This window comes from Oncorhynchus tshawytscha, linkage group LG09 (assembly GCF_018296145.1).
Source record: "Oncorhynchus tshawytscha isolate Ot180627B linkage group LG09, Otsh_v2.0, whole genome shotgun sequence".
NCBI lineage: Eukaryota > Metazoa > Chordata > Actinopteri > Salmoniformes > Salmonidae > Oncorhynchus > Oncorhynchus tshawytscha.
This window is the reverse complement of record NC_056437.1, coordinates 13,680,511-13,741,318: the sequence shown is the minus strand read 5'-3', so window position 1 is coordinate 13,741,318 and position 60,808 is coordinate 13,680,511. Positions and strand designations below refer to the sequence as shown.

General features: G+C 43.0%; 3 protein-coding genes and 2 long non-coding RNA genes across 8 annotated transcripts; 3 read left to right on the top strand and 2 right to left on the bottom strand.

Moving 5' to 3' along the window:
* Positions 1-9,048: 9,048 nt before the first annotated feature.
* Positions 9,049-14,268, top strand: LOC112257400 (progestin and adipoQ receptor family member 3). Its single transcript, XM_024430932.2, has 7 exons — positions 9,049-9,274; positions 9,629-9,860; positions 10,072-10,234; positions 10,401-10,556; positions 10,813-11,010; positions 11,137-11,227; positions 11,902-14,268. Exons 2-7 carry the CDS (start codon positions 9,670-9,672, stop codon positions 12,045-12,047), a joined length of 945 nt encoding a protein of 314 aa, XP_024286700.2. The 5' UTR covers positions 9,049-9,274; positions 9,629-9,669; the 3' UTR covers positions 12,048-14,268.
* A 13,701-nt stretch (positions 14,269-27,969) lies between these two features.
* LOC112257399 (progestin and adipoQ receptor family member 3) lies at positions 27,970-34,279 on the top strand. Of its 2 annotated transcripts, none has more exons than XM_024430931.2 (7): positions 27,970-28,168; positions 32,257-32,482; positions 32,698-32,860; positions 33,017-33,172; positions 33,342-33,539; positions 33,671-33,761; positions 33,892-34,279. In XM_024430931.2, the coding sequence occupies exons 2-7, from the start codon at positions 32,298-32,300 to the stop codon at positions 34,044-34,046; spliced, it is 948 nt and encodes a 315-aa protein (XP_024286699.1). In that variant the 5' UTR covers positions 27,970-28,168; positions 32,257-32,297; the 3' UTR covers positions 34,047-34,279. The 2 variants fall into 2 exon arrangements, with proteins under 2 accessions (XP_024286699.1, XP_024286698.1); XM_024430930.2 differs by lacking the exon at positions 27,970-28,168 and adding an exon at positions 30,898-31,464.
* A 3,131-nt stretch (positions 34,280-37,410) lies between these two features.
* On the bottom strand, positions 37,411-45,979 carry anxa3b (annexin A3b). The gene is made up of 14 exons (XM_024430929.2): positions 45,842-45,979; positions 44,853-44,889; positions 44,195-44,242; positions 44,010-44,097; positions 43,581-43,675; positions 43,319-43,432; positions 43,121-43,211; positions 42,440-42,519; positions 42,234-42,290; positions 41,891-41,984; positions 41,706-41,801; positions 41,559-41,617; positions 39,995-40,117; positions 37,411-37,846 (listed from the first exon to the last, which is right to left on the bottom strand). Exons 2-14 carry the CDS (start codon positions 44,865-44,867, stop codon positions 37,787-37,789), a joined length of 1,020 nt encoding a protein of 339 aa, XP_024286697.2. The 5' UTR covers positions 44,868-44,889; positions 45,842-45,979; the 3' UTR covers positions 37,411-37,786.
* On the top strand, positions 45,287-56,741 carry LOC112257401. 3 transcript variants are annotated; one of them, XR_006084028.1, is made up of 3 exons: positions 45,287-45,377; positions 45,490-45,580; positions 55,014-56,741. It is a non-coding gene; the product is annotated as an uncharacterized LOC112257401 (long non-coding RNA). The 3 variants fall into 3 exon arrangements; XR_006084029.1 differs by lacking the exon at positions 45,490-45,580 and having other exon boundaries at positions 45,300-45,377; XR_006084027.1 differs by having other exon boundaries at positions 45,342-45,580.
* On the bottom strand, positions 47,720-50,420 carry LOC112257402. The gene is made up of 2 exons (XR_002954566.2): positions 49,955-50,420; positions 47,720-48,192 (listed from the first exon to the last, which is right to left on the bottom strand). It is a non-coding gene; the product is annotated as an uncharacterized LOC112257402 (long non-coding RNA).
* Positions 56,742-60,808: the final 4,067 nt, after the last annotated feature.

Below are 60,808 nucleotides of genomic sequence, written 5' to 3'. Positions count from 1 at the left end.
GTTCAACATAGGAGGGCCAAGCACAGGAAGCAGCTCTTTCAGTAGTTTACTTGGAATAGGGTCCAGTATGCAGCTTGAAGGTTTAGAGGCCATGATTATTTTCATCATTGTGTCAAGAGATATAGTACTAAAACACTTGAGTGTCTCTCTTGATCCTAGGTCCTGGCAGAGTTGTGCAGACTCAGGATAACTGAGCATTGAAGGAATACGCAGATATAAAGAGGAGTCCGTAATTTGCTTTCTAATAACCATGATATTTTCCTCAAAGAAGTTCATGAATTTATTACTGCTGAAGTGAAAGCCATCCTCTCTTGGGGAATGCTGCTTTTTAGTTAGCTTTGTGACAGTATCAAAAATACATTTTGGTTTGTTCTTATTTTCCTCAATTAAGTTGGAAAAATAGGAAGATCGAGCAGCAGTAGGGGCTCTTCGATACTGCACGATACTATCTTTCCAAGCTAGTCGGAAGACTTTCAGTTTGGTGTGGCGCCATTTCCGTTCCAACTTTCTGGAAGCTTGCGTCAGAGCTCGGGTATTATATGTATACCAGGGAGCTTCTTATGAGAAATATTTTTAGTTTTTAGGGGTGCAACTGCATCTAGGGTATTGCGCAAGGTTAAATTGATTTCCTCAGTTAGGTGGTTAACTGATTTTTGTCCTCTGACGTCCTTGGGTAGGCAGAGGGAGTCTGGAAGGGCATCAAGGAATCTTTGTGTTGTCTGTGAATTTATAGCACAACTTTTGATGCTCCTTGGTTGGGGTCTGAGCAAATTATTTGTTGCAATTGCAAACGTAATAAAATGGTGGTCCGATAGTCCAGGATTATGAGGAAAAACATTAAGATCCACAACATTTATTCCATGGGACAAAACTAGGTCCAGAGTATGACTGTGACAGTGAGTAGGTCCAGAGACATGTTGGACAAAACCCACTGAGTCGATGATGGCTCAGAAAGCCTTTTGGAGTGGGTCTGTGGACTCAATGGGGATAGCTGAGCTGACTACACTGACTGTGCTAGTGGCAGACTCCACTAAGCTGGCAGGCTGGCTAACAGCCTGCTGCCTGGCCTGCACCCTATTTCATTGTGGAGCTAGAGCCCTGTCTATGTTGGTAGATAAGATGAGAGCACCCCTCCAACTAGGATGGAGTCCGTCACTCCTCAGCAGGCCAGGCTTGGTCCTGTTTGTGGGTGAATCCCAGAAAGAGGGCCAATTATCTACAAATTCTATCTTTTGGGAGGGGCAGAAAACAGTTTTCAACCAGCGATTGAGTTGTGAAACTCTGCTGTAGAGCTCATCACTCCCCCTAACTGGGAGGGGGCCAGAGACAATTACTCGATGCCGACACATCTTTCTAGCTGATTTACACGCTGAAGCTATGTTGCGCTTGGTGACCTCTGACTGTTTCATCCTAAAATTGTTGGTGCCGACGTGGATAAAAATATCCCTATACTCTCTACATTCGCCAGTTTTAGCTTAAGCCAGCACCATCTTCAGATTAACCTTAACGTCGGTAGCCCTGCCCCCTGATAAACAGTGTATGATCGCTGGATGATTCGTTTTAAGTCTAATACTGCGGGTAAATGGAGTCGCCAATGACTAGGGTTTTCAATTTGTCAGAACTAATGGTGGGAAGCTTCGGCGTCTCTCCCGTAACGGGAGGAGTAGAGACAAGAGAAGGCTCGGCCTCAGACTCCGTCTCGCTGCTTAATGGGGAAAACCGGTTGAAAGTTTCTGTCGGCTGAATGAGCGACACCGGTTGAGCATTCCTACAGCATTTCCCTCCAGAAACCATGAGAAAGTTGTCCGGCTGCGGGGACCGTGCGAGGGGATTTATACTAACGTTACTATCTGTACTACTCATCCTTTCGTTCACTAAAATTACCCGTGCCTAACGATTGCGTCTGAAGCTGGGCTTGCAGCACAGCTATCTGCGCCGTAAGGCGATCGTTCTCCTGTATATTATGAGTACAGCGACTGCAATTAGAAGGCATCATGTTAATGTTACTACTTAGCTTCGGCTGTTGGAGGTCCTGACAAACCACGTCTAGATAAAGCATCCTTAGTGAAAAAGTTGAATGAAAAAAAGTTGAGTGAGGGAAAAACCAAAAATATAAACGGTAATTAAAAGGTAAAAACCGTAAAGTTGTCAGGTAGCAAAGTAAGGTTGGCAACAAAACGCACAGCAACACGTAAACAAGTCTGCAAGTTCCACAGGTCTAATGTCCATTGCTTGTGTTTCTTTGCCCAAGCAAGTCTCTTCTTCTTATTGGTGTGCTTTAGTAGTGGTTTCTTTGAAGCAAATCGACCATGAAGGTCTGATTCACGCAGTCTCCTCTGAACAGTTGATGCTCAGAGGAAACCCTAAAAATTGTCAGATTCCAGTCACCCTAGTCATAAACTGTTCTCTCTGCTCCCGCATGGCAAGCGGTACCGGAGTGCCAAGTCTAGGTCCAAAAGGCTTCTCAACAGATTCTACCCCCAAGCCATAAGACTCCTCAACATCTAATCAAATGGCTACCCATACTATTTGCATTGCATCCCCCCCCCTCCTACTCTTTTACGCTGCTGCTGATCCGGCGCCGACAGAGATGGCCGCCTCGCTTCGCGTTCCTAGGAAACTATGCAGTTTTTTGTTTTTTTACGTGTTATTTCTTACACTAGTACCCCAGGTCATCTTAGGTTTCATTACATACAGTCGAGAAGAACTACTGAATATAAGATCAGCGTCAACTCACCATCAGTACGACCAAGAATATGTTTTTCGCGACACGGATCCTGTGTTCTGCCTTACAAACAGGACAACGGAGTGGATCCTATGCAGCGACCCAAAAAAACGACTCCGAAAGAGAGGGAAACGAAGCGGTCTTCTGGTCAGACTCCGGAGACGGGCACACCGTGCACCACTCCCTAGAAATCTTCTTGCCAATGTCCAGTCTCTTGACAACAAGGTTGATGAAATCCGAGCAAGGGTAGCATTCCAGAGGGACATCAGAGACTGTAACGTTCTCTGCTTCACGGAAACATGGCTCACTGGAGAGACGCTATCCGAAGCGGTGCAGCCAGCGGGTTTCTCCACGCATTGCGCCGACAGAAACAAACATCTTTCTGGTAAGAAGAGGGGCGGGGGCGTATGCCTTATGGCCAACGTGACATGGTGTGATGAAAGAAACATACAGGAACTCAAATCCTTCTGTTCACCTGATTTAGAATTCCTCACAATCAAATGTAGACCGTATTATCTACCAAGAGAATTCTCTTCGATTATAATCACAGCCGTATATATCCCCCCCAAGCAGACACATCGATGGCTCTGAACGAACTTTATTTAACTCTCTGCAAACTGGAAACGATTTATCCGGAGGCTGCATTCATTGTAGCTGGGGATTTTAACAAGGCTAATCTGAAAACAAGACTCCCTAAATTTTATCAGCATATCGATTGCGCAACCAGGGGTGGAAAGACCCTGGATCATTGTTACTCTAACTTCCGCGACGCATATAAGGCCCTGCCCCGCCCCCTTTCGGAAAAGCTGACCACGACTCCATTTTTATGATCCCTGCCTACAGACAGAAACTAAAACAAGAGGCTCCCACGCTGAGGTCTGTCCAACGCTGGTCCGACCAAGCTGACTCCACACTCCAAGACTGCTTCCATCACGTGGACTGGGAGATGTTTCGTATTGCGTCAGATAACAATATTGACGAATACGCTGATTCGGTGTGCGAGTTCATTAGAACGTGCGTTGAAGATGTCGTTCCCATAGCAACGATTAAAACATTCCCTAACCAGAAACCGTGGATTGATGGCAGCATTCGTGTGAAACTGAAAGCGCAAACCACTGCTTTTAATCAGGGCAAGGTGTCTGGTAACATGACTGAATACAAACAGTGCAGCTATTCACTCCGCAAGGCTATCAAACAAGCTAAGCGCCAGTACAGAGACAAAGTAGAATCTCAATTCAACGGCTCAGACACAAGAGGCATGTGGCAGGGTCTACAGTCAATCACGGACTACAGGAAGAAATCCAGCCCAGTCACGGACCAGGATGTCTTGCTCCCAGGCAGACTAAATAACTTTTTTGCCCGCTTTGAGGACAATACAGTGCCACTGACACGGCCTGCAACGAAAACATGCGGTCTCTCCTTCACTGCAGCCGAGGTGAGTAAGACATTTAAACGTGTTAACCCTCGCAAGGCTGCAGGCCCAGACGGCATCCCCAGCCGCGCCCTCAGAGCATGCGCAGACCAGCTGGCCGGTGTGTTTACGGACATATTCAATCAATCCCTATACCAGTCTGCTGTTCCCACATGTTTCAAGAGGGCCACCATTGTTCCTGTTCCCAAGAAAGCTAAGGTAACTGAGCTAAACGACTACCGCCCCGTAGCACTCACATCCGTCATCATGAAGTGCTTTGAGAGACTAGTCAAGGACCATATCACCTCCACCCTACCTGACACCCTAGACCCACTCCAATTTGCTTACCGCCCAAATAGGTCCACAGACGATGCAATCTCAACCACACTGCACACTGCCCTAACCCATCTGGACAAGAGGAATACCTATGTGAGAATGCTGTTCATCGACTACAGCTCGGTATTCAACACCATAGTACCCTCCAAGCTCGTCATCAAGCTCGAGACCCTGGGTCTCGACCCCGCCCTGTGCAACTGGGTACTGGACTTCCTGACGGGCCGCCCCCAGGTGGTGAGGGTAGGCAACAACATCTCCTCCCCGCTGATCCTCAACACTGGGGCCCCACAAGGGTGCGTTCTGAGCCCTCTCCTGTACTCCCTGTTCACCCACGACTGCGTGGCCACGCACGCCTCCAACTCAATCATCAAGTTTGCGGACGACACAACAGTGGTAGGCTTGATTACCAACAACGACGAGACGGCCTACAGGGAGGAGGTGAGGGCCCTCGGAGTGTGGTGTCAGGAAAATAACCTCACACTCAACGTCAACAAAACTAAGGAGATGATTGTGGACTTCAGGAAACAGCAGAGGGAACACCCCCCATCCACATCGATGGAACAGTAGTGGAGAGGGTAGCAAGTTTTAAGTTCCTCGGCATACACATCACAGACAAACTGAATTGGTCCACTCACACAGACAGCATCGTGAAGAAGGCGCAGCAGCGCCTCTTCAACCTCAGGAGGCTGAAGAAATTCGGCTTGTCACCAAAAGCACTCACAAACTTCTACAGATGCACAATCGAGAGCATCCTGGCGGGCTGTATCACCGCCTGGTATGGCAACTGCACCGCCCTCAACCGTAAGGCTCTCCAGAGGGTAGTGAGGTCTGCACAACGCATCACCGGGGGCAAACTACCTGCCCTCCAGGACACCTACACCACCCGATGCTACAGGAAGGCCATAAAGATCATCAAGGACATCAACCACCCGAGCCACTGCCTGTTCACCCCGCTGTCATCCAGAAGGCGAGGTCAGTACAGGTGCATCAAAGCTGGGACCGAGAGACTGAAAAACAGCTTCTATCTCAAGGCCATCAGACTGTTAAACAGCCACCACTAACATTGAGTGGCTGCTGCCAACACACTGTCAATGACACTGACTCAACTCCAGCCACTTTAATAATGGGAATTGATGGGAAATGATGTAAATATATCACTAGCCACTTTAAACAATGCTACCTTATATAATGTTAATTACCCTACATTATTCATCTCATATGCATACGTATATACTGTACTCTATATCATCGACTGCATCCTTATGTAATACATGTATCACTAGCCACTTTAACTATGCCACTTGGTTTACATACTCATCTCATATGTATATACTGTACTCGATATCATCTACTGTATCTTGCCTATGCTGCTCTGTACCATCACTCATTCATATATCCTTATGTACATATTCTTTATCCCCTTACACTGTGTATAAGACAGTAGTTTTTTGGAATTGTTAGTTAGATTACTTGTTCGTTATTACTGCATTGTCGGAACTAGAAGCACAAGCATTTCGCTACACTCGCATTAACATCTGCTAACCATGTGTATGTGACAAATAAAATTTGATTTGATTTGATTTTGCTATTCTGTTTATTATCTATGCATAGTCACTTTAACTCTACCTACATGTACATATTACCTCAATTATCTCGACTAACCAGTGCCCCTGCACATTGACTCTGTACCGGTACCCCCTGTATATAGCCTCACTACTGTTATTTTACTGCTGCTCATGAATTATTTGTTACTTTTATTTCTTATTTTTTTACTTAACAGCTATTTTTCTTCAAACTGCATTGTTGGTTAAGGGCTTGTAAGTAAGCATTTCACTCTACGGTCTACCGCTGTTGTATTCGGCGCATGTGACAAATGCAAGTTGATTTGCTTTGATGTGTCTGTTACTTGAACTCTGTGAAACATTTACTAGGGCAGCAATCTGAGGTGCAGTTAGTTGCCGATTTCTGAGGCTGGTAACTCCAATGAACTTATCCACTGCAGCAGAGGTAACTGGGGCTTCCTTTCCTGTGGTGGTCCTCATGAGAGCCCGTTTCATCATTGTGCTTGATGGTTTTAACGACTGCACTTGAAGAAACTTTCAAAGTTCTTGAAATTTTCCAGAATGACTGATCTTCATGTCTTAAAGTAATGATGGACTATCATTTCTCTTTGCTTATTTGAGCTGTTCTTGCCATAATATGGACTTGCTCTTTTACCAAATAGGGCCATCTTATGTATGGCAACCCTACCTTGTCACAACACAACTGATTGGCTCTAACACATTAAGAAGGAAAGAAATTCCACAAATGAACTTTTAACAAGGAACACTTGTTAATTGAAATGCTTTCCAGGTGACTACCTCATGAACCTATATCCATCCTGCCCTGCCTATCTAAGGTCCTCGAAAGCCAAGTCAACAAACAGGTCACTGACCATCTCGAATCCCACCGTACCTTCTCCGCTGTGCAATCTGGCTTCCGAGCCGGTCACGGGTGCACCTCAGCAACACTCAAGGTACTAAACGATATCATAACCGCCATCGATAAAAGACAGTACTGTGCAGCCATCTTCATTGACCTTGCCAAGGCTTTCGACTCTGTCAATCACCATATTCTTATCGGCAGACTCAGTAGCCTCGGTTTTTCGGATGACTGCCTTGCCTGGTTCACCAATTACTTTGCAGACAGAGTTCAGTGTGTCAAATCGGAGGGCATGCTGTCCGGTCCTCTGGCAGTCTCTATGGGGGTGCCACAGGGTTCAATTCTCGGGCCGACTCTTTTCTCTGTATATATCAATGACGTTGCTCTTGCTGCGGGCGATTCCCTGATCCACCTCTACGCAGACGACACCATTCTATATACTTTCGGCCCGTCATTGGACACTGTGCTATCTAACCTCCAAACAAGCTTCAATGCCATACAACACTCCTTCCGTGGCCTCCAACTGCTCTTAAACGCTAGTAAAACCAAATGCATGCTTTTCAACCGATCGCTGCCTGCACCTGCATGCCCGACTAGCATCACCACCCTGGATGGTTCCGACCTTGAATATGTGGACATCTATAAGTACCTAGGTGTCTGGCTAGACTGCAAACTCTCCTTCCAGACTCATATCAAACATCTCCAATCGAAAATCAAATCAAGAGTCGGCTTTCTATTCCGCAACAAAGCCTCCTTCACTCACGCCGCCAAGCTTACCCTAGTAAAACTGACTATCCTTCCGATCCTCGACTTCGGCGATGTCATCTACAAAATGGCTTCCAACACTCTACTCAGCAAACTGGATGCAGTCTATCACAGTGCCATCCGTTTTGTCACTAAAGCACCTTATACCACCCACCACTGCGACCTGTATGCTCTGGTCGGCTGGCCCTCGTTACATATTCGTCGCCAGACCCACTGGCTCCAGGTCATCTACAAGTCCATGCTAGGTAAAGCTCCGCCTTATCTCAGCTCACTGGTCACGATGGCAACACCCATCCGTAGCACGCGCTCCAGCAGGTGTATCTCACTGATCATCCCTAAAGCCAACACCTCATTTGGCCGCCTTTCGTTCCAGTACTCTGCTGCCTGTGACTGGAACGAATTGCAAAAATCGCTGAAGCTGGAGACTTTTATCTCCCTCACCAACCTCAAACATCAGCTATCATGAGCAGCTAACCGATCGCTGCTGCTGTACATAGTCTATTGGTAAATAGCCCACCCATTTTCACCTACCTCATCCCCATACTGTTTTTATTTATTTACTTGCTCTTTTGCACACCAATATCTCTACCTGTACATGACCATCTGATCATTTATCACTCCAGTGTTAATCTGCAAAATTGTAATTATTCGCCTACCTCCTCATGCCTTTTGCACACATTGTATATAGACTCCCCCTTTGTTTTCTACTGTGTTATTGACTTGTTAATTGTTTATTCCATGTGTAACTCTGTGTTGTCTGCTCACACTGCTATGCTTTATCTTGGCCAGGTCGCAGTTGCAAATGAGAACTTGTTCTCAACTGGCCTACCTGGTTAAATAAAGGTGAAATAAAAATAAATAAATAAAAGCTGGTTGAGAGAATGCCAAGTGTGCAAAGCTGTCATTATTTACATTTATTTAACTAGGCAAGTCAGTTAAGAACAAATTCTTATTTTAAATTATGCCTAGGAACAGTGGGTTAACTGCCTTGTTCAGGGGTAGGACTACAGATTTGTTTTTACCTTGTCAGCTCGGGAATTCGACCTTGCAACCGTTGGGTTACTAGTCCAAGGCAAAAGGTGTCAACTTTGAAAAATCTCAAATGTTTAATACATTTTTGGTTACTACATGATTCCATATGTGTTATTTCATAGTTTTGATGTATTAACTGTTATTATACGATGTAGAAAATAGTAAAATAAAGAAAAACTCTTGAATGAGTAGGTGTGTCCAAACTTTTGACTGGTACTGTAGGTCATTTCCATAATGTCCAGATGATCATATCCAGATGGGCAATAAAAATACATTTAATTTCTGGACACAGACTTCTTCAACTGCGGTTCATGAAATCGTATTTTATTCAAGTAGTTTATAAAGTACAGAGGGGGGTCCATGGGCACGTCTGTCGCAGGGCTATTGTGTAACTTCAGAACGCCGATTTTTGGTTTCGTTGATGGACTAGCTAGCATGAGCTGCTGGGCTAGCCAGCTGCTTAGCATAGTGTAGTGTGTCATTGATTTAGCTATAGTCAATGAATTAAAAGCTTGCTAGATCACAAAGTAAGGTGTATTATAGCTAAATGACACCACGTAGACATCGATAGCATGCAACAAAAGGTAATGTTATATCTGCGTGCCAGCATGAAAGCTATAACGTTAGCTAGTTCGCTAGCTAGCATGCCCGGCTAAATTTTCAGTTGAACTTCATGTTATGAGAGGAATGCATATATTCCGATCAATCGCTTAGCTCTGATTTATTCCTAGAAACTAACTTAGCTATTGCCAAAAGCATGTTGACTTTCTGATTTTATTAGTCATATCTTCAGATCCTCTGTTAAATATGCTATCAGCAGAATAGTACCTTGTTGTTGAACTACAAAAGCGCTCCATCTTTGTCAAATTTAGATTGCAATGAAACCGTAGTGCCACGCTATAACATTACCCTGTTGTGTGCCCCTTTCATATTTTCAGCCTTAAAACGGTGCCAGAACTCTGAAATCTGATGGTCCAAAATGCCTCAAAAACTTAAGTTACACAAGAGTAGTCACTACATTGAGCTGGGGAGTTACCAGTACTGGCCAGTTCTGGTGCCTCGGGGAATCCGCCTGTACACATTTGAACAGATCCCGTTATTCTTGAAAGAAAACCCATACATTACAGATGGATACAGAGCACACTTGACATCAAAACTATGTTTAAAAAGGTATGTGAAATCAAGAGAATAAGCCTAGTTGTTGTAGCTTCAGTTGTAGTAATATATAGATAGTTGTTGTGTAGCCTGGTCCTGGATCTATACTGTCTTGCCAACTCATGGTCCTCATCACACCAAACAAAATGACCATAGCAGTTGGCAAAACAGCACAAACAGATCTGGAACCTGGCTAGTTGTTGTGTATTGTTTTCCACCCCTCTAGCATCTTTGTGCTGTCCAATGAAACAGTCAACATATGGACTCATCTGTTGGGCTTCCTCCTGTTCTTCCTACTGGGGGTGAATGACATGTCTACAGTCCTGCCGGCTTCAGGTGCCAACAGAGAAGACTATGTCATCTACTGCATAGGACTTTTCTGCTTTCAGGTGTGTGTGTGTGTGTGTGGGTGCATGTGACAGAGGTCACAGCGATCTGTCTTATGTCCATGAAAATCTTCATCTACTTTGCTTTTGTGCCTACACACCTGTAATGTTCCATTCTGCAGCTCTGCATTTAGTGCTGTTGTAGTATTGCTACCTGTTGTTTTTCTAGGTGTGTATGCTGTGTTCAGTGGGGTATCACCTCTTTTCCTGCCACCGCTCAGAGAAGACGTGTCACCGCTGGTTGGCGCTGGACTATGCTGGAATCTCTGTGGGAATCCTGGGCTGTTACATTCCAGGGGTCTTCTATGCCTTTTACTGCAACATTGTATGTTGGACAATATAATAGCCATTTCAGCCCATTGTTTTTATTTCACCCATACTGGTGTATATATATATATATTTTTTTCACCCATAAAATATATAAATATATAGCCTTGTGAAACCAGACTGATCTGTGGTTTAACAAGGCTAATAAAGATAACATGTTAAACTTACTGTGAAGATATACCTACATAAACTGTCTCTGAAATGTAATCCCTTCTCCTGCTCTGCTCTTTATTCTTGTTTTCCAACTCCCCCAGTTCTGGAGACAGGTGTACTTGGTGATTGTTCTAGCGTTGATATTGGCCATATTCTCGGCTCAGATCCACCCTCACTACCACTCTAAGGAGTGGCAACACCTGCGGACCGTCATCTTCTGCTCTGTGGCTGGCTACGGGGTCATCCCAGCTGTCCACTGGGTCTGGCTCAATGGAGGCTTCAGCTCCGCTGTCGTCCAGGTGAAACTGCAGAAGTGTTATACAATTATTACAAAGATGAAATGCATACAAAGATTTATAAATACAAATATTACAATGCCAGAAAATGTTCTGCACAGGAGTGAAGTATTTCTTACCGTATTGCAGTTGTTCCTCCCTCGTGTGATTGTGATGTATTTGATAGCTGGAGCTGCGTTCCTCTTTTACATCTCTAAAATCCCAGAACGCTGCTTCCCAGGTGAGCCTTCATGCTTGACACATCTATTCCACAATATTACAAATGATCTTGTATAGCAAATAACCACTCATGTGATTAAGATGAGTAATTGTGCACCTTGCTTTCCCAGGTGAGCCTTCATGACTTCATGCTTTTGACCCATTTATAAGACATGTATAACATAATACTCTTTCCATTTGTTACTGTACACTGAGTGTACAAGATATTAGCAACACCTGCTCTTTCCATGACAGAGTGACCAGGTGAAAGCTGTGATCGCTTGAATGGGGTATGGTAGTAGGTGCCAGGTGCACCAGTTTGAGTGTATCAAGAACTGCAAAGCTGCTGGGTTTTTCACGCTCAACAGTTTCCCGTTTGTATCAAGAACGGTCCACCACCCAAAGGACATCCAGCTAACTTGACACAACTACGGGAAACATTGAGTCAACATGGGCCAGCATCACTGTGGAACGCTTTCGACACCTTGTAGAATCCATGCTGTTCTGAATGCAGAATGGGGTGAAACACAATATTAGGGTGTTCCTAATGTTTTGCAGTCACCTTTTTTTTGCCAACTTTTGATTGGCCAAATAGCCTCTGTCTTCCATTTCCTTATTCCAAGCTCAAAAAACTTTGAACACTTAATATTTGAAGTGACCTTTTGGTGACCATGTGATGCCCTTTGACCTCCACAGGTCAGCTGAACTATCTGGGTGCCAGCCACCAGGTGTGGCATGTCCTGGTAGTGTTTATGTTCTACTGGTGGCACCAGACTGCTGTGTATATAATGAACTTCAGACACAACCAGCCATGCCCTCCTCTCTACACCAATAGTGGCTAGCTGGAGCCACACAGACTAGCATCCAGCCACCAAGCAACCACAGCCTGTACTGTAGCCACTCAATGCAATCAAACCAGACTACAGACCTCCTATATAAGCCTATTTTACAGATGCCCAGTCAAGACCCATATCCAAGAATACCCATGACAATACTGTTAAACCTTGTAGAAAGCTTGAAACCATCTCTGGTTTTAAGGTTTGCTATTGGTGGTATGCAATCGTATCTGCTTTCTGCTGAGACTTCTGTAAGGCCAGGTTATAAGAGATGGAAAGACAGGTCAATCATAGCCTGGTCGCAGGTCTGGGAAGCAAGATGGCACAAACAGATCTGGGACCAGGCAGGGTAAGTCACTAGACACACTGTACACAATACATATACCACTACAGCTGAACATTTTCTGTGATTCTCCAATTAACTTTTCATATTCAAGATTTTTTTTAACCTGATTTGTATCTATTAATTTGCATGTAAGCTACTGTTTGAATGTTACATGCTGTGAAATACTTCTCTGCTGCCTTGAGCAAATGGGACCTTCCAAAGGGTTATGTGCAATCTACCTACCTTACTATCCTATGGAAATGGAACAACAACAAAAAAAGTTATTTTTGCTTGAGTAGTTTTATCTGTATTCATCAATACTTGAATTGTTTGTGTGTTGTATTATTGCCTCTGGCACAAACGTCATTGGGTTCTATGGTGGGGTTGAGTAGTTATCTTACTGTATTTCATTAATGGTGGGGTTGAGTAGTTATCTTACTGTATTTCATTAATGGTGGGGTTGAGTAGTTATCTTACTGTATTTCATTAATGGTGGGGTTGAGTAGTTATCTTACTGTATTTCATTAATGGTGGGGTTGAGTAGTTATCTTACTGTATTTCATTAATGGTGGGGTTGAGTAGTTATCTTACTGTATTTCATTAATGGTGGGGCTGAGTAGTTATCTTACTGTATTTCATTAATGGTGGGGCTGAGTAGTTATCTTACTATATTTCATTAACGGTGGGGTTGAGTAGTTATCTTACTGTATTTCATTAATGATGGGGTTGAGTAGTTATCTTACTGTATTTCATTAATGGTGGGGTTGAGTAGTTATCTTACTGTATTTCATTAATGGTGGGGCTGAATAGTTATCTTACTGTATTTCATTAATGGTGGGGCTGAGTAGTTATCTTACTGTATTTCATTAATGATGGGGTTGAGTAGTTATCTTACTGTATTTCATTAATGGTGGGGTTGAGTAGTTATCTTACTGTTTTTCATTAATGGTGGGGTTGAGTAGTTATCTTACTGTTTTTCATTAATGGTGGGGCTGAGTAGTTATCTTACTGTATTTCATTAATGGTGGGGTTGAGTAGTTATCTTACTGTATTTCATTAACGGTGGGGTTGAGTAGTTATCTTACTGTATTTCATTAATGGTGGGTTACTTTTAGTATTAGTGGTCAACTGACCTCCTTCCTCTCACAATCCACTTGAATCTAAGGGCTGATTCAAGAACTGTTTAGAGAAATGTAACCAACTAAACATAAACCCAATAAAATAGATTGGGATTAAATTCCCCTCGCCTTAATTTGTTAGTGTCCCTGTGTCACTCACGGGTGTGAACAACTGCATAAGAACAAAAGTCCTAATGGCCAGTATTATCGATTGTATATTATACACCACAATAGTGTAGTACACTTGAATTTAGGTTAGGTCAAATTACTACCCAGTCTCTCTCTATGCAACAATATACTGTACATCTCCTGCCATTTTAATCCAGTTCCCAGTCATTTAATTAAAGGAAATGTATCCAGCAATGCAATGACATTTTGGTCACACATTTTTAGATTGTCTCCAGCTGACATACTTAGCCTCTAGTCAGATAAGGATGCTCTGTCAGAGTCGTGTGTATAGGTGGCAGGGAAGTCGTGACATTAGAACATATCACAGCCTGTAATGACTGGAAATGTAGCAGACTGTTTGTTTGCCTTGTAAATTCACTTTTGTTTTTAAGTATGACTTTCATTATTTACTGTGTAATTACTGTATTATTTTACCTGTCTGTCTTGTTTGTTACGTTGTTCAACATTTGTTTTTAATTCATTTTGGCATGGTTGATGGACCTTTAGTCAGTGCCAGTATTCAAAAGTAAAGGGGCACATTATTTTAATGATCTGTTATATGACATGTTTCTCTTTGATTACTTTCAATAAATAAAGAATGCCTCAAGAAATATCACTGTTGAAGTTATGTAATGAGAATATTAAATTCATTTGCAATGACATTTACTTTTACTTGTAGCTACAGTTTTCAGAAAGTGCCCTCGTCCTCAAAGTTGACTATATCTTCATCTTCTCCTTGCAATCAAACGTCTTCCAGAACATAGGCTAATTTTGGCATATGAGGATTATATTTTCTCTAAACTCATTCTATAATATAACCTCCCAGCGTAAATTGAGGGATTATAATCTACAGCCATTGTTCTTTTCTTGCAGCCACTAATTAGAATTTTGTAAGGGTTTGAGTTGTCAGATACTCCCAACCTGGATTACAAATCTCCATTTTACAGCCTTGCTGACACGACTTCTGCCGGAGTCGGCCCCTCCTTGTTCGAGCGTCGTTCGGTGGTCGACGTCACCGGCCTTCTAGCCATCACCGATCCACTTTTCATTTTCCATTTGTTTTGTCTTTGTTTTTTACACACCTGGTTTAAATTCCCCCATTTACATGTTCATTATTTAACCCTCTGGTTTCCCCCATGTTTGTGTGCGTGTTTGTTTTATTGTAGGCTGTATCTGACAGCTGGTATATTTGTTGCTGGGTTTTGTTATTTACAGCCGTTTATTTCGTGGTACCGGTATTTTTCCAGCACCGTAGTATTGTGTTTATACTGATGTTTTCTTGAATTAAATACCTTGTCCACGCAACTCAGCTCTCCTGCGCCTGACTCCTTTCACCAGTTACCCACAGCCTTGACAGAAACACGCACCCCTTCAGAATGGAGTCAGCAGGAGCAGGTGCCCCTGCAGTAGGGGTTGAGGTGCGAGTCCAGCAGCACGCTGCCATGCTGCAGCATCTCGGCAGCGCCATGGATCGTGTTCTACAAACCATGGAGCGCTGGGAGAGAAGAGGAGTCCCTCCAGCGTCTCCACCAGCACCACCAGTCTCACCATCACTCTCCCCTCCTTCACCCGGACCCAGTGGGATTTGGCTCGCCCTCCCGAGGGAGTATGATGGAACGGCGGCAGTTTGTCAGGAGTTCTTGCTCCAGCTAGAGTTCTACCTGGCAACCGTCCACCCGGCTCCTTCAGGCCGAGAGAGCGTGGCCACCCTCGTCTCCTGCCTCTCAAGGAAAGCCCTGGAGTGGGCCAACGCCGTATGGGGGGAAGAAGAAGTGGTGTTGGACCACTTCGAGGATTTCACCCGCTGTTTCCGAGCAGTCTTTGACCATCCGCCTGAGGGTACAGCGGCGGGGGAACGTCTCGTCCACCTGAGGCAGTGGACGAGGAGCGCACCGGGGTTCACGTTGGAATTCCGGACCCTGGCCGCAGGAGCGGGATGGAAAGACAGGGCCCTGATCGATCACTACCGGAGCAGTCTGCGCGAGGACGTCCGTCGGGAGTTGGCCTGCAGGGATACCACTCTCACAATCGACCAGCTGGTGGACCTGTCCATCCGGCTGGAAAACCTGTCTGCTACCCGTGGACGTCCAGATCGGGGTCTGTCGGTTCCATCCCCCAGCACCACCGCTCTGACGTTCCATGCACCATCTGTGGCCGAAGAGGGCACACTGCCAATTGGTGCTGGGGAGGTTCCTCTGGGAGTCGAGGCAGCAGGCACTCTCGAGCACTCTCGTGTCACCCCAGGTGAGTCAGCACCAGGCTCACCCAGAGCCCCCTGTTGCTCACATGTTTTTGTTTATTCATTTTCCGGAGTTTTCCCTGCATTCCCAGCATAAGGCACTCGTAGATTCAGGCGCAGCTGGGAATTTTATTGACAGATCATTTGCCCATAGTTTAGGGATCCACATTGTTCCTGTGGATATGCCCTTCCCTGTGCACGCCCTAGATAGTCGACCATTAGGGTCAGGGCTAATTAGGGAGGCCACCGCTCCACTGGGCATGGTTACGCAGGAGGGTCACAAGGAGAGAATCACTCTATTCCTTATTGATTCTCCTGCGTTTCCCATGGTGCTGGGCCTACCCTGGTTGGCCTGTTATGACCTTCTTTTTCGTGACAACAGAGGGCTCACGAAAGTGCTCGGGAGGTGTTTAGGGGTTTCTGTCAGTGCTATTACGGTGGAAAGTCCAGACCAGGTCGCCACCGTGCGCATCCCTTCTGAATATGCCGATTTGGCTCTCGCCTTCTGTAAAAAGAAGGCGACTCAATTACCACTCCATCGACGGGGGGATTGTGTGATAAATCTTCTGGTAGACGCAGCACTTCCTAGGAGTTACGTGTATCCCCTGTCGCAAGAAGAGACGGCGGCTCTGGAAACATATGTCTCCGAATCTCTGGTGCAGGGGTACATTCGGCCCTCCACTTCACCTGCCTCCTCAAGTTTCTTGTTTGTGAAGAAGGATGGAGGTCTGCGCCCGTGTATTGACTATCGAGGCATCAACCAAATCACTGTGAGGTACAGTTACCTGTACAGTACAGTTTCAGTTGCCTCTCATAGCCAGTGCGATCAAGTCAATGCACTGGGCGCGCTTCTTCACAAAATTGGACCTCAGGAGCGCTTACAACCTGGTGCGTATCCGGGAGGGGGACAAGTGGAAGACGGCATTTAGTACCACCTCATGGCACTATGAGTACATCGTCATGCCGTACAGGTTAATGAATGCTCCATCAGTCTTCCAGGCCTTTGTAGACGAGAGTTTCCGGGACCTGCACGGGCAGGGTGTATATCGACGACATTCTAATAATATATTCCGCTACACGCGCCGAGCATGTGTCCCTGGTGTGCAGGGTGTTTGGTCGAGTATGACATATACGTCAAGGCTGAGAAATGCCTGTTCGTTAAACAGTCCGTCTCCTTCCTAGGGTACCGCATTTCCACTTCAGGGGTGGAGATGGAGAGTGACCGCATTTCAGCCGTGCGTAATTGGCCGACTCCCACCATGGTAAAGGAAGTGCAGCAGTTTCTAGGGTTTGCCAACGACTACCGGAGGTTTATCTGGGGCTTTGGTCAGGTAGCGGTTACCTCACTGCTGAAGGGGGGCCTGTGCGTTTGCAGTGGTCAGCTGAGGGCTCTGTTTACCTCAGCTCCCGTGCTGGCTCATCCGGATCCCTCTTTGGCATTCATAGTGGAGGTGGACGCATCCGAGGCTGTGAAAGGAGCCATGCTCTCTCAGCGCTCGGGTACGCCACCGAAGCTCTGCCCCTGTGCCTTCTATTCGAAGAAGCTCAGCCCGGCGGAGTGAAACTATGACGTGGGGGACCGGGAGTTGTTGGCTGTCATCAAGGCTTTGAAGGCATGGAGACATTGGCTTGAGGGGGCTAAACACCCTTTTCTCATCTGGATGGACCACCGCAATCTGGAGTACATCCGGGCGGCGAGGAGACTGATCCCTCGCCAGACAAGGTGGGCCATGTTCTTTACCCGTTTTGTTTTCACCCTGTCCTAGAGACCAGGTTCCCAGAACGCGAAGGCAGATGCACTGTCCCGGATGTATGACACAGAGCAGTGGTCCATGGATCACACTCCCATAGTCCCGGCCTCTTGCCTGGTGGTACCGGCAGTGTGGGAGCTGGACGCGGACATCGAGAGGGCATTACGTACAGAGCCCACTCCCCCCAGTGTCCAGCTGGGCGTCTGTATGTTCCGTTTGCTGTCCGCGACCGCTTGATCTATTGGGCCCACACGTCACCTTCCTCTGGTCATCCGGGCATCGGTCGGACAGTGCGCTGTCTTAGTGGGAAGTACTGGTGGTCCACCTTGGCTAAGGATGTGAGAGTTTATGTTTCCTCCTGCTCGGTGTGAGCCCAGTGCAAGGCCTCTAGGCACCTGCCCAGAGGGAAGTTACAAGCTTTACCCATTCCTCAACGGCCGTGGTCGTACCTGTCGGTGGACTTCCTTCCGGATCTGGCTCCCTCACAGGGTAACACCACGATCCTGGTCATTGTGGATCGATTTTCTAAGTCCTGCTGTCTCCTCCGTTTGCCCGGTCTCCCTACGGCCCTACAGACTGCGGAGGCCCTGTTCACACACGTCTTCTGGCACTACGGGGTGCCTGAGGACATAGTATCTGATCGAGGTCCCCAGTTCACGCCAAGGGTCTGGAGGGCGTTCATGGAACGTCTGGGGGTCTCAGTCAGCCTTACCTCAGGTTTTCACCCCGAGAGCAACGGGCAAGTGGAGAGAGTAAATCAGGAAGTGGGTAGGTTTCTGCGGTCTTATTTCCAGGACCGGCCGGGGGAGTGGGCAGCATTCATACCCTGGGCAGAGATGCCCCAGAACTCACTCCGCCACTCCTCTACCAACCTCTCCCCTTTCCAGTGCGTACTGGGGGTACCAGCCGGTTCTGGCGCTGTGGCATTAGAGCCAGATCGAAGCTCTTGCGGTGGACGAATGGTTTAAGCGCATGGAGGAGACTCATGTGCACCTTCAGCAGGCCGTGAGTCATCAGAAAGCCAGCGCAGAACGCCACCGCTGTGAGGCCCCGGTGTTCGCACCGGGGGACCGGGTTTGACTCTCAACCCGAAACCTGCCCCTCCGCCTGCCCTGCCGAAAGCTGGGTCTGCGGTTTGTGGGGCCATTTAAAGTCCTGAGGAGAGTGAACGAGGTCTGTTACAGTTTACAGCTTCCCCCAGATTACCTTATTAACTCCTCGCTCCATGTGTCTCTCCTCAGGCGGGAGGTTCCTCCGCCCCCTCTGGACATCGAGGGGGCCCCGGCGTATGCAGTCCGATCCATACTGGTCACGAGGCGTCGGGCGAGGGGCCTTCAGTGCCTCGTGGAGCAAAGAGAAAGTTAGACGCACAGATATCATATCGTCCAAAAGATACTAACTTCCCCTGTTATTGTAATGGTGAAAGGTTTGCATGTCTCAGGGGTATGATATGTGTGTCTAACTTTCTCACTCATTATTCACTATTCATTCAGGACTATCCGTAATTATGGGAGAAACTCTCAGGTTCAAGTCCAGGCTTTGGCTGGGACACTCAAGGACATCCCAGAAATGTTCCATACTCACAAAATTAAAATTTCTCACAAATATGCCCAAATTTGTTTAGTGGGCATTTAGGCTTTGCCAAGATAATCCATCCACCTGACAAGTGTGGCATATTAAGAAGCTGATTAAACAGCATGATCATTACACAGGTACACCTTGTGCTGGGGCAATAAAATATCACAAAAAATGTGACGTTTTGTCACACAACACAATGCCACAAATGTTTAAGATTGAGAGAGCATGCAATTGGCATGCTGAATGCAGTAATATCCACCACAGCTGTTGCCAGAGAATTTAATTAATTTCTCTACCATAAGCCGTTTTAGAGAGTTTGGCAGTACATCGAACCGGCCTCACAAACACAGACCACACGTGTATCGTGTTGTGTGGGCGAGTAGTTCGCTGATGTTAACGTTGTAAACAGTGCCCCATGGTGGCGGTGGGGTTACGGCATAAGCTACGGACAATGAACACAATTGCATTTTATCGATGGCAATTTGAATGCAGAGAGATACCATGATGAGAACCTGAGGCCCATTGTCGTCCGCCGCCATCACCGTGTTTCAGCATGATAATGCACAGCCCCATGTCACAATGATCTGTACACAATTCCTGGAAGCAGAAAATGTCCCAGTTCTTCCATGGCCTGTATACTCTCCAGAGATGTCACCCATTGAGGATGTTTGGGATCCTCTGGATTGACGTGTACAATAGCGTGTTCCTCTTCCCGCCAATATCCAGCAACTTCACACAGCCATTGAAGAGGAGTGTGACAACATTCCACAGGCCACAATCAACAGCCTGATCAACTCTATGCATAGTCACTTTAACTATACATTCATGTACATACTACCTCAATTGGGCTGACCAACCAGTGCTCCCGCACATTGGCTAACCGGGCTATCTGCATTGTGTCCCGCCACCCACCAACCCCTCTTTTACGCTACTGCTACTCTCTGTTCATCATATATGCATAGTCACTTTAACCATATCTAAATGTACATACTACCTCAATCCGCCTGACTAACCGGTGTCTGTATGTAGCCTCGCTACTTTTATAGCCTCACTACTGTATATAGCCTGTCTTTTTACTGTTGTTTTATTTCTTTACTTACCTATTGTTCACCTAACACCTTTTTTGCACTATTGGTTAGAGCCTGTAAGTGAGCATTTCACTGTAAGGTCGACACCTGTTGTATTCGGCGCACATGACAAATAAACTTTGATTTGAGATGTGTTCCGCTGCATGGGACAAATGGTGGTCACACCAGATACTGACTGGTTTCCTGATCCATGCCCCTAACTTTTTTTAAAGGTATCTGTGACCAACAGATGCATATCTGTATTCCCAGATCATGTGAAATCCATAGATTAGGGCATTAATGAATTTATTTAAATTGACTGATTTCCTTGAAATGTGAAATTGTTGCATGTTGCGTTTAGATTGTTGTTTAGTATACAATAGAAGTGACTCCAAAAGAACACAATACATAATTAACCTTCATTTCTATTGGCCACCAAATCTGAGCCAAAACAAACAGCAGATGCGTCCCACAAGTTTGTAGAATCACAAGCCTGATGTAATCATTGCGACCTAGGAATATGGGACCAAAACTTTTGACTACTTTAATACACAAGGGAATTTGTCAACTAAAATGGGGGGACTGTATACAAAAAGTGCTGTAATTTCTAAACATTTCACCTGATATGGATGAATTTCCCTCAAATTAAAGCTGACTGTCTGCGCCATCATTTCAAATCCAAAGGTCTGGAGTACAGAGCCAAAACCAACAAAAAAAAGTACTTTCCCAAAATGTTTGGAGCTCACTGTATATATATGTATATTCCAGTTTCTCACATTGCTTGTTCTGATATTTATTTATTTTATTTTTTGCATTATGTGTGTATTGTTTTTTTGTTGTTCTAGGTATTACTGCACTGTTGAAGCTGAAAACACAAGCATTTAGCTAGGTATTACTGCACCGTTGAAGCTAGAAACACTAGCATTTAGCTAGGTATTACTGCACTGTCGAAGCTGGAAACAAGCATTTAGCTAGGTATTACTGCACTGTTGAAGCTAGAAACACAAGCATTTAGCTAGGTATTACTGCACTGTTGAAGCTGAAAACAAGCATTTCCCTGCACCTGCGCTAACATCTGCAAAGGGTGCTTCTAAAGCGGCTAGATGTTCTTTACCATTCGGCCATCAGATTTCCCACAAATGCTCATTATAGGACACATCACTGCACTCTATACTCCTCTGTAAATGGTCATCTCTGTATACCCGGGCAAGACCCGCTGGTTGATGCTTATTTATATAACCCTCGTAAACCTCCCTCCCCCTATCTGAGATATCTATTGTAGCCCTCATCCTCCACATATGTAACAGTATACCTTCCATCCATCCCCTCACCGGGCTCGAACCAGGGACCCTCTGCACACAGACAATAGTCACCCACGAAGCATCGTTACCCATCGCGCCACAAAAGCACAAGGGGAACCACTACTTCAAGGTCTCAGAGTGAGTGACGTCACCGATTGAAACACTATTAGCGCGCACCACCACTAGCTAGCTAGCCATTTCACATTGGTTACACATACAACACCCATTCTTCCAGTCACATTCTGTTACATTCTGTTAAAGGTCCCCAAAGCACACACATCCCTGGGTTGATCCTCTTTTCAGTTCGCTGCAACTAGCGAACTGCAAGAAAACATTCAAACTGGACAGTTTAATCTCCATCTCTCTACATTCAAAGACTCAATCATGGACACTCACTGACTGTGGCTGTGCAATGTGTTTGTTTTTTTAACCATTTTGTCCTTCGTGCTGTTGTCTGTGCCTACAGTGCATTCAGAAAATATTCAGACCCTTTACTCAGTACTTTGTTGAAGCACCTTTGCCAGCGATTACAGCCTAGAGTCTTCTTGGGTATGACGCTACAAGTTTGGCACACCTGTATTTGGAGAGTTTCTCCCATTCTTCTCTGTAGATCATCTTAAGCTCCATCCATGCCAGGTTGGATGGAGAGCTTCGCTGCACAGCTATTTTCAGGTCTCCAGACTTGGCCTGAAACCACACCTGCGTTGTCCTGTTGGAAGGTGAATCTTCGCCCTAGTCTGAGGTCCTGAGCGCTTTGGAGCAGGTTTTCATCAAGGATCTCTCTGTACTTTGCTCCTTTCATCTTTCCCTCGATCTTGACTAGTCTCCCAGTCCCTGATGCAGAAAAACATCCCCACAGCATGATGCTGCCACCACCATGCTTCACCTTAGGGATGGTGGTTCCAGGTTTCCTTGGCATTCAGGCCAAAGAGTTCAATCTTGGTTTCATCAGACTACAGAATCTTGTTTCTCATGGTCTGAGAGTCCGTCCGGTAACTTTTGGCAAGCAGGCTTTCACTGAGGAGTGGCTTCCGTCTGGCCACTCTACCATAAAGGCCTGATTGGTGGAGTGTTGCAGAGATGGTTGTCCTTCTGGAAGGATCTCCCATCTCCACAGAGAAACTCTTGACCTCTGTGAGGCATCAGGTTCTTGGTCACCTCCCATACCAAGCCCCCCCATTGCTCAGTGTGTCTGGGCAACCGGCTCTAGGAAGAGTCTTGGTGGTTCCAAACTTCTTCCATTTAAGAATGATGGCAGCTATTGTGTTCTTGTGGACCTTCAATGCAGCAGAAAATTTGCCTCAACACAATCTGGCCTTCGACCTCATGGCTTGGTTTTTGCTCTGACATGCACTGGTCAATGGTTGGACCTTATATAGACAGGTGTGTGCTTTCCAAATCAGGTCCAATCAATTGAATTTACCACAGGTAGACTCCAATCAAGTTGTAGAAACTTCTCAAGGATGATCAATGGAAACAGGATGCACCTGAGCTCAATTTCGAGTCTCATAGCAAAGGGTCTGAATACTTATGTAAATAAGGTATCAGATTTTTTTTAAATAAATTTGCAAAAATGTCTAAAAACCTGTTTTCGCTTTGTCATTGTTAGGTAGTGTTTGTAGATTGATGGGGATTTTTATTTATTTAATCCATTTTAGAATAAGGCTGTAACTTCGGTCTAAGGCACTGCATCTCAGTGCAAGTGCCTTAGACCACTGCACCACTCGGGAGCCCAGTTACAGCCTACAGTCCCATCCCTGGTTCGATTCCAGGCTGTATCACATCCGGCCGTGATTGGGAGTCCCATAGGGTGTGCACAATTTGCCCAGCGTTGTCCAGGGTAGGTCGTCATAAAGGTTAAATACCTTTTTGGGGAAAAGTCAAAGGGTCTGAACACTTTCCGAATGCACTGTAACAATGTTTGTGCCATCTTTGTACTGCTACCATGTTGTGCTGCTGCCATGTTGTCACACTGTTGCTACCATCTTGAGTTGTTGTCATGTTCTGTCGTTGTCTTAGGTCTCTGTTTTATAGTGTTGTAGTGATGTGTGTATTGTCCTACATTTCTTTTTTTTTTTATAGCAGCCCCTGTCCCACAGGAGGCCTTTTGCTATGCAGTCATTGTAAATAAGAATTTGTTCGTAATTGACTCGCGTGGTTAAATAAATAAAACAATTTAAACATACAAAAAGTTAAGCATCAGAATACCTCAGATCTCTTACCTCCCTTATAAACTCTCCTTTATACAACTTACACGTGCATACTGTTCAGAGTCATATTGTAATTCATGTTTATCCATAGATCAAAATGGCATACTGTGTTAGGAGGAGAACTGTGTTCTTGAGAGCCTTTTTGTGTATTTTCTTATCCAAAAATGAAGTGTCAAATAACTTTCTCTTTCTTATTCAATCTGTTTAACTTCTGTTTGCGGAAAGCTTGTACTAATAAAGGGTTTCATTTTAAACTTAAAACAACAATGGGTTAATATTGTTCCCGACTGTAGGCCTATAATCTCATTCATGTTGCTAAATGCCATGATATAATCTCATTGTTTAAGAATGTGACCTAATGCTTACTGTACATAAAAACCCTGCTTCTGTTTCCTGTCCCTGAGGACAAACAGAAGAAGAGAGAATTATGTCAGATCCTTTCATTTTCTAGGAAGGAGATAATCATTTTATGGGGGAAAGACTAAAAGATGGCTGTAAAATGCTTTGGGCTTGATACCTTTTGTATTTGCATATAAGCCTTTGTCAAAGAACCTGTAAATCTACAGCACCACCTACAATCCCACTCCGATCGGATGGAGGCAGAAGTTGTCTATTGCCCAGAGAATGAGAGGACGAAAAAGGACTGTAAGATGTCTGCAGAAGCAGTAAAGGGAGGCCTCACTGCTGATGAACATGTTCTTCAGACCATGTTGGTGCAATAGTTGAAGATGGACAGAAGATGAGCAAAGGTGCCACTGTTGTGGTGCCATCATCATCATCATCTGCATGTCCTGCTGCACCATCTTTGTTAACCTGCAAAGGCTAAAGAGGAGAGGAAGAACGTAGAGGCCATCTTAATCATTGGTTGACAAATAGTGCCTCCCACTAGCCAGGTGATGGCTGCATGGTGCAGCTGGTGAGAAGCAAGTGCAGCGACACCCTAACCGGGACGACGCTGGGCTAATTGTGCGCCGCCCTATGGGACTCCCAATCACGGCCGGTTGTGATACAGCCTGGAATCTATTCAGGGTCTGTAGTGATGCCTCTAGCATTGAGATGTAGTGCCTTAGACCACTGCGTCACTCGGGAGCCCCATATTAATCTGACTATTCACAATAATCATATTATTTTGTGCATACTCAGTGCCGGCGGTGTTCCTATTGATCAGTCAAACCGATCGGCTCGTAACACCAGCCACACTAAACGATAAAGACTAAAAGACTGGGACACTGCTAGAACTTTGTCGGAACCTACAACTGCATGTAGTGGTACTTAAATCAGCAGACCTGGACCCAGTCACACTGAATGAGCCAAGACGTAGTGGTACTTAAATCAGCAGACCTGGACCCAGTCACACTGAACGAGCCAAGACGTAGTGGTACTTAAATCAGCAGACCTGGACCCAGTCACACTGAACGAGCCAAGACGTAGTGGTACTTAAATCAGCAGACCTGGACCCAGTCACACTGAACGAGCCAAGACGTAGTGGTACTAAATCAGCAGACCTGGACCCAGTCACACTGAACGAGCCAAGACGTAGTGGTACTTAAATCAGCAGACCTGGACCCAGTCACACTGAACGAGCCAAGACGTAGTGGTACTTAAATCAGCAGACCTGGACCCAGTCATACTGAACGAGCCAAGACGTAGTGGTACTGAATCAGCAGACCTGGACCCAGTCACACTGAATGAGCCAAGACATAGTGGTACTTAAATCAGCAGACCTGGACAGTCCAGTCACACTAAATCAGCAGAGACCCAGTCAAGAGCCAAGACGTAGTGGTACTTAAATCAGCAGACCTGGACCCAGTCACACTGAACGAGCCAAGACGTAGTGGTACTTAAATCAGCAGACCTGGACCCAGTCATACTGAACGAGCCAAGACGTAGTGGTACTGAATCAGCAGACCTAGACCCTGTCACACTGAACGAGCTAAGACGTCCGACAATCATTTACAACCTAAGAATTTGCCCACGACATGGACATTTTGTCTGGGATGTCAAAATCATGGCAAAAGACAGCTAACATCGTACATTCTGCAAAGGCCTTAACAGAACCTGCCTCCCACCTGCTGTGTATTGGCGTCCTAGCTAGCTAGTAATGCCTGCCGAACACCTGCCCTCGCAGTCGTTAACAGAACTGTTGGAAAACAGTGCCTGACAGGCGGGGATGAAGTACACTATCGGTGTGCTCGCTAGCTATACCACCAGAGTCCTAGCTAGCAGTGTCCTTCGCTCCCGCCTGCCGAACACCTGCATTCGCCGTGGTTAACAGAACTGCGGGAATGCATTGCCCCACAGGCGGAGTCGACAGTCTACGGTTGTCCTAGATATCACTCCCGCCTCTTCTTATTCCATGGAGTTTAATTGGCGGTTGGCATCCAAGGTTATGATGCATTACCACCTACTGTACTGGAGCGCCCCCAACTCCCGCCTGTGTACCGGAGTCCTAGCTAAAAAAGGTACCAAGGGAAGTAGAAAGAGCATACGATGCGGTCTGATTGAGACATGAAAAAAGGAAGGATAGCAGCACACTCTAGGAGCTCAGATGCAATTACTTAATAACCTAATAACCAACGTTTCGACAGACGTTGGTTATTACTGCATGTTGTCAGCAGCTTAGGTTATTATTAGGTTATTAACTGATTGCATCTGAGCTCCTAGAGTGTGCGGCTCTCTTTTCTGTTTTTGTGTGTTCTATTCTGCTAGCCAGAACCTTGGCTAAACTGGTGTGCGTTTCTTTCGCCTCCAGTCTCATGGAGACATAACATGCGCAGTTTGATCTACTCTAGAGATATAAGAAAGGAGGAAATAGGAATCCCATTGGGCAATGAATGGAGGTAGTATAACGCCCCACCCAGCAGACTGTCGACCAATCGCTTTCACGTTCCCGCGTCATGCTACGTCATGTGGTTGCTAAGCTAACGTACCTATTTTCCTCGAAAGTACGTAATGTCACGATTTCAAAGCCATACAATATTGCATAGGAAATTAATTATCTTACATCTCTGAAAATATTTGTAATGTTGTACTTGATGACAAAATTCTTGCTAATGTGTGTTTTTAAGCTAGCGCCCAATTGACTCCCATTCACTCCATGAAGGAGAGCTCTCCCTGTCCCAGAATCGTCCAGACTGCACCGTATGGCCCACTGACGTACAATGGGCAACGTACACAATAGGCGGTAATACGATTGCAATGGAGATTCCTATCTCCTCAAAAGGACTGTATTTCTGGCTACTCCAGAAAGTGATGTTGCACGCAACCTCAGTAACTCAAGCACAAGGCCAACCTGGGTAGTCTACTGCTGGCTGCTATTAGCAAATAAATTATCCTTATAACTTCTTCTGTGAGCGATTTAAATAAATTGTTAAAAGGACATAGAGCTGGTGTATTACAATAAATTATTGGTACTATAATTGTCTTCGATTTTTATTTTTTACACAAAGATATACATTTTCCCATTCACTATAATGGGGCCTAGTTCTGCTAACAAATGCCTGCAGTACAGCGGTCGGACTTGAATTTCGTGACTTCTAGAGGGAGCATGCGGTCTCTTCCATAGAGAATGATAGATGCCTCTAGTGGACAAAATATTATTTTAGCGTGGGCAGCGCTATTGCGGCAGCCACTATGCTTCCACCATTTTAAAGTAGTCAAAATAGTCATCTGGGTGGGGTTTCCTATGGGTTGTAGCCATAATGGCGCCGTGGCTGTCACAGATGAGTCCTCTATCTATCTCTATGTTCTCCCCTAGTCTGCTGCATACTCTGCAGCAAACACGTCCAAACTGATCTCAGTACTTGAGTACTAGGCTATTGGAAATCCAAATAATTGATTTAGATTATGTATTTGGATAAATACCACATTTTTTACAAATAATATTCTATATTCTTCAATAAATTGACTTGTTCATATCGTTCTATCTCTCCAGTATAGCTATTCATTGTAGTAAAATGAAATCATTGCTGTAGCTGTATCAAAAATCATATACATTTGGCCATTTGGGTCATTTCCATAATATCCAGATGGGCCATAAAAAAAGCTTTTATTTATGATCAGATATTTGGAGCCACCCAGACTTCAACTGGTGTTCATGAAATCGTATCACAGAGTTACTGTCTTTGATCGTATTGTATTCAGGCAGTTTATAAAGTCCAGAGAGGGGGTCCTCGGGCACGACTTGCGCAGCCATGTCCATTGTGTAATTTTAGAACTCTGTTTTTTGTTTTGTGCTTATGTATTTTCTAGCATGAGCTGCGGGGTTAGCCAGCTGCTTAAAATATTGTATTAATAGCTTGCTAAATCACAGAGTAAGGTGTATTGTAGCTAGATGACACTACGTAGCCATCGATAGCATGCAACAAAAGGTAATTTTCTCTCTGCGAGATCAATTCCGCATGCTAGCATGTCCGGCTAAATTTCAAGTTGGAATGCATATATTTTGATCAATCGCCTAGCTCTGATTTATTCCAATAAATAATATATTACCAAAAGCATGTTGACTTGCCAATTTTATTAGTCATAGGTTCAGATCCTCTATTTTAGTCTTTCCTAAAAAAAAAGCGATCTAACGTTATGCTTGCCAGAATATACTGACCCCTACCATTATGCTTGTTTACATAGAGCTGCACTGGGGTCGGAACGCAATCATGGTTACATTAAAAGACAATGTATTCTTGATCTGTCAATGCCACCAGGAGGCTCCATGTGGAGGTTATGATGCAAAATTGCAGAGCCTCTGGGGGCTTGAAAAGGCCAAATCTAGCTCCATATGGCTCAACAGCTCCACATATTTCCATGTAGCCAGTGCTTAATATTGTCAGGAGCTGAGTAGGGAAAGGGGGGATACCTAAGTCAGTTGTCCAACTGAACATATCTTCCACATATCTTCCACATTTAACCCAGAGAGCTGCAGGGGGCTGCCTTAATCAATGTCTTCAGCACCTGGGGAACATTGATTTAACTGCTTTGTTCAGAATGACAGATTTTTACCTTGTCAGCTCAAGGATTCGATCCAACAACCTTCCAGTTCCTGGCCCAACGCTCTAACCACTAGTATTGGCAACTCACATTTTCTACTGCTTGAGCTCCTGTTCCTCTTACAGAATATTAGCTCAAAAGTATTGTAGAGCTGCTGCACATAAATATAAACCGTACCGGCACCTATTTCAGTCCAAGTCAAGCACTGCATATAGCTCCACAATGACATGATTGGTTGATGGTAGGTGGGGGTGCAGTTCATCCTGTATAAACACAAACTCGCTTACTTCACAAAAAAACATGGAGAATTTTGACGAAAGACTATCAGAACAAATTCACCAATATAATACATCTTTAGGGAGGGATTTCAAAGACACAAAAATAAGTTTGAACTCCTGGAAAGACATTGTGGAGGAAGCTCCCGAGTGGCGCAGCGGTCTAAGGCACTGCATCTCAGTGCAAGAGGCATCACTACAGTCCCTGGTTTGAATCCAGGCTGTATCACATCTGGCCATGATTGGGAGTCCCATAGGGTGGCACACAATTTGCCCAGCGTCGCCGGGGTAGGCCGTCATTGTAAATGAACGTTTGCTCTTAACTGACTTGCCTAGTTAAATAAAGGTTCAAAATAAATAATAATAGGTATACAGTTGAAGTTGGGAGTTTACGTACACTGAGGTTGGAGTCATTAAAACTTATTTTTCAACCACTCCACAAATGTCTTGTTAACAAACTATAGTTTTGGAAAGTCGGTTAGGACATCTACCAAGTCATTTTTCCAACATTTGTTTACAGACAGATTATTTCACTTATAATTCACTGTATCACAATTCCAGTGGGTCAGAAGTTTACATACAGAAAGTTGACTGTGCTTTTAAACAGCTTGGAAAATTCCAGAAAATGATGTCATGGCTTTAGAAGCTTCGGATAGGCTAATTGACATCATTTGAGTCAATTGGAGGTGTACCTGTGGATGTATTTCAAGGCCTACCTTCAAACTCAGTGCCTCTTTGCGTGACATCATGGGAAAATCAAAGGAAATCAGCCAAGACCTCAGAAAAACAATTGTAGACCTCTACAAGTCTGGTTCATCCTTGGGGGCAATTCCCAAATGCTTGAAGGTACCATGTTCATCTGTGCAAACAATAGTACGCAAGTATAAACACCATGGGATCACCAGCCATCAAACCGCTCAGGAAGGAGATGCGTTCTGTCTGTTAGAGGTGAACGTACTTTGGTGCGAAAAGTGCAAATCAATCCCAGAACAACAGCAAAGGACCTTGTGAAGATGCTGGAGGAAACAGGTACAACAGTATCTGTATCCACAGTAAAACGAGTCCTATATCGACATAATCTGAAAGAACGTTCAGCAAGGAAGAAGCCACTGCTCCAAAATCACCATAAATAAGCCAGACTACGGTTTGCAACTGCACATGGAGAAATGTCCTCTGCTCTGATGAAACAAAAATAGAACTCTTTGGGCCATAATGACCATCATTATGTTTGGAGGAAAAAGTGGGAGGCTTGCAAGCTGAAGAACACCATCCCAACCGTGAAGCACAGGGGTGGCAGCATGATGTTGTGATGGTGCTTTGCTGCAGGAGGGACTGGTGCACTTCACAAAATATATGGCATCATGAGGAAGGAGAATTATGTGTATATATTGAAGCAACATCTCAAGACATCAGTCAGGAAGTTAAAGCTTGGTCGCAAATGGGTCTTCCAAATGGACAATGACCCCAAGCATACTTCCAAAGTTGTGGCAAAATGGCAAAAGGACAACAAAGTCAAGGTATTGGAGTGGCCATCACAGAGCGCTGACCTCAATCCTATAGCAAATTTGTGGGCAGAACTGAAAAAGCGTATGCGAGCAAGTAGGCCTACAAACCTGACTCAGTTCCACCAGCTGCCAAGAGGAATGGGCCAAAATTCACCCAACACATTGTGGGAAGCTTTTGGAAGGCTACCCAAAACGTTTGACCCAAGTTAAACAATTTAAAGGCAATCCTACCAAATACTAATTGATTGTATGTAAACTTCTGACCCACTGTGAATGTGATGAAAGAAATCAAATCTGAAAGAAATCATTCTCTCTACTATTATTCTGACATTTCACATTCTTAAAATAAAGTGGTGATCCTAACTGACTTCCGACTTCAACTGTAGATGCAGTAAAGAGGTCAATGGAATGCAGACCGTGTGGGATAGAAGGGCAATGGATTGGCGCACATTCAACAAATCTGATCTAAGTGAATATTTGTCAAATCCGCCATGATTGATGTATTGTAACAGGCCCACAATGTGGGTATTAAATTCCGATTTGGATATATTTAGCTGTTTTCGCTGCATAACATTTAGAAGTTGACTAGTAAATGCTAACTCCCGTTTGTATAAGCAGGTTAGCGTAGCTAGCACACAGAAATTGGTGGTGTAGTCAAAGTCGTTTTAAACTGTAATGCAGTTGATTGATGACATGAACATGTATTGGGGTTGACCTCCATACAAACATATAGTGTGAATACACATAAACAACAGCCTAAATGTAGGCTGATTTTGCTGGGGGGCAGTGAGGAGATTCGGGATAGAGATGCAGGTGGGAAAACGGTGCATCCTTTTTTACTTCATGCTATTTTGGCTGAGCTATGTCAAGCAGCGGGAAACGGACTCCAACAACTCAGAAGAGGTAAGGTATTTTCTTTTTGTTTAGCCAGTTGCTCGTAATTAGCTGGATGGCTATAGAGATGAATCCTGAATCACTACGAGTGGTGCGGTGCAAACTAAATTATTGGATGCGTATGACAGCTGCCCGAAGCTCAAGATGTATGAATGCTCTGACTTCTGCGGCGGCCGCATCGCTGTAAACGCTGTACAGCCACTGCAGACTTGGATTGACCATAAAATCAGCTTTTAAGACACTGTAGCTGGCGCAAGATATGGATCGGAAAACATACCTCAATGCAGGATTGGATATGCCACTAAATTTGACCTTTATCCACACTGATACATCGAGAAGATTGAAATATTGCTAATTTTCCCAGAAAACTGACCTTTTTGTTCTCATGCTAGCTAGCAGTAGCCACCGCAGTCATTTTGGAATGTAGGGTCAGCCAATCAGCTCCTTTGTTGTTCAACACCACGTGCCATTCCATAATGGCTGCTTTGGCTGATGTTAGCTAGCCTGATAACACAAAGTACTGTTTTTCAGTGTGGATGTGTGTACAGTGTAGATGAAGTGTGGATGAAGGTACAACTTGCAGTACATTACCCATCCCTTAATTGAGGTACGTTTTCCGACCCTTATCTCCTGTCGGCTCCACAGTGTCTTAATGTAACCATGATTGCGTTTAGACCCCAGTGCAGCTCAGTGTAAACAAGCATAATGATAGGGTCGGTATCTTCGGCCAACCTTAGATTGCAGTGACCCCTTAGTTCCATGCCATAACTTTACCCTGTTGTGCCCTTTTCATCTTTTCAGCCTTAAACCTGTGCCAGAACCGTGAAATCTGATGATCCAAAATGCCTCATAAACTCCTCAAGTTACTCCTGGGAAGTTACCAGTGGCTGGCCAGTTACTGGCCCGTCCTTATGCCTCGGGGAATCCGCCTGTACACATTTGAACAGATCCCGTTATTCATGAAAGAAAACCCATACATTACAGATGGATACAGAGCACGTTTACAATCCAAACTTTGTTTAAAAAGGTATGTCAAGAGAATAATATAGCTAAGCTCAATGTAAAGTAGATGTTGTACAGTGTTGTTGCTAGTTGTTGTATAGCCTGGTCCCAGGTCTATACTGTCTTGCCAACTCATATGGTTATTGTCATGTCAAACAAAATGACCATAGCAGTTGGCAAGACAGCACAAACAGATCTGGAACCAGGCTAGTTGTTGTGTATTGTTTTCCACCCCTCTAGCATCTTTGTGCTGTCCAATGAAACAGTCAACATATGGACTCATCTGTTGGGCTTCCTCCTGTTCTTCCTACTGGGGGTGAATGACATGTCTACAGTCCTGCCGGCTTCAGGTGCCAACAGAGAAGACTATGTCATCTACTGCATAGCACTCTTCTGCTTTCAGGTGTGTGTTTGGGTGGGTGGGTGAGAGTGAGAGAGATGAACAGAAAGAAAGAGAGTGAGAGGTCACAGCTATCTGTCAGTCTTATTTTGTTGTGGTTTACAGGTCTTACCTGTGTTCAGGAGAAGTAATGCTGGTGTATTTGACCCGTTTTTCTAGGTGTGTATGCTGTGTTCTGCAGGGTATCACATGTTCTCCTGCCACCTCTCAGAGAAGACGTGTCACCGCTGGTTGGCGCTGGACTTCGTTGGAATCTCTGTGGGAATCCTGGGCTGTTACATTCCAGGGGTCTTCTATGCCTTCTACTGCATCACTGTATGTTCAACAATAATACATTCCATTATATGTTTTCTTTTTCCACTCATACTGTTTGTTTTTGTAAATGTATACTTGTGCAAACGGTCTCTGAAATCCCATCTCTTCTCCCCACATATCTTTCCCCGTTTCCTGTCTACTACCCCCTCCCTCTTTGTCTCATCAATAGTTCTGGAGACAGGTGTACCTGGTGACTGCTCTAGCGTTGATATTGGCTGTGTTCTTAGCTCAGATCCACCCTCACTACCACTCTAAGGAGTGGCGACACCAGCGTACTGCCATCTTCTGCTCCGTGGCTGGCTACGGGATCATCCCCGCCGGCCACTGGGTCTGGCTCAATGAAGGCCTCGGCTCAGCTGTCGTCCAGGTGAGGAAACAGATTCCCGAATCAACACTTTATTTGAAAGTGGGTTGACTTCATAACACATTCATAAACAGTACAATTATGCATCAGAGTCAAGTATTGTTACCCTTACCATCTGTTCTCTCTGTCTGCAGTTGTTCCTCCCTCGTGTGATTGTGATGTATTTGATAGCTGGAGCTGCGTTCCTCTTTTACATCTCTAAAATCCCAGAACGCTGCTTCCCAGGTGAGCCTTCATGCTTGACACATCTATTCCACAATATTACAAATTACCTTGTATAGCAAATAACCACTCATGTGATTAAGTGCACCTTGTCTTGCTCAAGTGAACTTGTGATGCACTTTGACCTCCACAGGTCAACTGAACTATCTGGGTGCCAGCCACCAGGTGTGGCATGTCCTTGTGGTGTTTTTGCTCTACTGGTGGCACCAGACTGCTGTATATATAATGAAATTCAGGCACAGCCAGCCATGCCCTCCTTTCTACACCCAGCCTGGTCTCATAGACTAGACGTAACATAGTAAAAGTAAATCTGGGACACTCAAATTTGTATGATATGTTACGTTTGGTATGGGTGGTTGGTCGAGGTGTATGGGTGGGTGAATGCCTAGCTATCCAAAAGGTTGTGTGTTCAAATCTCGTCATGGACAACTTTAGCAAATTTTCAACTACTTGTACTTTTTAGCTACTTTGAAACTACTTAGCATGTTAGCTAACCCTTCCCCTAACTCTTTTAGCCAGCCCTTCCCCTAACTTTAACCCTTTAACCTAACTCCGAACCTTAACCCGTAACCCTAAACTAGCTAACATTAGCCAGCTAGCTAACGTTGGGTACAACTAATTGGTATTCGTAACATATCATACGTATTGCAAATTCGTAACATATTGTACATTTACAGATTCATAACAAATTGTACATTTAGCAAATTCTTAACATATCATCCAAATTGTAATTCATAACTTATCATATGAAATGGATGAAGACATCCACAAATTAATACATACAATACAAAACGTAACATATCATACTAAATTAAGTGTCTCAGAATTACATACAGAATAATACAAAATGCTGAGAGACCAGATTGCTACACAAGCAGTGACTAGAGCCTCAAGCTGGCCCAGCCACCGACTGAGCAACAACCTGTACTGTAGCCACTCGATGCAATTAAACCAGACTACAGACCTCTAGAATTCTATCTTACAGATGCCCAGTCAAGCAGACAAGAGAGTAGCCTCCCTACCAGAACAACTATAACCATACCGTTAGACCTTGCAGATGTCTGTAGAAAGAGCGAACGAGTAAAAGAGTGGAACCATCTCTCTGGTTTTAAGGATTGCGATTGGTGGTATGCAATCGTATCTGCTTTCTGCTGAGACTTCTGTAAGGCCAGGTTATAAGAAGGAAAGACATGTCAGTCATAGCCTGGTCGCAGGTCTGGGAAGCAAGATGGCACAAACAGACCTGGGACCAGTCTTGGTGAAGTCACGAGGACACACAGTACAGCTTCAACTGAACATATTCTGTTATTCTCCGATTATCTTTTCGTATTCAAGATTGTTTTTTTAACCTGATTTGTATCTATTAATTTGCATGTAAGCTACTGTTTGAATGTTACATGCTGTGAAATGGTACTTCTTGAAATGCTTTCTTGAGCACATGGGACTTTACAAGGGTTATGTGCAATCTAGAATATATATCCTTTGGAAACCGAACATAGAGCCTATGTTCAGTTGTTTTTGCCTGCATAGTTATCTTACTGTATTTCATTAATGGTGGGGCTGAGTAGTTATCTTACTGTATTTCATTAATGGTGGGGCTGAGTAGTTATCTTACTGTATTTCATTAACGGTGGGGCTGAGTAGATATCTTACTGTATTTCATTAATGGTGGGGTTGAGTAGTTATCTTACTGTATTTCATTAATGGTGGGGTTGAGTAGTTATCTTACTGTATTTCATTAATGGTGGGGCTGAGTAGTTATCTTACTGTATTTCATTAATGGTGGGTTACTTTTAGTATTAGTGGTCAACTGAACCCCTTCCTCTCACAATCCACTTGAATCTAAGGGCTGATTCAGGATTTGTTTAGAGAGTTGGTTACATTTAAACATAAATAGATTGGGAGTAAATGACCCTTGCTTTAATTAGTTTGTGAATAGACTATTTATGAATCCGTCCCTCTATTCACTTACTATATAACCTAACGTAGCGACGTAAAAGGAACACCTGAGTAGAATACCCCACATTCTGGTCCTGATGATATTTATTTTTTTAAATAACTTGCGGGAGGTTCTCTTCTGCACTATTCAACCAATCCAGTAAATGTGAAGGAGGAGTGTCGCCTTTTTAAGCATCCAAAAGCTGAAGTCGCGTCACAGGCTCTTCCATTTCCACTGAAAACCGGTTGCACCCAGTGTTTGCAACCCCGCTGATGGTGCTTACTATATAGTACATGGGTGTGTGAACATCTGCATAAGAACAAATACTTTAGAGGCCAGTATTATCTATTGTATGACTAATACTGTACGGTTTTACAATCACATTACTGACAGGTCTATCTATGCACAATATGGTGTCCTGTAGATCACAGGTGGCTGGTGGCACCTTAATTTGGGGGGGACGAGCTTATAGTAATTGGCTGGAATTGATTTGATGGAATGACATAAGTGTTTTAATACCATTGTTATGAGCTGTCCTCCCCTCACCAGCCTCCTGTATTGTAGATCTTCTACTGTGTAGCTAATACCCATAGAGGTCATTCGACCCTGTCAGATAATGATGCTCAGAACATATCACAGCCGTTAAAGGCCCACTGTGACATTCACAGCCTATATTGACTGTTCGTTAGCCTTGTTTGTAAATGAGCTTTTGTTTCAAGTATGCCTTTAATTATTTCACTGTATTTTACCTGGTTGCTATAATGTCAGTCTTTGGTTGTCCAACATTTGTTTTTCCATTCATTTAGGCATTATTGATAGACTTACTTTTGAATGCTGGAATGCACTGACTAAAGGGACACATTATTTTAATCTGTAATATGACATGTCTCGAGTATTATAAATGAATAAAGAATGCCTAAAAGGATTGTCATTGTTGAAGTCAAATGTCATAAAAAAGAAGCCATTACTCTCATTATTTACTTTCACTTGTGGCTATATACGGTTATTAGAAAATGGCATCCTCCTCAAAGTTAACGAGAGCATAGTCTCCTTACCATCACATCTTATACAAAGGCATAGTTGTCAAAACAATATTTTCAATTAATCCCATTCTACAATCTGTTATCTCTGACCTCCCAGTGCAAATTGAGGGATTATAATATACAGCCATTGTTCTTTTCTTCCAGCTACTAATTGGAATTCTGTAAGAAAGGGTTAGTTAGATACTCCCAACAGACAACAAATCTCCAGATTAGACCGTATTGCCTGAGATAACTAAGCATATCTTTCTTTATGACAATGTTGGCAAAACATTGCAGAGCAGGAGGATTTATCACACTTTGTCTCGCTTGACAAATTGCCTTTATTCTCAGGTGCAGACAGAGATTAAATATTCATGCCATGTAAAATACTAACCATAAATGATCAGAATTAGGCTAAACAGCTTTACCTGCTTAATCACCGCATTACATGTCAACATTGTTTTGAGGATTACAGGATGAGATCTGGGCTTTGTATTAAAAGAAAAGCTCAATTTCACATCTGATTCAGAAGCATTGTCAGTTATTGTTAGCAAATCCAATTCAAGTCTTTGTAAAAAACCACTTTACAAGAAAACTGAATTTAACATTTAACTGAATCACTGATCGACATGGTATTCTGCAGATATGCTTTCTCACCACCCACTGGACAAAAGACCACATGACAAGCAACTGTTAGTAAACATTTTTAATAGTACTTCTCATACAAGAACAGATAGATATCAGGAAGGTATTCTATAATAATTTGGATAATACCAATAAAGGTTTGCCTTAATGAGATGCATTCAGGAATGTAAATGTTAGAAACACATAAAACAGAAATAGGTGACTGGCTAAGGAATCCTGGAGTGTGTCTGGGCTGGCTGATCACATGTTCCAGGTTACACATCCCAATGTCAAACTTCGTGAACATTGAAACAAACATATCCATGTTTCTCAGGGTAACAGTGAGTGTGTCTATAATAAATTGAACCTGTGCAGTGCACTGCAGCCTTCACATTGTTATGATCCTTCGGTGGGAGGCTCCTCAATGCCAAGTAGACAGAACCCTAGTCGTCTTCCCCACACAGCTTCAGCAGAGCTTGTCCATAACTTCCAGCAGTTTCAGACTACAATTGAACACAGGGATGGAGAGGATTTTTACATGGCTATGACAGAGTATGATCAATTTCACAGATCCTATTAGTCAATCGTCATTTCCTCCACAGAGAATCTTCAGAGCGTTGCCATAGTAACCGGACACTTACGACTGACCAGGCAAGAAAGAAAACATCACCAAAAAAAAAAAATTCCCCAAATCACAATAAAAAGGTCTGATTCGCAATCGCATGCAGATCGGCCGACCAAATAATTAAATCACAAAGATGTAGGGTTGAAAATAAATACATTCCAATCATGTTTATTTCAGCAGCCATTAAATTAAAATCAGCAGATACATTGCATTCGGAAAGTATTTAGACCCCTTGCCTTTTTCCACATTGTTACATTACAGCCTTATTATAAAATATTCTCCCCTAAATACACAATACCCCATAATGACAAAGCGAAGACAGAAATACATTATGTAAATAAGTATTCAGACCCTTTGCTATGAGACTCGAAATTAAGCTCAGGTGCATCCTGTTTCCATTGATCATCCTTGACAACTTGATTGGAGCACCTGTGGTAAACTCAATTGATTGGACCTGATTTGGAAAGGCACACACACACCTGTCTATAGAAGGTCCCACAGTTGACAGTCCATGTCTGAGCAAAAACCAATACAGGATTCTGTTGAGGCAAAGATCTTGGAAAGAGTATCAAAATAGATTCTGCAGCATTGAAGGTCCAAGGTCACAGTGGCCTCCATCATTCTTAAATGGAAGAAGTTTGAAACCACCAAGACTCCTCCTAGAGCTGGCCGCCTGGCCAAACTGAGCAATCGGGGTAGAAGGACCTTGCTCAGGGAGGTGACCAATAACCCGATGGGCACTCTGACAGAGCTACAGATTTCTTCTGTGGAGATGGGAAAAACCTTCCAGAAGGACAACCATCTCTGCAGCACAGCACCAATCAGGCCTTTAAGGTAGAGTGACCAGACGGATGCCACTCCTCAGTAAAAGGCACATGACAGCCAGCTTGAAGTTTGCCAAAAGGCACCTAAAGACTCTTGGACCATGAGAAACAAGAGTCTCTGGTCTGATGAAACCAGGACTGAACTCTTTGGCCTGAATGTCAAGCGGTACGTCTGGAGGAAACCTGGCACCATCCCTATGGTGAAGCATGGTGGTGGTAGCATTTAAAATTTATTTCACCTTTATTTAACCAGGTCGACCAGTTGAGAACAAGTTCTCATTTACAACTGCAACCTGGCCAAATTAAAGCAAAGCAGTGCGACAAACAACAGAGTTACACATGGGATAAACAAAGGTACAGTCAATAACACAATAGAAAACTCTATATACAGTGTGTGCAAATGAGGTAAGATTAGGTAGGTAAGACAATAAATAGGCAGTAGTGGCAAAGTAATTACAATTTAGCAATTAAACACTGGAGTGATAGATGTACATCATGCTGTGGGGATGTTTTTTAGAGGCAGGGACTGGGAGACTAGTCAGGATCAAGGGAAAGCTGAACGGAGAAAAGTATAGAGAGAGATCCTTGATGAAAATCTGCTCCAGAGCACTCAGGACCTCAGACTGGGGAGAAGGTTCACCTTCCAACAGGACAACGATCCTAAGCACACAGCCAAGACAATGCAGGAGTGGCTTCACGACAAGACTGAATGTCCTTCAGTGGCCCAGCCAGAGCCCGGACTTACACCCGATCGAACATCGCTGGAGAGACCTGAAAATAGCTATGCAGTGACACTCCCCATCCAACCTGACAGAGCTCGAGAAGATCTGCAGAGAAGAACTCTCCAAATACAGGTGTGTCAAGCTTGTAGAGTCATACCCAAGAAGACTTGAGGCTGTAATCACTCCCAAACATGCTTCAACAAAGGACTAAGTAAAGGGTCTGAATACTTATGTAACCTGTTTTTTCCCTTTGTCATTATGGGGACGTGTGTAGATTGATGAGGGGGAAATCAATTTATTCCATTTCAAAATGAGGCTGTAACATAAAATGTGGAAAAAGTCAAGGGGGTCTGAATACTTTGAATGCACTGTAACTAAATTGGTCAAAACAAATCGAGCTGTAAAAGATCGAAAATTTACCCCATGAAGTGTAGCTATGGGACAAGTATGTTACCAGTCAGCAAGATTATCAGCAAATACCTTGATGGTGGAGTAGAGAGAACAGCCAAACAGCTTTTTAAACTCTGCCCTGATGTCCAGCATGTCCATCTCAGAGCGGCCAACCATGATCCTGGTCAGAACGGACTCGGTGGTCCCCACGCCCTGAACACACAACCACTGGATTAATCCCAAAACCCCACAGATTAACGTTCTACACCACCGGAGCCCACTGGATTAGAAGAAATGAAACAAAAAGAAAACATGTCAGTCCCAGATCCGTTTGTGCAGTTTGGCATGACAATAGGAGTTGTCAAGACAGCACAAACAGATCTGACATCAGGCTAGGCACTGTGCACTAGAGGTCGACCGATTATGATTTTTCAACGCCGATACCGATAATTGGCGGACCATAAAAGCCGATCCCGATTAAATCGGCCGATTCTATTTTTTATTTGTAATAATGATATTTACAACAATACTGAATGAACACTTATTTTAACTTAATATAATACATCAATAAAATCAATGTAGCCTTAAGTAAATAATGAAACATGTTCAATTTGGTTTAAATAATGCAAAAACAAAGTGTTGGAGAAGAAAGTAAAAGTGCAATATGTTCCATGTAAAATATGTGCCATGTAAGAAAGCTAACGTTTCAGTACCTTGCTCAGAACATATGAAAGCTGGTGGTCCCTTTTAACATGAGTTTTCAATATTCCCAGGTAAGAAGTTTTAGGTTCTAGTTATTATAGGAATTATAGGACTATTTCCCTCTATACCATTTGTATTTCATTAACCTTTGACTATTGGATGTTCTTATAGGCACTTTAGTATTGCCAGTGTAACAGTATAGCTTCTGTCTCTCTCCTCGCTCCTCCCTGGGCTCGAACCAGCAACAAAACGACAATTAACGCGTGCTAACTAGCTAGCCATTTCACTTCGGTTACACGGAAACGAAGAGCTGCTGGCAAAACACACGGAAGTGCTGTTTGAAAGAATGTTTACGCGCCTGCTTCTGACTACCACCGCTCAGTCAGATTATATGCAACGCAGGACACGCTAGATAATATCTAGTAATATCATCAACCATGTGTAGTTAACTAGTGATTATGATAGATTGTTTTTTATAAGATAAGTTTAATGCTAGCAACTTACCTTGGCTTACTACATTCGCGTAACAGTCTCCTTGTGGAGTGCAACGAGAGAGAGGCAGGTCGTTATTGCGTTGTACTAGTTAACTAAGGTTGCAAGATTGGTTCCCCGAGCTGACAAGGTGAAAATCTGTCGTTCTGCCCCTGAACAAGGCAGTTAACCCACGGTTCCTAGGCCGTCATTGACAATAAGAATGTGTTCTTAACTGACTTGCCTAGTTAAATAAAGATGTAAAAAAAATATTTGGCACCCCAAAATACCGATTGTTACAAAAACTGGAAATCGGCCCTAATTAAGCGGCCATTCCGATTAATTGGTCGACCTCTACCGTGCACTATGACCTTGTATCCAGTTGGGCTCTGCGGGTGGAGAATAGTGCATGAGGCTTAAAAAAGAAAATGTATACCGTAAGCAATTTGTAAAATGCATAAACAAGAAGACTTCTGCTCACCTTTGTGCTTTTGAACAGTCTCTCAGCCAGGTAGGCAGGAACACTCTTCACACATTTCACTGGAAAGTCAAAGGGTTTGTTAGCGGTAACAGTGCATGACATCTTTGAGAGTGATAGGCAACAAGACCTGTGAATAGTCCTTCGTACCAATAGCCACCAGTAGATCCTCTAGATTCCCTGACATCTCCCTCTCAATGCTCTCCTGTAGAGTTTTGTTGCTCAAGGCCTTATACTCCACTAGGGCTGTAAGGGGAGGATCACATATCATCATCATAGAAGACAAGACTACAGTATTGAGTCCGTCAGTGCTTTGCTAGACCAAGTTTACTAACTCTGTCTCAGCTGAGGAACACTCCGGTGACACAGGATGTCAATGAACTTGCTTTCATCAGTCCCCCACTTCTTCTCTCCTGCCTCGTACAGGGCCTAGAGAGGGGGAGGACACAGAGAGAGAGAGACAGAGGTAGTACAGTACTTGTTAGGCACTATCGTGCACTGGCTTGAGTGAGAGAACATGGAAGAGGAACAAACCAATATTTTTAATTACATTAAAGATACACACTTAACGATAACAAGTCTTTGGCAGGACGTCTGAGTGAGTCACTCCCAAAAGCTTAAAACCAAGACCAGTGAAATACTGAGCATGGTTGCAAAATTCATTGTATCTTAATGTACCTTAGCGTCCGCTTTAGCTTTAGCCGGGTCCACATTCGTACTCTCATCTCGCTTTCCCTTAAATGACAGATACCGAACCGAAAGATTGAAAAAGTCATTGAAGATTTACAGGTCACAAGCAGCTAAAAAAAACTATGTAACAGAAATACCACAGTTACTTGTAAGTCCAAGTCAAATTCTCCCTGGGGACAAAGTTCTTATTTTACCTCAGCCAAGATGAGAAGTGTTGTAGCATAGTCCCCAGATACCTCAGACTTGAGGTCGTGAGTCATTGATCGCCCAGTTTCTGTGGTCAAATACAATATCTTATTAGTATCCAACTAACAGATGACTGACAATCAATTAATATGTAACTTTTTAGGCGACTGACCAAATTCACAAAAATGTGGGTTATAGATCTATCATTCTAAGAAGAGTAAATCTGTTTTACGTGTGCTATTTCTATGCTTCCCATTCTTAAAATTTAGTTTTTGCTTCTTTTACTTTCGGTGTAACTTCAAACAGCTAATACAACAATATTTTTCATTATGGAAAATATCATTTCACAGTGGTTTGGATGGTACAATGATTATCTACACTATACTTGCTTATTTTATCACACAAACTGAAATTATGCGAACTATTAGAGTTTTAGCAACCAGGAAATGGTTGTAAATTAGAACAAATTCTAATTAACAATGACGGCCTACCCCGGCCAAACCCTAACCATGCTAGGCCGAATGTTGCTGCGCCCTGTAGGACTCCCAATCACGGCCAGTTGTGATACAGCCTGGAATCGAACCAGTGTCTGTAGTAATGCCTCTAGCCCTAAGATGTGGTGCAGCAGTCTAAGGCACCACTCGGGTGCCATTAGTAGTACATACTAAGATAGTTTAGAGACTACTAACCTGCTAAGTAAGCATCAGATAGAGCCTTGATTTGCTTGTTGGATCTTGAGGCAAATATCTCTGTTAAAGTCTCCTCAGTTGTCCCAGGACCCTGTGTGTGTGTGTAACAGGCAGGTATGCACAAAGTACATTATAAATGGTCATTTACAGTAATGTTTGGTACCAGATAGGTACCTAATACAGATAAATGTCCCTTACCTTGATGGCTCTGATGACCTCATGACAGTCGAAAAGAGCAGGAGGGGTGACCAGAGCAACCAACAAGTCCTCAAAGTCCCCATGGGTGTCCCCCTTCAGGTCATCCACTAATGTCTGGGGGTTAAAGGCCATGGGATATCAACAGGGATGGATATTGACTCATGCAATATTCAGGGATATCTGGACGAGATGTTTTATATAAATTCTAATTTAAAAAACTACCATGCTGCTAATATTTAGAGTAGTAGAGGGATAGTTGTACCCTGTTGGCAGCTTCCTGGTACGCTTTACAGATGAGCTGACGCTGGGCATTGCTCCTCCCAGTTAGAACTTCAACTAGAGTCTTCTCAGTGGTACCTGAGAACATCAACACACAATGTTTATAGAAACTGAAATGTTACATTTGAGTCATTTAGCAGACGCTCTCATCCAGAGTGACTTACAGTAGTGTGGACATACATTTTCATACTTAAAAAAAAATACTGGTCCCCTGTGGGAATTGAACCCACATCCCTGGCGTTGCAGGCGCCATGCTGTACCAACTGAGCTACACAGGATCACATGGATAGAACATTCCTATCAAAGTGAAAATTCCTATCAATGAGGCATCAAATAAGTTATTTATTGGTTGGTATGTGGTAGAGTACAGTGAAGAGCTTAGAGAATATGGTGGGTTGATTGACATTCCTACCTATTCCCTCTATGGCCTTCCGTAGAGCAACTACATCTTCTGCTGCTTTGAATCCCGCTTTCTCTTTAATGGTTCCTCGGGCGGTGGACTGAGAAACAGAAACACATATCAAGAAACAGCAAAAACTAGTTACACTAAGGTACATAGCCCATAGTTGAAATACAAGTATAATTTAGTAGGCTTACCGTTACTGTCAAAGAGGAAGGTGAATCCAAAAGGAGATCCAAGTCACCCTGAAAAGGAAATGTACAGATTACCAGAGGATCATTATTGACAAAGACCAGCAGTCATCCTCCACTGAGTTCTTTCCCCCCAATGAACCTCAAACTCGCTGTGTGTCGACACTTCAAAAATGTAAATTCTTAAACTCTTGCGATGTCCGTATGGTTTAACCTCTTATTGCCTGCCTTTGTTTGCTGAAAATCATACTTTAATAATCAAATACAACCAACCACTATTTCCTTGTTCAGATTAAATTGGCACAATTTGTGTGGTTGTGGTATATTTGATTAACGTTTTATCAAAACGTATGAATTTCAGCAAACTAGGAATGGCACGCAACAGAGGACAAACATAGGTACATGGTAAGGGTGGAAGAATTTACATTTTGGAAGTATCAACGCATAGCTACTCGAAAGGGTCTTGAGGTTCATTGTTTTTTTAAAGATGCGAGTCTGCTCTCAAGACTGTGGAGGAGTGAAGTTACTTGGAAACAAGTCAACAAACACAGGCCATGGACAGAAGTGGCTTAGAGATGTGTAAACAGAACCAGCAATCATCTGAAACAATTAGCAGGAAAAAGTATTTCCTTTACAGAAATTAGAGACATATCTGGTAACTTACCCAAACATTGGCCATTACAGCAGTGGATATTTTACACCTGAGGGGGGAAGGAGCTGGGTAACAATTCATAGATTCATATTTATTTGATTATGCTCTGCATAGGCCTAATTTGTACAGCAATTCCAAATCCATCTTCATTGACAGTGCAACGTTTCACATTCCACCGTACTGGTAGGTTAGCCCATTCATAGACACTAACGCTAGCACTTTTGTAAAGAGCACCGATACCTGCTATACACATTAAAAACACATCCCTTGCAGTATGGTTTTAGAAACATAAGGAACACATCTTTAATATCAGCAAGAAATCATACAGGTTAAATTACTAGACCTTTATAGGGTAAAGGTTAGTGTTCCCACATGGCCATATCTCCATGTTACAGCGCTTGTTTATGTAAGACAGAGCTGACAACTTGTACCTATTTGCTGTCTAACATGCGTCAAACACCTGTGTGGACGCGTCACTGAGGAGGAAGTGTAGTTCGTCAACTGGCGGCACAGTTTATGGCTCTGTGAAAATCTACAGTAAGTATAATTTTAATTTGAAAGATTATTTCTTGCTGATATCAAAAAGGGGCATATGCTTTTCGAAAACAGTTTCGCAAGCGATGATTGACATCTCTAAATGTTAAAACAGCTTCGGAATTATAGTTCACATGGAGCCAGCCGTGGGCGAAGTTATCAACCAGTGAAAACCCTAAGGAGAGAAGGGGTTTTCGAGAACTATGGTAGGTGTGTTACTTTAGGCATTTAATCAGAAGAATCTACATCAATTGCGTACGTTAACGATTGTAAATACAACAAATATTTTTCGGAGATTGACAAACTGTATCACATCTGGTGAAAATAATTATTGTCGAGAAAAAGAACCACAATATACTACTTGACGCACTTGACTAAACTTGAACAATAGCGTGGCATTCCTTCGATAGTCTTACATTTTCCATGTTATAATTTGTTAAATATCAGAAAAAAATGTTTCACCTTACCTGAGCTAGAGTTGTCAACTGGCCACACCTTTTTACTAGAGTGTAGAAGCCAACGCCCATAGGCACAACGGGAAATGAAGTCACCACCGGTAATATTCCCAAATCCCTCCTCGTTTTTAAACGGATAGAACAGTCAAATACATCTGTGGTACAGTCATACTAATAGGATCAATTATGGTGGTCCTGGTGCATTTTTATTATCTGTCATTATGGTACTGGAGTTGCAAATACATTGTTGGACAACATTATTACATTGTTGCACTGCATAACCATATACATTGAATCAGCTGATCACAACCTGACCATGACGAGTCACTATTATGCTTCTCTTTGACAAAATATTTAACAGTGTCCTGGTGAAAATCTCACAGTCATGTAGCCACTGTCTATCCAATATAATGACTGCATTTGAATGGACATGATTTGAGAAACATAAGCATGCAGTATTGTAGAGATACTCCATAGAGACTCCCTTTTAAGGAATCTAACATAATACACATGTAGGAATAATGAGTCCAAAGTTCTATTTGCATTGTGAGGGAACAGTCGCAGATGTGTCTGTCCAAGTACTGAGTTACTAATTAATCAGTGAAATTAAAATAAATGCCTGCAGAAACGATGGTCAATGTGAAACCTTTTAGATACCAAAACAAGGTGTGAGAAATAGATGTATTTTGTTTTATATACATGTCTTACTGCTATGTTTATCATGACTGAGAAACTATTTCAAATTGTTTACATAGATAGCCACACCCAACGTTTAAAGTCCACTTACAATTTGTAATTTGCAACTTCAGGCCAACACCCCTAAACCTTATTTCTGTATTTGCAGATAAATAAAAGCTGTGAGGATGACACCACACATAGTAATTACACATAACAGTCCCTTGATTACAATTGTGAGTTGAGCCATAATACAATTGTGTATGGTATGAGGACAGGGGGAGCTATATCAATCTCATAGCACCCAGTGGCCCTACACCAATACCCTGCACATTTCAGACTCTATTACAAACATTCAGAATGTATCTAGGCAATACCTAGTGTTCACTTGAGGCATGTTATCATACTATGAAAGGAAGGAGGTGAGGGGGCGACCCAGATGACATATCCTCACACGTCTTTGCTTACAATCATATCATGAGTAACCTGCTTAATTACTCACAAGCCTCAACTTGTGACAATCCAACCTTGAACTGACTGAACATCCATCTGTACTCAAAGTAGCAAATGACTCACTGTTCTCATTGTTCAATTGAAAGTTGTATCAGTTGGTTTTAATATATAATGTATAATTAAGCAATAAGGCCCGAGGGGCTGTGGTATATGGCCAATATACCACGGCTAAGGGCTGTTCTTAAGCACGACGCAACACGGAGTGCTAGGACACAGCCCTTAGTCGTGGTATATTGGCCATATATCACAAACCCGCGAGGTGCCTTATTGCTTTTATAAACTGGTTACCAACATAATTAGTGGAGTAAAATAAATGTTTTGTCATACCCATGGTGTACGGTCTGGTATACCACGGCTTTCAGCCAATCAGCCATTTGGCTTCTAAGCCATTATGTCTTTGTAACCATTTGCTGTTGGACACTAGGGCTGTTATCCCATCCATGTTAGCCTCTGGTGCTGTTAGCCTCTGGTGCTGTTATCCCATCCATGTTAGCCTCTGGTGCTGTTAGCCTCTGGTCCTGTTATTCCATCCATGTTAGCCTCTGGTGTTGTTAGCCTCTGGTGCTGTTATCCCATTCATGTTAGCCTCTGGTGTTGTTAGCCTCTGGTGCTGTTATCCCATCCATGTTAGCCTCTGGTGCTGTTAGCCTCGGGTGCTGTTATCCCATCCATGTTAGCCTCTGGTGTTGTTAGCCTCTGGTGCTGTTATCCCATCCATGTTAGCCTCTGGTGCTGTTATCCCATCCATGTTAGCCTCTGGTGCTGTTATCCCATCCATGTTAGCCTCTGGTGCTGTTAGCCTGTGGTGCTGTTTTCCCATCCTGTTAGCCTCTGGTGCTGTTATCCCATCCATGTTAGCCTCTGGTGCTGTTATCCCATCCATGTTAGCCTCTGGTGCTGTTAGCCTCTGGTGCTGTTATCCCATCCATGTTAGCCTCTGGTGCTGTTAGCCTCTGGTGCTGTTAGCCTCTGGTGCTGTTATCCCATCCATGTTAGCCTCTGGTGCTGTTAGCCTCTGGTGCTGTTATCCCATCCATGTTAGCCTCTGGTGCTGTTAGCCTTTGCATTTTTACATGATTACTTGTATCCCGAAAAACTTTGTATTAAAATGTTTACTTCGACCGGATCCTGGAACTCAAGTCTCCTCTTCTACCTTGCCAAAGTCAACTTTGCTACTGCACAATTCAATTTACAGAGGGTATGTAAAATCAAATCAAAGTTTATTTGTCGCTTACACAGATTAGCAGATGTTTAAGCAGGTGCAGTGAAATGCTTGTGTTTCTAGCTCCAGCAGTAAATGCTTGTGTTTCTAGCTCCAGCAGTGCAGTAAATTGTGTTTCTAGCTCCAGCAGTGCAGTAAATGCTTGTGTTTCTAGCTCCAGCAGTGAATGTCTAACAGTACAATACTAATACACAAATAATCCCAAGAAGAAACAAGAAATTAAGAAATATCAGAACGTGCAAAGTCAGAAATACATATAAATGTGTGGTGTGTATAGATAATGTATCCTAAGTAGGAAATAGGTATGTACAGCAGTAGATATATAGGATGAGCTTTGTCGAGAATACAGTATGAGTGAGTAATCAATTAGCTTCATTTCTCAGAGATCAAATTACATTTCAACAGAATATTGTTGCAGGAATGCTAATGGTATCTCTAACTACAGAAACGATTTCAGAACAATAAACATTATGTAAACATTATTAGTGACCTATGTTCAATGAGTACGGTTATATGCACACTCAATACGATTATTATGGATAGTCAGATTAATATAATAGTTAGTTTAAAATGTTTACTTAAAGAACGATTTCTCTAATAATCCTGTTTACATGAACACATCTGACATCAGACTACCTGATGGGACTTATTGACCACCACAGACAGATGCTGGCACTAAGACCGCACTCAGTCAGCTGTATAAGGAAATAACCAAACAGGAAACCACTCACCCAGAGGCGGCGCTCCTAGTGGCCGGAGACTTTAACGCAGGGAAACTTAAATCAGTTCTACCAAATCTCCATCAACATGTTAAACGTGCAACCAGAGGGAAAAAAAATCTAGATCACCTGTACTCCACACACAGAGACTCGTACAAAGCTCTCCCTCACCCTCCATTTGGTAAATCTGACCACAACTCTATCCTCCTGATTCCTGCTGACAAGCAAAAATTAAAGCAGGAAGCACCAGTGACTCGGCCTATATAAAAAAATGGTCAGATAAAGCAGATGCTAAACTACAGGACTGCTTTGCTATCACAGACTGGAACATGTTCCGGGATTCTTCCGATGACATTGAGGAATACACCACATCAGTCACTGGCTTTATCAATAAGTGCATTGAGGACGTCGTCCCCACAGTGACTGTATGTACATACCCCAACCAGAAGCCATGGATTACAGGCAACATTCGCACTGAGCTAAAGGGTCGAGCTGCCACTTTCAAGGTGCGGGACTCTAACCCGGAAGTTTACAAGAAATCCCGCTATGCCCTCCGACGAACCATCAAACAGGTAAAGTGTCAATACAGGGCTAAGATTGAATCATACTACACCGGCTCCGACGCTCGTCGGATGTGGCAGGGCTTGCAAACTATTGCTAACCGGTGTCTCTATATAGCCTTGCTACTCTTATTTTCAAATGTCTTTTTACTGTTGTTTTATTTCTTTACTTACCTACCTACACACACACACACATATATACCTTTTCTTCGCACTATTGGTTAGAGCCTGTAAGTAAGCATTTCACTGTAAGGTCTATACCTGTTGTATTAGGCGCACGTGACAAATAAACTTTGATTTGATTAAATAAATGCAGAAAATTGGCAATATATAAACATACCACAATAACCAAGTAATTTTTGCAAAGACCATTTGATTTTAAGTTCAGACATATAAAGTTTGTATAGGAAAAAACATTTATAATATGCATACTTACATTTTTTTCACAAATTTACTTCACTCGCATATAACTCGCATATAGGTAGAGGCCTGCACAAGCATTGATTTTAAGCCAGAGCCCAACCCATGCCCACAACATTCAGGCCATACCCTACCAATGCCCGATTACTTCTGCCAAATTTAAGGCCCTGCCAGAAATAACTCCCTCTGTTAGTAAATCCATTAGCTGCTCAGCTCTGTCTGTCACTCGCTCTCTGCACACAATTCGTTCTCTATGCGCTCTGCTCATGGCGGCTATGAGTTTGTGAGTATCCATATTAACAGCTCCGTTTGGGCTGCTCTGCTCAATGAAGAGACAGCTGTTAGCTACTTTTCATTACTCTAAACTCTGACAAAACTCAAGGAACATTATTTTCTGTGAAATAATCTCTGCCGATTTATATTTGACGAGGTTGAAGCACTTCTGTCACCATGTTAGTCGGCAGGGTAGCCTAGTGGTTAGAGCGTTGGACTAGTAACCGGAAGGTTGCAAAAATATATATTATACTGAACAAAAATATAAACAACATGTAAAGTGTTGGTCCCATATTTAATGAGCTGAAATAAAATATCCCAGAAATGTTCCACAGACACAAAAGCTTATTTCTCACAAATGTTTTGCACAAATTTGTTTACATCCCTGTTAGTGAGCATTTCTCCTTTGCCAAGATAATCCATCCACCTGATCGGTGTGGCATATCAAGAAGCTGATTAAACAGCATGATCATTACAGAGGTGCACCTTGTGCCGGGTACAATAAAAGGCCACTCTAAAATGTCCAGTTTTGTCACACAACACAATGCCACAGATGTCTCAAGTTTTAAGGGAGCTGCAGGAATGTCCACCAGAGCTGTTGCCAGAGGATTTACTGTTAATTTATATGCCATAAACCGCCACCAACTTCGTTTTAGAGAATTTGGAAGTACGTCCAACTGGCCTCACAACCGCAGACCATGTGTAACCAAGCCAGCCCAGGACCTCCACATCTGGCTTCTTCATCTGCGGGATCGTCTGAGACCAGCCACCCGGACAGCTGATGAAACTGAGGAGTATTTCTGTCCGTAATAAAGCCCTTTTGTGGGGGAAATCCATAGATTAGGGCCTAATGATTTTCTTATATGAACTAAAGTAAAATGATTGAAATTGTTGCATTTTATATTTTTGTTCAGTATAATATGTACAAATGTCCTGTCAGTCAAATTAAAACAAGTCATACAACAAATGTTTTAAATGTAGTTTCAGTATGAAAGGCATGGTGTGGAAAAGCCCTTTCATAGATCACCCTGTAGTTCTCATCACAAGGCGAGACAATTTAATATGTAAATAGTATACATGTAAAACATGCCAGTATCTAACTACTAGACTAACTAACTAAAAACATGTAACTACTTGACTAACTAAACATGTAACTAACTACTGGACTAACTAAGCATGTAACTACTGGACTAACTAACTAAACATGTAACTACTGGACTAACTAACTAAACATGTAACTACTGGACTAACTAACTAAACATGTAACTACTAGACTAACTAAATATGTAACTACTGGACTAACTAACTAAATATGTAACTACTGGACTAACTAACTAAGCATGTAACTACTGGACAAACTAACTAAACATGTAACTACAGGACTAACTAACTAAGCATGTAACTACTGGACTAACTAACTAAACATATAACTACTGGACTAACTAACTAAACATATACAGTGCCTTGCGAAAGTATTCGGCCCCCTTGAACTTTGCGACCTTTTGCCACATTTCAGGCTTCAAACATAAAGATATAAAACTGTATTTTTTTGTGAAGAATCAACAACAAGTGGGACACAATCATGAAGTGGAACGACATTTATTGGATATTTCAAACTTTTTTAACAAATCAAAAACTGAAAAATTGGGCGTGCAAAATTATTCAGCCCCTTTACTTTCAGTGCAGCAAACTCTCTCCAGAAGTTCAGTGAGGATCTCTGAATGATCCAATGTTGACCTAAATGACTAATGATGATAAATACAATCCACCTGTGTGTAATCAAGACTCCGTATAAATGCACCTGCACTGTGATAGTCTCAGAGGTCCATTAAAAGCGCAGAGAGCATCATGAAGAACAAGGAACACACCAGGCAGGTCCGAGATACTGTTGTGAAGAAGTTTAAAGCCGGATTTGGATACAAAAAGATTTCCCAAGCTTTAAACATCCCAAGGAGCACTGTGCAAGCGATAATATTGAAATGGAAGGAGTATCAGACCACTGCAAATCTACCAAGACCTGGCCGTCCCTCTAAACTTTCAGCTCATACAAGGAGAAGACTGATCAGAGATGCAGCTAAGAGGCCCATGATCACTCTGGATGAACTGCAGAGATCTACAGCTGAGGTGGAAGACTCTGTCCATAGGACAACAATCAGTCGTATATTACACAAATCTGGCCTTTATGGAAGAGTGGCAAGAAGAAAGCCATTTCTTAAAGATATCCATAAAAAGTGTAGTTTAAAGTTTGCCACAAGCCACCTGGGAGACACACCAAACATGTGGAAGAAGGTGCTCTGGTCAGATGAAACCAAAATTGAATGTTTTGGCAACAATGCAAAACGTTATGTTTGGCGTAAAAGCAACACAGCTCATCACCCTGAACACGCCATCCCCACTGTCAAACATGGTGGTGGCAGCATCATGGTTTGGGCCTGCTTTTCTTCAGCAGGGACAGGGAAGATGGTTAAAATTGATGGGAAGATGGATGGAGCCAAATACAGGACCATTCTGGAAGAAAACCTGATGGAGTCTGCAAAAGACCTGAGACTGGGACGGAGATTTGTCTTCCAACAAGACAATGATCCAAAACATAAAGCAAAATCTACAATGGAATGGTTCAAAAATAAACATATCCAGGTGTTAGAATGGCCAAGTCAAAGTCCAGACCTGAATCCAATCGAGAATCTGTGGAACTGTGGAACTGAAAACTGCTGTTCACAAATGCTCTCCATCCAACCTCACTGAGATCGAGCTGTTTTGCAAGGAGGAATGGGAAAAAATGTCAGTCTCTCGATGTGCAAAACTGATAGAGACTTACCCCAAGCGACTTACAGTTGTAATCGCAGCAAAGGTGGCGCTACAAAGTATTAACTTAAGGGGGCTGAATAATTTTGCACGCCCAATTTTTCAGTTTTTGATTTGTTAAAAAAGTTTGAAATATCCAATAAATGTCGTTCCACTTCATGATTGTGTCCCACTTGTTGTTGATTCTTCACAAAAAATACAGTTTTATATCTTTATGTTTGAAGCCTGAAATGTGGCAAAAGGTCGCAAAGTTCAAGGGGGCCAAATACTTTCGCAAGGCCCTGTAACTACTGGACTAACTAACTAAACATGTAACTACTGGACTAACTAACTAAATATGTAACTACTGGACTAACTAAGCATGTAACTACTGGACTAACTCAGCATGTAACTACTGGACTAACTAAAATGTAACTACTGGACTAACTAAGCATGTAACTACTGGACTAACTAAACATGTAACTACTGGACTAACTAAACATGTAACTACTGGACTAACTAAACATGTAACTACTGGACTAACTAAACATGTAACTACTGGACTAACTAACTAAATATGTAACTACTGGACTAACTAAACATGTAACTACTGGACTAACTAAACTATGTAACTACTGTAACTAACTAACTAAATATGTAACTACTGGACTAACTAACTAAACATGTAACTACTGGACTAACTAACTAAACATGTAACTACTGGACTAACTAAAGCATGTAACTACTGGACTAACTAAGCATGTAACTACTGGACTAACTAAACATGTAACTACTGGACTAACTAACTAAATATGTAACTACTGGACTAACTAACTAAACATGTAACTACTGGACTAACTAAGCATGTAACTACTGGACTAACTCAGCATGTAACTACTGGACTAACTAAACATGTAACTACTGGACTAACTAAATATGTAACTACTGGACTAACTAACTAAACATGTAACTACTGGACTAACTAACTAAACATGTTACTACTGGACTAACTAAGCATGTAACTACTGGACTAACTAAACATGTAACTACTGGACTAACTAACTAAATATGTAACTACTGGACTAACTAAACATGAAACTACTGGACTAACTAACTAAATATGTAACTACTGGACTAACTAAACATGTAACTACTGGACTAACTAAGCATGTAACTACTGGACTAACTAAACATGTAACTACTGGACTAACTAACTAAATATGTAACTACTGGACTAACTAAACATGTAACTACTGGACTAACTAAGCATGTAACTACTGGACTAAATAACTAAATATGTAACTACTGGACTAAATATGTAACTACTGGACTAACTAAACATGTAACTACTGGACTAGCTAACTAAACATGTAACTACTGGACTAGAATTTTAACTCTCACTGTAAGTACACCTGATCAGTTTGTCTCCACTTAGGACTGGGTCCGCCACTTTGGCATCTCTAGATAGAATAAATATATATTATAAACCGGGTCGTTCGAGCCCTGAATGCTGATTGGCTGAAGGCTGTGTTATATCAGACCGTATACCACAGGTATGACACAAATGGCTTGACTACTGTTCTAATTACATTGAAAACCAGTTTATAATATCAATAAGGCATCTTGGGGGTTTGTAGTATATGGCCAATACAACACGGCTAAGTGTTGTATCCAAGCGCTCCATGTTGCACGGTGCATAAGAACAGCCCTTAGACATGGTATACTGGCCATATACCACACACCTCCGGGCCTTATCGCTTAAATAAGAGGTACTAAATAAGGTTTCATCTTATTGTAAGAAAATTAATTCTACTTACCAGTGATAAGGTTGCTTGGGGCAAAAGCAAAGAGAGACAGAAAACTGGAGGGTTGCCGGTTCAAATCCCAAGTCTCTCATGAAAAGATGATGGGAAGTGAGCATCCTAATTGCATCTCCTACCATTGTGCCCTTGAGCAAGGCACTTAACCTCTGGAATGAGGACAAAGTATTCTTCCCCTTTTCTGTCATGTTCTCACAGGATCTCTGTGATCTCAGCAGATGTAACCCCTGAACTCTCCGTGTCAGTTTCCTCTCCCTGGTTCTTCCAGCACAGGGAGCATAGCAGTACCACACAGGTAGACAGCCAACACCATCCACACCACCACCCCAAACAGCATGAAGGACAACAGGTTACCGTCCATGGTCCCACTTGTTGTGGCGCGGGAGGGAAAGAGAGGGAGGTGGAGACAGAAAGAGGCTCCCTTGACCTTCCAAATGGACAGACATTGTGCAGACCCTAGTGACCAAAAGGAGGATGATAGAATAAGTCTGTGTGTGTATGTTCATGCATGTATCTGTGTTTACATGGGAGACTTAAGTATTCTGTAAAGAGGACATAGTTGGCTGCCGAGAAGCAGGTGAGTGTTTAAATGATGCCATTATCTTAGTGCAAACAGAAAGCACATTATTCTGTCAGTACGGCCTCACACCATTTAGTTCATATTCATGTGTACATCCACTGTGTATCCAACACTTTAACTACATGACATAGACTGACCAGGTGAATCCAGGTGAAAGCTATGATCCCTTTTTGATGGCAAATCCACTTCAATCAGTGTAAGGGAGGAGACAGGTAAAACAATATGTAAGGTGCGTGCAACTCAATATTAGGAAGGTGTTGCTAATGTTTGATATAATCAGTGTAAATACTATCTGCTTATCTGTTCAACCCAGATTAAATATAGAAACACACTATAGAAAACCTGTCACCCATGCCACATGGAATATTAGTGCAGCAAAGGTAGGCTACAGATTAGTAGTTACTTCTATGTGAGACTATCAGTCTCTGTCTCCCTCTGTTGGCTACATGAAGTGGTGAAGGCAAACGAAAAGACAAAACAACCAATTGCTGAACACCACAGCTCAGTCAGGTGTAAGAACACTGACTACCCAGTAGCAGCCTACTTTGTTTGAAGCCAACCATCCTGTTTCCTCCCTCATATACACAGGTATGGAGCATGTTACCCTACCAAGGAGAAGAGGTAACATTGAGACATCACTGCTAGAGCAAAGCCAACTGGATCTCCCACCTGAAAACACTGACCCCTAGTGGTTTGAATATTGACTTTGATCTCAGTCCCTTTCTATGAACATTTCAACACAATGAACATGTTTTGCCCACAGCTTATTAGCTGATACTGCATATCATGTTTCCCATGTTGATGATGTTCATTATGCATTATGTTTGAACCACGAGAAGATATTAAATCCAGGCTGTGTCCCATAGGGCAGCGCACTGTTGGCCCAGGGTCATCTGGGTTTGGCCTGGGTAGGTTGTCATTGTAAATAATCATTTGTTCTTAACTGACTTGCCTACTTAAATGAAAAAAATATAATTAAATTATGAAAAAGATTCAAATAAATGAAATGTAAACAATAATGATTGATATTAACATGATGTATTCTATTAAATCTAATCATAAGATGATATTAACGTGATGTATTGTATTAAATCTAATCATGTTGACATTATGTAAATAACTGCCTTGTGTATTCAACATCTTGACACACGCAGTAAAATAAGAGTTTAACAGTTCCACTTTTTCATCCCTCATTACCTTAATTACTATGACACGCCCCTCACTGTGTTCATTGGCTGCACAGTTTCGCTTCATAACCTGGTTCAAGCGTTTACCAAGAAACCCTGAAGAAGGTACTGTGTGCTGAAACGTTGGTTGTCATGCCCATTAAACATTTGGGAGGATAATTAGAATGTGTGACTTTCTTTCTTTGTATAGTTTACACTCAGTCAACATCTCTACAAAACATTTTTTGGGGGTGGGCTTCAATTAATGCATTTTTACTAGGCTAAATGAAGAATTACTCAATTGTTTCTAGTCCTCCCTGACTCTTATGACAAACTCTATCTTAACTTCAGATTGGTCATTTGAGAACTCAACGGATGACATGAGTCCTATTACATTATAGACAGACCATCTCTGGCGTAAGGAGGGCTGTAACCATAGAAGAGGATATTGAGAATGAGTTGTCTTCTCAAAATCCTTCTCAGAAGTTTTCACCTTGTACGTATTCTAGCTCCAACACGCGTTTAGTAGAATTTATTCACTCGATGGTATTTTCCTCTCATGAAGTGCTCTGCGTTTTTGGTTGCTTGCTTTTTTTAATGGCACCATTTGTCTATATTCTGATCTTGACTGTATCAGCACACTTGGAGAGATTGGGTCTGCAGATAATGAGGTTGAGGGAGGGGTTCTCTGTGAGTCAGAACAGAACAAAGACTTTCATCACTGATGATTCTAGAACACTGTGAGAGTGTTCCATTAAAGAGAGAGAAACCTCTCAATACAACTGAAGGAGCACAGAGCTGAGCTCCCCAAGTAGCATAAAGACTCTATAGTCCACTGGGCCTATTCAGTCACAGACGGGCGGATAACACCAATTCCTTAACTTAAATAACAATAGCGTAACCACAGGAGTTATAGCAGCAGTTATAGCAGCAGATATATATATATATATATATCTTACTGGACTCAATGATTACAAAACAGAATGGTGTTTTTGGAACAAGATACATGGGAACACATATTGTATCCCCCTCTGAGTGTTTGTGGCAACCAGATAGTTAGTTTATGTGCTGTCACAAGGTGGTGCCCTCTCATCTCCTTGTAAACACATTTACAATGATGCTGAGGGGATGTGGACTCATGGTTACTATGGAAACCAACCATGCCTTAATAAACTACAGGTAAGTGGGTGAATGAAGAAGAGAGGGTGATAGAACAAAAAAGTGTTCACAATGGATATAAAATCAATTCCCGAACTGAAGCATGTAGTCTGTAGCCTAGCCTACATCCAGTTTGACACTGGCAGGTTCCATGGCAAGTGGATACCTGGGTAAATTCAACCTGCACAGGTGAGAGAGGGAGGGGGAGTTAGAGAGAGCGAGACAGTGTAACAGAGGAATCCCAGTCTCAGACTTTTTACCTGCAACGTATCTTTAATCAGATCTGAAATAAGCCAACAGAAAACATTTCTGTTAGACACCAATCGGAGCAGAACATATGTTCTGCAGATTTCTGCTTTCTGGTCTTTCCTGTTTGCTGATTGACTTTTCGCATGTGACCTATGAAGAAATGACATGCTCCAGAACATTAATCCGCTAGCCTGTGCCACAAATACTTCTATAGCAGCCTGAGCCTAGATCTTCAGATGGTCTGTGTCCCAAATGGCACCATATTCCCTTCATAGTGTACTACATTTAACTATTAGGTGCCTATTAGGTACTATTAGGTACTACAAATGGCCCATTAGGTGCCATTTGGGATGGGCCCCAAGGCTTCTGAGATCCTCCAGTCCTAAAAATAAAACTATTCTACATCCTCTGGAACTGGAACTCCACACCAACTGTCTGATCTCCTCCTCCCACAAAATGACAGTTAAACCCATCAAATAGGACTTCTTCCTATACCCTAGGCCCTACTTCCTCCAACAACATCAACCATGTGTCTCAAATGGCACTGGGCAGGCACCATAATCCCTATTTTCTGTGGTCAAAAGTAGTGCACTAGGAAAACTATTTGGTCATTAATATTACAAAGGAAAGGGGCGGAAAGCATCAGGAACCAATTATTCAATAACGCTTTCCCCTCTTCTTGCCCTATTGGCGATGTCCCAAATCCTTATATGTTGCAAAACTTTTGACCAGAGCCCTTTGCACTATATAGGGAATAGGATGTCATTTGGGACTTTTGACCAGAGCCCTTTGCACTATATAGGGAATAGGACGTAATTTGGCACACAACCCTTGTATTCTAAATGAGAGGGATAGAGAGCAGGTAGATCTGTGTCGGGGTACGGCTCGGCGTCTCACCAGTTGCCATGGCCTTGAGTCAAGACTAGGGGTCCGGTATCACTACGCCACCACCAGTCAAACCTGGGTTCAAATACTATTCCAAAAGATTTAAAATACTTTATCTGTGCTTGATTGAGCTTGTCTGTTGCAATGGAACCAGAAGAAAAGTCAACAGTCCAACCCACAAACCCTGTTGCATCTGACTGTCACCCAAGGCAGGTTAAAGAGATCGCTCAAAGTATTTGACAGATTTAAAACACTATTTGAACCCAGGTCTGATCACTCCACCACCACCAACCAACTCACTGAGGTAATTGAGATCAGATGGGCTGTTGAGGCGAGACAGGGTGAAGAGGCAACCTGGGCAAGGCAGAGTAACCTGGAAGCATTTATTTTATGGGAAAGATGTTTAGTTAAGTGCAGTGCTGCGACCTAATGAGTCTGGGCCTGCCCGGGCCGTCCGGCTGTGATGAATATGATTGGTGAAAGATCTCAACGCTGGTTCCTGAGTCCTTCCTTCCTGCCGGATCAAGTTTCAGATTAACCAACTTCCTGTTTTATCTGTGGCCTTTGGAAAGCAAATGATCACTTCTTTTTTTATAAGGGAATTACCATGTATTAGTCTAGTTCAGGATATCTCAGAGGATATCTCAGGATCGGTTAGAGTTTGAGCGACCTAAGGATTGGAGTCAAGTGGTGGACTGTGTGCTGAGGCATCTTTTAAGGGACTTCTGGGATGGGTTAGGAGGTAGTATTGATTCACTTGATCTTTTAGGAGGTTAAAAAACAGTCTTGGAGTAAAGATGCTGGGGTGTCTGTTAGAGATGGGACGACTAGAGTCAACATACACATTGACACTAGCAATGTGTCCAATAAACTGTTGTAGCACAAGTTAGTGTTGTAATTAACAGGTATCACCTGTTTGCAAGTTGGCCTTCAAAATTTCATCACAGTCCGGAAGAACGGCAAGTACATTCTCAATCATAAAATAGGCTGTTGAATCAACTGACATGTTGACGCTTTAAGAGCACTAACGGCCACGACAGGCCTCGCACATGTCTTTATGTACATAGAGACAAGGCCACAAGTGAGAGGTCATTCACAAGGTCAAAAAAGCCAAGAAGATGGTCAATGCAATAATAGGTCTTGCAGCAACTTCAACTATCAACATGTTTTGCTTTCTCAAACTGGTGAAGCCTTGCTCTGTGTGGGCTGTAACATTATAAACTATATACAGTGGGGCAAAAAAGTATTTAGTCAGCCACCAATTGTGCAAGTTCTCCCACTTAAAAAGATGAGAGAGGCCTGTAATTTTCATCATAGGTACACTTCAACTATGACAGACAAAATGAGGGGGAAGAAAATCCAGAAAATCACATTGTAGGATTTTTAATGAATTTATTTGCAAATTATGGTGGAAAATAAGTATTTGGTCAATAACAAAAGTTTCTCCATACTTTGTTATATACCCTTTGTTGGCAATGACAGAGGTCAAACGTTTTCTGTAAGTCTTCACAAGGTTTTCACACACTGTTGCTGGTATTTTGGCCCATTGCTCCATGCAGATCTCCTCTAGAGCAGTGATGTTTTGGGGCTGTTGCTGGGCAATACGGACTTTCAACTCCCTCCAAAGATGTTCTATGGGGTTGAGATCTGGAGACTGGCAGGGCCACTCCAGGACATTGAAATGCTTCTTACGAAGCCACTCCTTCGTTGCCCGGGCGGTGTGTTTGGAATCATTGTCATGCTGAAAGACCCAGCCACGTTTCATCTTCAATGCCCTTGCTGATGGTAGGCTTTGTTACTTTGGTCCCAGCTCTCTGCAGGTCATTCACTAGGTCCCCCCGTGTGGTTCTGGGATTTTTGCTCACCGTTCTTGTGATCATTTTGACCCCACGGGTGAGATCTTGCGTGGAGCCCCAGATCGAGGGAGATTATCAGTGGTCTTGTATGTCTTCCAT

What these genes read in the sequence shown, in the direction of transcription:
- LOC112257400 (XM_024430932.2), top strand. Translation starts at nt 9,670, where the DNA reads ATGCCTCAAAAACTTAAGTTACACAAGAGTAGTCACTACATTGAGCTG. An exon ending in TCAGCTCCGCTGTCGTCCAG is followed by an intron (nt 11,011 to 11,136) that starts GTGAAACTGCAG and finishes ACCGTATTGCAG; the next exon opens with TTGTTCCTCCCTCGTGTGAT. An exon ending in CCCAGAACGCTGCTTCCCAG is followed by an intron (nt 11,228 to 11,901) that starts GTGAGCCTTCAT and finishes TGACCTCCACAG; the next exon opens with GTCAGCTGAACTATCTGGGT.
- anxa3b (XM_024430929.2), bottom strand. An exon ending in AGGTCATCAGAGCCATCAAG is followed by an intron (nt 43,212 to 43,318) that starts GTAAGGGACATT and finishes ACACACACACAG; the next exon opens with GGTCCTGGGACAACTGAGGA. An exon ending in GACTGTTCAAAAGCACAAAG is followed by an intron (nt 40,118 to 41,558) that starts GTGAGCAGAAGT and finishes TTGTGTGTTCAG; the next exon opens with GGCGTGGGGACCACCGAGTC.
- LOC112257399 (XM_024430931.2), top strand. Translation starts at nt 32,298, where the DNA reads ATGCCTCATAAACTCCTCAAGTTACTCCTGGGAAGTTACCAGTGGCTG. An exon ending in TCGGCTCAGCTGTCGTCCAG is followed by an intron (nt 33,540 to 33,670) that starts GTGAGGAAACAG and finishes CTCTGTCTGCAG; the next exon opens with TTGTTCCTCCCTCGTGTGAT. An exon ending in CCCAGAACGCTGCTTCCCAG is followed by an intron (nt 33,762 to 33,891) that starts GTGAGCCTTCAT and finishes TGACCTCCACAG; the next exon opens with GTCAACTGAACTATCTGGGT.